This window comes from Rhinopithecus roxellana, chromosome 12 (assembly GCF_007565055.1).
Source record: "Rhinopithecus roxellana isolate Shanxi Qingling chromosome 12, ASM756505v1, whole genome shotgun sequence".
NCBI lineage: Eukaryota > Metazoa > Chordata > Mammalia > Primates > Cercopithecidae > Rhinopithecus > Rhinopithecus roxellana.
This window is the reverse complement of record NC_044560.1, coordinates 82,802,986-82,874,524: the sequence shown is the minus strand read 5'-3', so window position 1 is coordinate 82,874,524 and position 71,539 is coordinate 82,802,986. Positions and strand designations below refer to the sequence as shown.

The window sequence follows — 71,539 nt, the reverse complement described above, 5'->3', positions numbered from 1 at the left end:
TTCTCCTGTCTCAGCCTCCCGAGTAGTTGGGACTACAGGCGCCCGCCTCGTCGCCCGGCTAGTTTTTTGTATTTTTTAGTAGAGACGGGGTTTCACCGTGTTAGCCAGGATGGTCTCGATCTCCTGACCTTGTGATCCGCCCGTCTCGGCCTCCCAAAGTGCTGGGATTACAGGCTTGAGCCACCGCGCCCGGCCTGAAGGTACTCTTATGTGGTTTGGGAACCAAAAAATAAAAGTGTTTTAGAGGCTATCAGATTGTTGTCTTTCTGTTACTTACTCATGGACTTATGTATTTATTTTTACCCTGGGTCTGTTGAAAAGGATTTGGCTCACAGATTCTGAACTTAATTTAGCTTCAGGCCTTAATCACCGTTGAGCAGAGAATTTTATAATCACAGAGATGGAAAGAATCTTAGATGTCATCTGGCTCAGAAGTCCCCAGACTTTTGGATGTCATCAACAGTTAAAAGTTTTAAAAATGAGAAGGGAGACTCAGATATGGTTGCTAGCTTTTAGTTTGGTTAAATAAGGACATTAGAAAAAACACAACTATCATGTAGTACCACCACTGTTTCATAAAAAAAAGCACATTTTAATATTAAAAAAGGTAGGAAGGAATGGTATACATTCTTAGAATAAAATACTATTCCTTAAACAATACATTTAGTAAATAATTCGCCCCTTTATACATATTTTTTTCTTTTTTCCACATACTAGCACCAGTCTGAGAATAGACGTTTGAGAACCATTCATCTTGTTTACTATCTCTGCCAGTATTTCTTGGAGATGGTATTTTGGCCTCTGCTTGGGTACCTTTGGTAGCTGGAGCACTCACTACCTTCCCTTTTTGGATAATTCAAGCTATTACTTCTTCTTCTTCTTCTTCTTCTTCTTCTTCTTCTTTTTTTTTTCTTTTTTTGAGATGGAGTCTTGCTCTGTTGCCAGGCTGGAGTGCAGTGGCACGATCTCGGCTCACTGCAACCTCCGCCTCCCGGGTTCAAGCCATTCCCCTGCCTCAGCCTCCTGAATAGCTGGGACTACAGGTGCGAGCCACCATGCCTGGCTAATTTTTCTTTTTTCTTTTGTATTTTAGTACAGATAGGGTTTTACCATGTTGGCCAGGATGGTCTCGATCTACTGACCTCACGATCCGCCCACCTCAGTCTCCCAAAGTGCTGGGATTACAGGTGTGAGCCACTGCGCCCGGCCTCAAGCTATTACTTCTTTCTCGTAGCCCTTCCCCTTCCCCTTCTACTTCCCCTTTTCCTTCCCCTTCCCCTTCCCCTTCCCTTCCCTTTCCTTTCCTTTCCTTGCTTTTCCTTTCCTTCTTCGGGCGGGTTAGATGTCTCTTTTATGTGTTCTCTTATTTCCCCTGCAGGCAGTTACCACATTATTTATTTATTTATCTATCTATTTATTTATTTATTTATTTATTCATTTATTTAATTATTTATTTCAGAGATGGAGTCTCACTCTGTCACCAAGGTTGGAGTGCAGTGGTACAATCATAGCACACTGCAACCTCCATCTCCTGGGCTCAAGCAGTCCTGCCACCTCAACCTCCTAAGTAGCTGAGACCAAGGTGTGAGCCACAGCACTTGGCTAGTTAGCATTTTTGTACTACTCATCTCATGATGTTGTAATTGCTGGTTGAGACATCCATCAGTTTCTAGACTGTCAACTTTTTGAGGGCAGGGTCTATGTCTGTTCACTGTTGGGGCCTCAGACCTATTATATGGCAGAAGCTCATCAATAATTGTTGACTGAAAGAATGAGCTTCTATCCACTGAATTAATGGCATCATGAACAATGGCCATGAAATTGATATTTGTTTCACGTGTACTATATGCTAAGCATTTTATTCAAGTTTGATCAGGAACAGGCTTTTATGTCAGGACATTTGGAATAAGATGAAAATTATAGTTGATGAAGCATATTGTTTTAAAAGGAAGTTTCTCTGGGAATTTATCCTACAGAATTTCCCTAAAAGTGCTCCAAGATGTATCAGGATATATGTGCAAAAATGTCCACTGCAGTACTGCTTCCAATAGCAAAAAATTGGAAACAACCAGGATATTTACCAATAAGGAACTTGTTAAATTATAGTTCAGTTGGCTGAGCACAGTGGCTCAGGCCTGTAATCCCAGTACTTTGGGAGGCCAAGGTGGGTGGATCATGAGGTCAGGAGTTGGAGACCAGCCTGGCCAACATGGTGAAACCCCGCCTCTACTAAAAATACAAAAATTAGCCAGGCGTGGTGGCGTGCACCTGTAATCCCAGCTACTTGGGAGGCTGTGGCAGTAGAATCGCTTGAACTCGGGAGGCAGAGGTTGCAGTGAGCTGAGATCACACCATTGCATTCCAGCTCTGGGCGACACAGCAAGACTCTGTCTGGGAAAAAAGAAAAAAAGGATAACAGTTCAGTCATACTGTGTAGGTAGCCTTTAAAAAGAACAAGGTAGATTTAAACGTACTGACATGGAAAACTGTCCAAGGCATACTGTTAAGGGAAATAATTCTACTTCTGTTAAACACACACATACATATAAGTACACAGAAAAAATGTGAATGTACAGAAAAAATCTGGAAGAACAATATAATCCAAATTGTTAATAGTGGTTCTTTGGCCGGGCACGGTAGCTCATGCCTGTAATCCCAGCACCTTGGGAGGCCGAGGAGGGTGGATCACCTGAGGTTGGGAGAGTTCGAGACCAGCCTGGCCAACATGGCAAAACCCTGCCTCTACTAAAAATACAAAAATTAGCCAGATGTGGTGGTGCATGCCTGTAATCCCAGCTACTCGGGAGGCTAAGGAAGGAGAATTGCTTGAACCCAGGAGGCGGAGGTTGTGGTGAGCCGAGATCGTGCCACTGCGCTCCAACCTGGGCAACAAGAGTGAAACTCCTTCTCAAAAAAAAAAAAAACAAAAACAAAAAAAAAAAAATGGGTTCTTTTTCTGGATAGGAATACAGAAGACTTTTGCTTTATTAAGCATCCATCTCTGTAATTTAAAAACTGTGTGAGAAGCGTGTCTTATTTTTTAGCAGCTTTATTAAAGTATAATTTACATGCCATAAAATGCATGTATCATCTTTACAGTGGTGGTGGACAGATTATTTATTTATTTATTTATTTAAGACAGTCTTGCTCTGTTGCTCAGGCTCAAGTGCAGTGGCGTGATCTCCACTCACTGCAACCTCCAGGGTTCAAGTGATTCTTGTGACTCAGCCTCCCAAGAGGCTGGAATTACAGGCAAATCACCACCACGTCCGGCTAAGTTTTGTATTTTTAGTAGAGACGGGGTTTTGCTATGTTGGCCAGGTTGGTCTCTAGTTCCTGGCCTCAAGCAATCCACCTACCTTGGCTTCCCAAAGTGCTGGGATTAGAGGCATGAGCCACAGTGCCCGGTCAGGGTCAGATTTTTTTTTTTTTTTTTTTTTTTGATACGGAGTCTTGCTCTGTCGCCCAGGCTGGAGTGCAGTGGCCGGATCTTGGCTCACTGTAAGTTCCGCCTCCCGGGTTCACGCCATTCTTCTGCCTCAGCCTCCCGAGTAGCTGGGACTACAGGCGCCCGCCACCTCGCCCGGCTAGTTTTTTGTATTTTTTTAGTAGAGACGGGGTTTCACCGTGTTGGCCAGGATGGTCTCGATCTCCTGATCTCGTGATCCACCCGTCTCGGCCTCCCAAAGTGCTGGGATTACAGGCTTGAGCCACCGCGCCCGGCCCAGGGTCAGATTTTAAAAAACACAAATGGAAGGAAAGGTTTCTTTTCTTTTCTTTTCTTTCTTTCTTTCTTTCTTTCTTTCTTTCTTTCTTTCTTTCTTTCTTTCTTTCTTTCTTTCTTTCTTTCTTTCTTTCTTTCTTTTTTCTTTTTGAGATGGAGTCTCACTCTGTTGCTCAGGTTGGAGTGCAGTGGCATGATTTCGGCTCACTGCAACCTCTGCCTCCTGGGTTCAAGCAATTCTCTGCCTCAGCCTCCCAAGTAGCTGGGATTACAGGCACCTGCCACCATGCCCCACTAAGTTTTGTATTTTTAGTACAGATGGGTTTCATCATCTTGGCCAGGCTGGTCTCGAACTTCTGACTTTGTGATCCACTTGCCTTGGCCTCCCAAAGTCCTGGGATTACAGGCGTGAGCCACTGGGCCCAGCCAGAAGGAAAGGTTTCTATGCAAGCACGGTAGCTCACGCCTGTAATCCCAGCACTTTCAGAAGCCAAGGTGGGAGGATTGCTTGAGCCCAGGAGTTTGAGAAGGAAAGTGTTCTGACATTGAGGCTAATCTAATCGTTTGTCCCTTTGCCTGCCCTTCTGTTTCTTTCCCCATAATAGTTTTCCCTCAGCCCCTTCTCAGACCCTCAATATCCCTGAGTGGCCTAAAAACTCTTTTTCTAGGCCAGGCAGAGTGGCTCATGCCTGTAATCCCAGCACTTCGGGAGGCTGAGGGAGGCAGATCACCTGCGGTCAGGAGTTTGAGACGAGGCGGGCCAAAATGGCAAAACCCCATCTCTGCTAAAAACACAAAAATTAGCCAGGCGTGGTGGCAGGCACCTGTAATCTCAGCTACTGGGGAGGCTGAGTTGGGAGAATCGCTTGAATCTGGGAGGCGGAGGCTGCAGTGAGCCGAGATCACGCCATTTTACTCTAGCCCTGGGAGACAAGAACAAAACACTGTGTAAAAACAAAAACCAAAAAAACAAAAACAAAAACACCACCTCTTTTTTTTTTTTATGTGTGCCTATAAAAGGAGGGGTTCCACTAGATGACTTCTAAGGTCCTTTCAGGTACTAATTGGGGTGAGTTGATAGTCCTGGTCTCTCTCCTACTAAAACTTGTTCTTAGGAAGGATCTGGTAATTTTTTTTTTTTTTTTTTGTATTATTAGTAGAGACGGGGGTTCACCACATTGGCCAGGCTGGTCTCGAACTCCTGGCCTCTGGTGATCCTCTTGCCTCTGCCTCCCAAAGTGCTGGGATTACAGGTATGAGCCACTATGCTTGGCCAGGATCTGGTAATCTCATTCTCATTACATGAAAATAGCTGATGAGGCCCAGTTTATTTTTCTCTCTTGTGAAGTTTGCATTTTAACAAAAGATGAACTATCATTTTTGGCTTCAAACCAAGAAGGAAACCTCCAACTGTGCAGTTGCTACACATATAGGGGTAAGGGATATGTTTGAGTGGGCAGGACAACCTTTTCAGCATCCTTGAAAACACAGCAGCAGATAGGAAGTTTGGATCATTGATGTGAAGATAGGAAGGTACTCAAGGTTGCCACTAGGTAAAATGGGACCCACTATGGGTGGGAAAGTCAAAATTTTGGCCATCGCAATTGGCAGCATTAAGAAAGCTGTGGACCATTGGGGAAGCAGTCCTCTCAATTTCACATATGACCTTAATTGCCCCGTTTCAGCTAGTACTTTGAAGTTTCAGTGTGTAGAAACATTATCACCGGTCAGATAGCGTATATTAAACATTTATACAGGCACAGATAATCTAAGTTACTCTGGAAGAGGTTGATAACATGAAAAGAGTTCTCACTGTTAGACCAACATCCAGAATGTGGTGGATTGTAACCACATTCTTATTAGGAGAGGCAGACACACAGTGGTTGAGGAAGTGGGGCCCTGGAAATATATTTGCTGGGTTCAAATCCTCCTGGCTCTGTCATATACTACCAGTTGGGTGACCTTGGTCAAGTGGCTTCACTGTTATTTATCTCAGTTTCTCCACGAAATGGGAATAACACGGTAATACTAGAAATAGTGATGTAAAATGGGGATAACGACAATTCCCAACCTTCAGGATTATGAAAGTTAAATTAGTTAAAACATATCAAGTGCTTAGAACAGTGCCTGGCACAGCCGGGCATGGTGGTTCACACCTGTAATCCCAGCACTTTGGGAGGCCGAGGCGGGTGGATCACCTGAGATTGGGGGTTCGAGATCAGACTGACCAACATGGAGAAACCCCGTCTCTACTAAAAATACAAAATTAGCTGGGCCTGGTGGCGCATGCCTGTAATCCCAGATACTCGGGAGGCTGAGGCAGGAGAATCACTTGAACCCGGGAGGCAGCGGTTGCGGTGAGCTGAGATCGCGCCATTGCACTTCAGCCTGGGCAATAAGAGCGAAACTCTGTCTCAAAAAAACAAAACAAAACAAAACAAAAACAAAAACAGTGCCTGACACATAGTAAGTGCTCAATAAATGTCAGCTATGAACATCATTACCTCTTAATCCCTTTGTTGTGTAGGTAGACTTGCTGCTTCACTTCCAACAGCTCTAGCTTCAGTTATTAATAACTCCTTTTCTATTTTCCAACTGCCAAATGGGGAAGCTGAGTCACAGAGTATCAGAGAATGCTGTGAAAGGAACCCAGAAGGCAGGGCAGCGCCAGAGGTTCAAGTGCAGTAGGCCCTCCATATTTCTGAATTCAACCAACCAGGGATCAAAATATTCAGGAAAAAAAAAAATAGCATCTGCACTAAACATGCACTTTTTTCTTGTCATCATTCTGTAAACAATACAGTGTAACAACTACATAACATTTACACTGTATTAGGTATAAGTAATCTAGAGACGATTTAAAGTATCCACCTGTCTCGGCCTCCCAAAGTGCTGGGATTACAGGCTTGAGCCACCGCGCCCGGCCCATTTTATATTTTTTATTTTATTTTTTAGACTGAGTCTAGCTCTATCATCCAGGCTGGAGTGCAGTGGCACGATCTCGGCTCACTGCAACCTCTGCCTCCCGGGTTCAAGCTAAGATTCCAGTGCCTCAGCCTCCCGATTAGCTCGGATTACGGGTGCCCGCCACCATGCCCGGCTAATTTTTGTATTTTTTTTTGTAGACACGTGGGTTTCATCAACTTGGTCCGGCTGGTCTCGAACTCCTGACTTCAAGTGATCCTCCCGCCTCGGCCCCCCAAAGTGCTGGGATTACAGGCGTGAACCACAGCACCCGGCCCATTTTATACTTTATAACAGGGACTTGATTATTCGCAGATTTTGGGATCCGCAGGGGTCCTGGAACCAATCAATCCCCCACGGACAGGGAATGACCTACGGGCCTGCAGTCCCCCTGCTGATGCTCAGCGAGGCCCCGAGGAGCTCCCCGTCCCCGCCAGGCCTCCGCTGCCCCATGTGAAAGATGAACTAAGGAGGCTGAGCCACGTTTCTCAACTTTTCCCTCTCCTTCGTTGCCAGTTCCCGAAGTCGTTTTCTTCTCTGGCCGAAATCCAGTCCCACTTGACGGTGGTGGAGCTGGGGATCGTGACTGTGGATCGGCCCCGGGAAGGATCCCGCGGAGGCCGCCGCCCTCCCGTCCACTCAGGCCCCAGCCGAAGCTTTCCAGCTCCCGCCGGCACCGGGACATCGAACCCCTCGGCCCGCGGACCCACGCCCCGAGCGAGCCTTGACTTCTCCCGGAATTCACAGCTTCACTCCCTCCCCTCCCCCAAAGGCGGACGCAGGGGAAGCTCTAGTGCCTGAGGAGGCCAGAGTGCAAACTGGAGCGTCTCAGGGTACGACACCAGGGCTTCCTGCACAAGCGGATAGGCCAGGGGCGGGGGATTCCTGCAAACAGCTGGAACCGGCGCCCTGCCCCCTCCGCCCCGCCCCTGCAAAAGAGGGCTGTAAAATTCCGGAAGAGAGATTAGAGGCAGGGGATGGGTGGGGCGGCGAATAGTACATTCCTTCCTCCCCCTGCCTCCTCCTACCGGGTTATCACTCTGGGAGGGTTGAGTCGTCTCTTGGCCTTCTCTTGGCCGGTGCACTGGCAGCGTCCAGACATGGGGCTTGAAACCTCCCATGCTCATCTGAACTTTGTGGAGCCTGGATCTCTTATTTCCCAGCTCATGACTCCATCTGGTTTCGGGCTCGGAAATTTTCGTTGTTACTTGCAACTGGGTCTTTTCAACTGGGTCTTTTCCATAAGAGTGCGTCATAGGTCTGTCTGTGCGTTTGTTAGTAGTTCCTATTTATTGAGCGAACTTTGCAATGGAGGCATACTTTATTTAGTGTTAGAGGGAAGGAACCTGAAGGTTCAGACAGGCTGTGAAACCTCAAGGCCACACAATGGCAGAGCCAGGAATCAACTCAGCGATTGGTTCCACACATTTCCCATCACATCCTGCTGCTTCCTTTGTTTCAGGTCTTTAAAAGGCAAGACTTATTTGTTAGGGGGTAGGGAAGTAACATTTATGGACCACTTCCCACTGTGCCAGCTACTTTAAATATATTGTCTTTAATCACTTAATTTGTCACAACACTTCAAGACAGATGTGATCACCATGCCCATATTACAGATGAGGAAAACTTTAGAGGTGAGAAGTTTAAGCGCCAGAGCAGGGATTCCTGTACAGTCATATTGCAAGGCCTGTGCTCTTTCTAAAACCATAGTTAATGTCTGCATAGTGCTTGACAGTTTACAAAGCAAAGTATTTTCAAGGTCTTCATTTTAGAGCTATCATCCTATTTCATAGATGAAGAGAAAGGTTCATTTGTGAAGTTACAACATCTGTTCAAGGTCACAAAGCTAATGGTAAATTGCAGAAACTGTAATTTTGAAATCAACTGCAGAACTGGTGGTATCAAGGCTCATTTAATTTATTCATTGCATGGTGCCAAGTACCAACCTAAATAATACTAGCTAACATTTATTGAATACTTAACATGTGTTCAATACATGAGTTATACACACTAAGTCCTTTAGTCCTCAAAAAACCTTTTTTTTTTTTTTCAGACGGAGTCTCGCTCTGTCACCCAGGCTGGAGTGCAGTGGCACGACTTGGCTCACTGCAACCTTTGTCTCCCAGATTCAAGCAATTCTCCTGCCTCAGCCTCCCGAGTAGCTGAGATTACAGGCATGCGCCACCACGCCCAGCTAATTTTGTGTTTTTAGTAGAGACGGGGTTTCACCATATAGGCCAGGCTGGTCTCGAACTCCCGACCTTGTGATCCGCCCGCCTCAGCCTCTCAAAGTGCTGGGATTACAGGAGTGAGCCACCATGCCCAGCTTAAAAAAACTTTTTTTTTTTTTTTTGAGGTTTACCTTTTCCATTTTACAGATGGGGAAATAGAGACTCAGGCAGATGAAATAACCCCCCAAGTCTACATACACAACAACAAAATGCAATGCAAAGATGCCAGATGAATTAGTGTAAAATCCCAGCGTGGGAACCAGTCACCTGTTCCCAACCTCTGTCTAAACCACTTTTCTGAGGGCTTCAGTTTCTTTGCCACATGATCATGACTTTTCTCTTTTCTTTTTTTTTTTTTTTTTTTTTTTTTTGAGGCAGAGTCTCACTCTGTCGCTGGGGCTGGAGTGCAGTGACCGGATCTCAGCTCACTGCAAGCTCCGCCTCCCGGGTTTACGCCATTCTCCTGCCTCAGCCTCCCGAGTAGCTGGGACTACAGGCGCCCGCCACTTCGCCCGGCTAGTTTTTTTGTATTTTTAGTAGAGACGGGGTTTCACCGTGTTAGCCAGGATGGTCTCGATCTCCTGACCTCGTGATCCGCCCGTCTCGGCCTCCCAAAGTGCTGGGATTACAGGCTTGAGCCACCGCGCCCGGCCGACTTTTCTCTTTTCTTTTCTGAGACAGAGTCTCGCCTGTCACCCAGGCTGGAGTGCAATGGTGCAATCTCAGCTCACTGCAACCTCTGCCTCCCCAGTTCAAGCGATTCTTCCGACTCAGCCTCTCGAGTAGCTGGGATTACAGGTGTTCACCACCACGCCCAGTGAATTTTTTTTTGTATTTTTAGCAGAGATGGGGTTTCGCCATGTTGGCCAAGCTGGTCTTGAACTCCTGGCCTCAGGTGATCCGCCCGCCTCGGCCTCCCAAAGTGCTGGGATTACAGGCATAAGCCACTGTGCCCGACAGACCATTACTTGTTTTTCTAACCCCTGTATGTGGTGGGCCCACATAGCTCCTGCTCTCAAGGAGCTAACGCTCTGTAAAATCAGCCAAGAGTACTGCCAGCTTGCCCCCACAGGGGCACTGGAAAGATTAATCAGCAAATGGCACTTGGAATGCTTCAGCAAAAGCACTGGATAAACTCAGAGCACTTATGCGTGAAACTCACTGCTAGGGGTGGTTCCTGCTGTAATAAGGCACCTGCAGCCCAGTTCCTGATCTGTTTGAGATGTGGAGGGAGTAAGACCACGTTACAGCCTTCTGTGGGAAGCCATTTGGATGTCAGGGGTGAGAGTATCTCTCTGCTGTTGGGGGTAGAGGGGGTAAGAGAATGTGGCAGTGGTGTCATGGGTTAGGACCTTTTCTGTCTCAGAGGCAGATATTTCACAAGGGGTTCCAGCTTATTCTGAGGACACCAGTTATTGACTGAAGTCAGAAACAAATATCATGATCATTTGGGCTTCAGAGGCAGACAAACCTGGGCTGAATCCTGTTTCTGTCATTTCGTCTCTCTGAGCCTCTGGTTCCTTTTTTCTTTCTTTCTTTTTTTTTTGATGGAGTCTCACTCTGTTGCCCAGGCCTGGAGTGCAGTGGCATGATCTCAGCTCAGCTCACTGCAATCTCCGCCTCCCAGGTTCAAGTGATTCTCTTGCCTCAGCCTCCTAAGTAGCTGGGTTTACAGGCGCACGCCACCACGCCTGGCTAATTTTTGTATTTTTAGTGGAAACGAGGTTTCACCATGTTGGTCAGGCTGTTCTCGAACTCTTGACCTCGTGATCCACCTGCCTTGGCCTCCCAAAGTGTTGGGATACAGGCGTGAGCCACTGCAGCCGGCCTTTTTTTTTCTGAGATAGAGTCTGGCCCTGTTGCCCAGGCTGGAGTGCAGTGTCTCAATCTCGGTTCACTACAACCTCTGCCTCCCAGGTTCAAGTGATTCTCCTGCCTCAACCTCCCACGTAGCTGGGACTACAGGCACGTGCCACCATTTCCGGCTAATTTTTTTTTTTTTTTTTGAGACGGAGTCTCGCTCTGTCGCCCAGGCTGGAGTGCAGTGGCCGGATCTCAGCTCACTGCAAGCTCTGCCTCCCGGGTTTAAGCCATTCTCCTGCCTCAGCCTCCCGAGTAGCTGGGACTACAGGTGCCCGCCACCTCGCCCGGCTAGTTTTTTGTATTTTTTAGTAGAGACAGGGTTTCACTGTGTTAGCCAGGAGGGTCTCGATCTCCTGACCTCGTGATCCACCCGTCTCGGCCTCCCAAAGTGCTAGGATTACAGGCTTGAGCCACCGCACCCGGCTAATTTTTGTATTTTTAGTAGAGATGGGTTTTCACTATGTTGGCCAGGCTGGTCTCAAACTCCTGACCTCATGATCCGCCTGCCTTGGCCTCCCAAAGTGCTGGGATTACAGGTGTGAGCCACCGTGCCCTACCGATTCTCTTTTTTAATGGGGGTAATAGTACCTTCCTAATAGGGTCATTTTGAATCATAAACTTGATAATAGATTTTATTTTATTATTTATTTATTTGTTTGTTTATTTATTTATTTATTTATTTATTTTGAGACGGAGTCTCACTCTGTCCACCAGGCTGGAGTGCAGTGGCGCGATCTCAGCTCACTGCAAGCTCCGCCTCCCGGGTTCACGCCATTCTCCTGCCTCAGCCTCCCTAGTAGCTGGGACTACAGGCGCCTGCCACCGCGCCCGGCTAATTTTTTGTATTTTTTTTAGTAGAGACGGGGTTTCACTGTGGTCTGGATCTCCTGACCTTGTGATCCGCCCGCCTCGGCCTCCCAAAGTGCTGGGATTACAGGCGTGAGCCACCACGCCCGGCCAATATTTATTTATTTTGAGATGGAGTTTTGCTCTTGTTGCCCAGGCTAGAGTGAAGTGGCGTGATCTCAGCTCACTGCAACCTCCGCCTTCTGGGTTCAAGTGATTCTCCTGCCTCAGCCTCCTGAGTACCTGGGATTATAGACGCCTACCACGACCCTTGGCTAATTTTTGTATTTTTAGTAGAGATGGGGTTTCACCATGTTGGCCAGGCTGGTGGTCTCAAACTCCTGACCTCAGGTGATCCACCTGCCTCGGCCTCCCAAAGTGTTGGGATTACAGGCATGAGCCACTGTGCTGGGCCTTGATAACATTTTAAAACATTTCAATCAGGACTTGGAAAAGAGTAGATGCTTAATAAAAGGTAACAATGGCTGGGTGTAGTGGTTCATGCCTATAATCCCAACACTTTTGGAGGCCAAGGTGGGAAGATTGCTTGAACCCAGGAGTTCAAGACCAGCCTAGGCAACATGGCAAGACCTCCATCTCTACAAAAATAAAAAAATAATTAGCTGGGCATGGTGGCATGGGCCCATGGTCCCACCTACTTGGGAGGCTGAGGTGGGAGGATTGAGCCTAGGAGGTTGAAGCTGCAGTGAGCCATGTTTGCACTACTGCATTCCCTCCTGGGTGACAAAGTGAGACCCTGTCTTAAAAAAAAAAAGAAAGGCTGGGTGCAGTGGCTCACACCTGTAATCCCAGCACTTTTGGAGGCTGAGCGGGCGGATCACGAGGTCAGGAGATCGAGACCATCCTGGCTAACACGGTGAAACCCTGTCTCTACTAAAAATACAAAAAATTAGCCGGGCGTGGTGGCGGGCGCCTGTAGTCCTAGCCACTCGGGAGGCTGAGGCAGGAGAATGGTGTAAACCCAGGAGGTGCTTGCAGCGAACCGATCGCACTACTGCACTCCAGCCTGTGTGACAGTGAGACTCTGTCTCAAAAAAAAAAAAAAAAAAAAGGGGTAAACGTAACTATTATTGGAGCCATTATTCTTAGCCTTATGTTGTTAATGTTGTTATTACACTATTTTATTTCAGGGCCAGAAGGAGAGCTAGGTGGAGGGGAGTGTCATTCACTTGGTCAAACAATCTACTAGATGAAAACAAACAAGCAAACAATCTGCTAGACTGCCCCAAATAGATCCATCTAAGCAGGGGAGAGTCTGAAAACAGGCAATTACAGTATTATGTTAAGTGCTATGGTAGAGGATTGCACAAGGTGTTTTGTAACTTTATCGGAAGAATCAATAACTCATAGACGCAGCAAAAGTTTTGCAGAGGAGGTAGCTGTTTGTTTCAAATCAGTCTGTGTTTCCAGGAAGTAGAAAATACTGCTTGCTGGAGGCAGACAGAATGCAAGTGAGCCCAGTCTGTGCTTCTCACCCAAGGGCCTTACTACTGATCTGCAGCCCCTCTTGCTCCTTAAGGCCTCTCTCAACTCCCACACAGCCCTGCTAACCAGCTTTGCCCTAGAATACCCCCTCCTGGGCCACCTGCTGGTGGTGAACATCCTGGACTGTGCTGTGTGGCTTGATGCGGCTGAGTCATAAGACCTTTCATTTTACTGCTAAGCTCTAATGGAAGCCTTCTGGTCAGTAGCAATGCCCCAAGTCTACCTTGTGGGGAAGGTCTAATGATGACAGATTACTGCTTCTCCCCGCAGGGCTGGATGAGCATGGATGTGGTGGTGAGGTAGGGGAGAAACACCCACGGGGGCATCTTCATTTCTTCCTAGATAGGCACCAGTTCTGGGCAGGCAAGACTTCCCAGGGGTGGACAGAAAGAACAGACCCTCCCCAACCCGCAATTCTCGGGGGGGAGACATCACCCTTCCTCCCAAGCCAGCCTCCAATGCCGCACTTTGCCTGCAATTTGGCCATGGCCCAAACCAGCCTCCCAGCTCGCTAGTGACCACATTTTCCAAACCAAAACTCAGGACGCATGATCTGACAAAGAATTTCTGGCTAGCTTCCAAATGCAAGAGGCAAAAACCTTTCCACTTGAGAATCTCTATGATAATCTGCTTCGTTAAAGGTGACATTAAGTCGGAAACCTTGAAATTCAGGGTCTCCTCTTTCTCAAGCGTTTTGTTTTCCTTTTTTGAGACAGAGTCCCGCTCTGTCGCCCAGGTTGGAGTGCAGTGGCGTGACCTTTGCTCAGTGCAACCTCCACCTCCTGGGTTCAAGCGATTCTCCTGCCTCAACCTCCCGAGTAGCTGGGATTACAGGCGCGCACCACCATGCCCGGCTAATTTTGTATTTTTAGTAGAGACAGGGTTCCACTATGTTGGCCAGGCTGGTCTTGAACTCCTGACCTAGTGATCTGCCCGCCTCGGCCTCCCAGAGTGCTGGGATTACAGGCATGAGCCACCGCGCCCGGCCTTTCTCAAGCGTTTTCATACGTTATCAATCGTGAAAGAGCCCATGAGGTTGTTGATTATTATTTCCACTTTATAGTTGATAATACTTGGAGAGAGGGAATCACTTGCCCAAGATCCTACATCCTGAAAGTCTGAATTTTGGCTTGTCAGGGACAGTTCTTAGGATGTGTGTGTGTCTTGTGGGCAGAGCCGGGGGTGGCGTATTAATATCCTCCACGAAGATGCACACGCCATTTATTTGGGGCCTCAGGAAGAGCAGCCAAGAACTGAGCTGCCCAGGCTCCCACTTCTGAGTTGGAAATCCCCAAGCACAGGACTTGGTGGCTACCCTGTCCCATCAGGATCTGACCCCAGGCCTGACGGCCTAGGAGCGAGAAAGAACCCTTCGACCTTGCGGGTCACACTTCAACTGCAGGCCCTCGACCCAGCCCAGGTGCGGATGGGCGGGGCGCAGCGTGGGCGAACGATTCCCCAGGCCACGTTCTGCCTTTCTCTCCCCGGTCACATGGACTCGCCTTCCGTAGCCCGGAGTGCGGAGCGGAACGAACCACCAGGAGGAGGAGCGGGGGGAGGCGCCCAGGGCAGTGGGTCAGCGCCCCGCGGGGCAGGTGGGCGGGCCCAACCGCCCGCGAGCCGGCCGGCCAGCCAGTCAGCGAACGCGGAGGGCGGGTCAGCTGCCCCTTGAGCCGCGCCCCGCAGCGCCCCCTGAGGGGCGGCGGCGGGAGCTGGTTCCGGCTGCGCGCGCAGCGGTGGTGGCGGCGGCGCGATCGGCCGGGCTGTAACCGTCGTCCGTCCGTGAGCGGCTGGAGCGGCAGCGGCGGCCGGGCACGGCGCGAGGCGACGCCACAGGGCAGCGGCGGCAGCGGGGGCAGCGGCGGCAGCAGGAGACGCAGCGGCGACCGCAGCAGCAGCAGCAAGACGGACTCGTGGAGACGCGCCGCCGCCGCCGCCGCCGGGCCGGGCCGGGTGTCGCGCGCCGAGGCTGGGGGGGAGTCGTCGCCGCCGCCGCCACCGCTACCGCCGCCGCCGCCGCCGCCGAGGTGACTGAGGAGAGAGGCGCCTCCTCGCTCCCGCCGCCGCCGGACTTCAATGCCCAGTCCCCAGCTCGCCAGCGTGAGTGCGCCCCTCCCGGGCGGCCCCCGCGCCGGCGCCGGGGGCCTCGGGGAAGGGGAGGGCGGGAGGCGCCGCAGCCATTAGTACAGGCCGGAGACACGTCCCCGGAAGGAGGGCCGGGCCGGGGCGGGGGAGCGAGGGTGGGTGAGCGAGGCGCGGGCTCGTGTGTGTGGAAGGGGGAGAGCTGTGCGAGCGTGGGGGAGAGTGTGAGTTGGTGAAGGAAGGGCGTGTGAGTGGGGGACAGGGCTGAGTGTCGGTGCGAGAAGGTGGGGGGAGTGGGAGCGGGTCGGGGGCAGTGTCGATGTTGGGGGAGTGTGGGTGAAGGCGGGGGAGGGTATGGGTGTGCGGGGAGTGTGTGGGCATGAGGGGTGGGGGTACATGAGTGAGAAGTGGGGGAGGAGAGAGTTGAGAGTGTAGTAGAGAGCGGGTGAGTGTAGGGGGAGAACATGGTGTGTGTCGGTGAGAAGGTGCGTGTCAGAGGCGGGAGTGTGGCAGGGTGTGCCGGCGTGTGTCCAGTGTGTGAGCATCCTGGAGGCTCTTCCCCTTCGTCTTTGTGTGTGGCGATAGTGAACCGTGGTGTGTTGGGTTAGGGAGTTCTTTCCGGGAGCATCTTGTCCCTGGTCCTCAGGTTCAAGTATGAGGAAAGGGGGTATAAGTTTCTCCTAGTGGCACTATGATCTTCTGGCTCTGGCATTTTAATTTTTTTCCCCCAGAAAAGATGTGGTGTGTTTTTTGTTGTTGTTCTATACGTTTTTTTCTCCCACGTTTCATGACTTCAAAGTAAATTTTCAAATTTGTCAAGGATGCCATCCTATCCTAGTCTGGGGTCCCTGAGAGCTAACGAAAAGAATTTTGTTTGTTGCCCAAGATCCTACACTCTGGCCTGTAGAGTGTTCAGGAGCATAAACTTTTGTAAAGTACTGCTAGTTTTTCAGGTGAAGAGTATCTTATTGTTAGGTAAATTAAACTGTAGGCTAGTTTATTATTTCCTGGAATTTGTCAAAAAATTAGCAGTGACCCACAGTTCTAGTGTCACTGTCGGCATTCAGCAAATGTTTGTCTGGAGTCACCAAACTACAACCACTGCTGAGTTGGAATATGGTACTTGCTGTCATGCTCTGTAACAGAGTAGTTTCAGAGGGAAGTGAGTGAAGGTATGCCTTGCCGAATGTGCAAAAGGAAATTAAGGATGCAGAATGACACATTATCAGGGCTTCAGAATCACTTGCCAGCACACCATTGTATTGGTGAAGATGGTGAGAAGTTGTTTGCTGGTATTCTGATCTTGGCGTTTTTAAGTTTCATAATGAATGGACAAATTATTGTCATAGACTTTTCCCATTCTTGAGTTGTAAAAGTAGGGATTCTTGATGAAGAGTAGTACCTCGATAGGGATTTTACACTTTGATATAATATTAAAAATGATGTTATCTTAAAAATAATTGTCTCTTAGAAGTTGATAATCTTTCAGTATAAGCAAAAAGTGGTATGGTCCTTTTGTTTTTGGTTTTGTTTTTTGAGATGGAGTCTCGCTCTGTTGCCTAGGCTTCCCAGGTTCAAGTAATCTCCCGCCTCAGCCTCCCAAGTAGCTGAGAATACAAGTGTGCGCCACCACACCCAGCTAATTTTAATATTTTTAGTAGAGACGGGGTTTCACCTTGTTGGCCAGGCTGGTCTCGAACTCCTGACCGCCACTGATTCACCTGCCTTGGCTTCCCAAAGTGCTAGGATTAACAGGCGCGAGGGTGGTCCTTGATCGTGAACATAATAGGAATTACAGGCAAAATCATTGATGTGTAATTAAAGTTAGAAATTATATTTTTTGGCTGAGCGAGGTGGCTCACGCCTGTAATCCTAGCACTTTGGGAGACTGAGGCAGGAGGATCAGTTGAGCCCAGGAGTTCAAGACCAGCCTGGGCAACATGGTGACTCCATTTCTACAGAAAATACCAAAGTTAGGCATGGTAGTATGTGCCGGTAGTTCCAGCTATCCTGGAGGCTGAGGTGAGAGGAACTTGTGAGTTCAGGAAGTCAAGGCTGCGGTGAGCCAGTGAGACTCTCTCTCAAAAAAATAAGAAAGAAATAGTAAATAGTATTGTGACTATTAAGTGAGGGAAGGAATTAATTAGTGTTAATTGCCTACTGTGCTACAGGTGCTTTTTATATTCATTTAATTCTCACAACTACAAGAAAGGTGGTATCTTCATTTGCATCCATTTGGCTTATTTTGAACCACTTCTGTTTGCCTGGCACTAGGGATACAGCGATGAGCTCCCATGGATTTACAGTGGTGAGAAGAAGAGATACAGAAACTCAAAAGGTTAAGTAACTTGTCCCAGGTCACACAGATAATAAGAATTAGTGCTGGATTAAAAATCCAGGTCTTTGACTCCAAAGCCGTTGATTTTTCCAATACATCATACTGCTTTCTCAATAGCTCGTCTTACATTGAGGTTTCTCATCCACATGATGACCTAGCAGCTTGTACTTAGGAGAGCTGTTGAAACTAATGGAGAAGGCTGGAGGCAAGGGGATCATTTAGGAGATGCTGACTGGAGGCTCTTTGGGGCCTAAGCTAGGCTTTTATGTGGGAGGAGATGCTGCCTTGAAACTCTCTTGGGGCCCCGGGTGTGTGCTTTGAGACAGTTTTTATGAGGCACCTGGGATATGTCTGCGTGAGAGAAGTCTGATTAAAGAAATGCAACAGCCTTTTATGTTTTATTTTTTGGAAAAAAGAGAATATGTTTATTGGGGCCAAGAGTGAACTAGAACTTAACCACTGTATGAAAGTTTCTCTGTTGAGCCGTGTGGGACACTTAAATCAGAATAAGTGAGAATACACATGTGAAAGCATTTTGTTAATTATAAATTGAACTACAGATTCAAAGTATTATTGCCACTAAGATCTTTCTACTATGGCAACAGATTTTGTAGCTGGAAAAGGCTGGCATTTTCGAACACCTTTATAGATGAAAAATAGTTTCGAACTGCTGAACGGGGTATTTTCTGACTCAGAACAGCAAAAGTCAGGCCACTCCCTCTGAGTCAGTCAAGTAATATTTAATTTGAACAAACCAAATTTATAGGCAGAAACCATTTACAACATCATTGAACTTTGTAGCACTGGGAAGAGTAAATGTTTGAATACTTTTGTGTGTAGCTTTGAAAAAACATAGTGTGAGAGCCCCATATATAGTTGACTTGAAAAAAATTTCAAACAAGGTAAATTGGATTCATTTTTCTTAAGAATTAATTTTTATTCATTTTGTCCGATAAAGGTAGTATTTCCTTATGCAGTAATTAAGGAACACTTTACAATTTTCAGACACAAAGTTGAAATTTAGTACGGATTTATTTTACAGGATTTGAATATACTTTTTCCTTTTTGTTGTAGTGTGGGGAGTGGTAACCAGTGAAGCCTAGAAAACTAATGTATTTACAAACAAGATGCAGAGGGAGCAGGTGCATACGTTTTTAGCTGTTGCTCTTGGTCTTGGAAGAATGAAGCTTAAGTTTTTGTGAAACTAAGTTTGGTTGATTTATTTGGGTGCTAGTCCATCAGCTATATTTGTTGAATAGAAGATGGGATCTAGTTTTAACATGGTGGACTTAGTTATGTTTATTGAATAGGGTGATGGTAGAGATCTTGGGGTACTGGTAAAGTTCAGTATTACACTTTTAGGGTTTAGGTTTCCACGTTCCTTTCTTATGCCAAATCATGTATTGTCTCATTTAAAATTCAATAATCCTGTAAGTAGTATTCTTTTAGCTTTACAGATAAGGACATTTATTTATAGATAGATTGTTGTTGTTGTTGTTTTTCCAGACAGAGTCTTACTCTGTTGCCCAGGCTGGAGTGCAGTAGTGCGACCTCAGCTCACTGTAGCCTTCACCTCCTAGGTTCAAGCGATTGTCCTGCTTCAGCTGGGAATATAGGTGTGCGCCACCATGTCCCACTAATTTTTGTATTTTTAATAGACAGGGTTTTGCTATGTTACCCAGGCTGGTCTTGAACCCCTGAGCTCAGGCGCGAGCTGCTCGCCTTGGCCTCCCAAAGTACCGGGATTTGATTATTAAATCCCAGGTTTTAGAATCTAGGTTAAAGATTATCAATAGATAGCAGCGAATAACTTTTTTTTTTTCCTTTTAGGGGCTTAAAGTTCTTAAACCTCTGTTGAACAGTGGATGCCACCAGTTATAATTACTTTAGGAGATGGTGATTTGAGTCTCTTAATCTGTGAATATTAGAAAAGTCTTGGCTAGGCACAGTGGCTCATTTTGGGAGGCAGACACGGGAGGATCACTCGAGGCCAGGAATTCGAGACCAGCCTGGGCAACATAGAGACACCATCTCTACAAAAAATACAAAAACTAGCCAGGCATAGTGGCATGAGCCTGTAGTTCCAGCTACTCGGGAGGCTAAAGTTGAAAGGATCACTGGAGCCTGGGAGGTCAAGGCTGAAGTGAGCCGAGATTGCGCCACTATAGTCTAGCCTGGGAGACAGAGGGAGACCCGGTCTCAAAAAAAAGAAAAAATCTTTTCGCCATTTTCATCTTTTGAACTATTACTACGTATAGAGGTGGCAGTTAGCTTTATCTCATTATCCTTTGTTTTATTGGCTGAATTCTATTCTATGGGCTCATTCTATGGGCTCCCTTGACTCCCTGGCCACTGTCTTAGCACTTGAAGCCTTTTAGGTTGTTTAGTGTAGAGCTGAGGTACATATTGTGTGAAAATCTTTTTGCTCTTTGGAGTGGTAGAGGTCTAGGCTCAACCAGAAACTGTCACTACCCTAGCACCTCCATGAAAGAAGCTGCACAGCAATGCTGTCTGTCTGCTTTCCACAGTTCCCCATTGTGGAGTTACCAGGACTCAGGTGAGAGAATGACTCCTTTCCTGCACTGTTTGTTCAGTCAGTGTAGATTTATAGGATTCCGAAATCTTTCCCAGAAAAATGACTGTGAGGAGCTGACAGATTATACGGATTTTATATATATATATATAGATATATAGATATACATTTTTTTTTTTTTTTTTTTTTTTACTTTTTTTGAGACAGAGTCTTGCTCAGTCGCCCAGGCTGGAGTGCAGTGGCGCGAACTCGACTCACTGCAAGCTCCGCCTCCTGGGTTCACGCCATTCTCCTTCCTCAACCTCCCGAGTACCTGGGACTACAGGCGCCTACCACTACGCCCGGCTAGTTTTTTTGTACTTTTAGTAGAAACGGGGTTTCACCGTGTTATCCAGGAAGGTCTCGATCTCCTGACCTTGTGATCCGCCCGTCTCGGCCTCCCAAAGTGCTGGAATTACAGGCGTGAGCCACTATACGGATATTTTTATGTGACTTGAATATAGATGGTTTTTGTTTGCCTATACTAATTTTCTTGCCCACAGGTTACATTAACACAGCATCCACTTCATTTTAAGTGGCCTAGACACTAAATTTCATCATTTGAATATAAATTGATATTACACAATGTTGGCTTTTTAAATTGTTGAGAATTTTAAGATGAGGCTTTTTTGTGACCCTTTTTTTGCTAGTTGAGCCTGGTTTGAAAAAATATTTTGAACATTAGAACAGTCTTTACCTTTAGAGAAGTGGTGTATTTAATTTCTCTCATAGTATTTTTTATTTGAAATTTTATTCTTCTCAAAACTTTAATTCTTTTGGCATAAAATGTACACATGATATATTTGTTTTAGCAGATCAGATAAATTACTTTATATTTTTATTTCTGCAGTGGTCAGATATGTTGGCTGTTAACTAAATGTATTGTTTGACAGGAATTCAAATTCACAATCAGGTCTATTTTCTTCCAGTTGTCCTTTAGTTTTTGTTTAAATTTGACCATCTTTTTATTTTCCCCACTGTTTTACAGGAAACATTCACTAGGTTGTATCACCACAGTATTTGTAAACTGGATTTATGTACACATGTTTGTATTTGTTTTTAGTAGCAGAACAAATAGTTGTGTATTGTATTTTCCATTATTGGTGAAAAGCCTTTCATTAGGGAACGGAGAGACTGGTTAATGCAGGATATGAGTCACCAGCAGGATTTGTCAGCAACTAGAGAAGGATATGATGGAGAAACAATAGATTCTAGTGACATTATTTTCATTCCACATGTGTGGTTACAAACAAGTTTCCTTTTGGTGATTAGTTTAAGTTATGCAAATTTGGTCTTTCTGGTTGAAAAGTACTTTAAATATAAGTCACAGACTGTATTCTCAATTGTTTTTTTAGATGGGGTCTTCATTTGGAGGTCATCAACGGGTAGAATTTAGTTGAATTTAGTTAAACTCATTATCTGTTGACTACGATTTAGTAAGTTGAAAGAATATTTTTGTTAAGCTTTTTGGTGATTATGGAGCTGCTTGCTCAGTAGATCAGAGGAGGCCCATAAATACGGCAGTATTTGCTCTCTTTCTCAGTGAGCAAAGAGTTGCTTTTTTACCACTATTCTGCTTTTAAATTCCTAAGAGCTTTTATTGCATTTGAATTGGTCTGAAATTCTCAGCCTGGTCAAGGCTTCTCCAGAGTTATCTAACCAAAGACTAAGCCCTTTCTCACGTCACACTACCATGGTTCTTCACTGTTTCTACCAGTTTTCTATTATAAAAGTTTTACCTTTCTTCAGAAGCCTTAATCCTATTCCATTCTTCTCACACTTACTTTGTATCTTTAAAATATATGGTGTTAATATGAAAACTTAATACCAATCAAGCATTTTTCACCCACATTGATTCTTCTAGGAGCTTGATCCTGGATAGTGTTTGTATGATGTGCACACGTCTCTGCAAATGCTTGTTCGAAGATTGGCTGTGCTGCATTTTGGTATAATTCAGAGGTGACATATTGTCCCTCGTCTCAGTAAACATTTGGAGGAAGAGGACGAGAAAGATTGAATTTTACATTCTTTAATTAGAAAGAAAAGGATCCCAGCACTTTGGGAGGCCGAGACGGGCGGATCACGAGGTCAGGAGATCGAGACCATCCTGGCTAACACGGTGAAACCCCGACTCTACTAAAAAAATACAAAAAACTAGCCGGGCGAGGTGGCAGGCGCTTGTAGTCCCAGCTACTTGGGAGGCTGAGGCAGGAGAATGGCGTAAACCCAGGAGGCGGAGCTTGCAGTGAGCTGAGATCCGGCCATTGCACTCCAGCCTGGGTGACAGAGCGAGACTCCATCTCAAAAAAAAAAAAAATAGGAAGAAAAGGAAGGTTAATCCATGTTGAACTAAGCTAGTGAGTAAAGAATAACTCCTTGACGTGGCATTATAGAGTTATTTCACCATTTTTATTTCACGTTAATATGTAGTATGAAATATTTACTTTCACTGTGTGGTTTTTAAAGATTGTAATGTTACTGTGTTTTGTGGAAGTATGCCATTATTGGACAATTAGTGGATAGACAGTACATTTTAAAAGGCCACCAGCAGCTTCAAATAGAATGATTTGGATTCTTGACTGTGTATCTTGTATTATACCCAGTACACAAACATATGTCTGTGAACTATAATTTATAAAAAGCAAGTTTAGGAGAAGAAGTGAAGTGTAACTTACCCAGTTATAGGGGAAACTTGGACCAGAGTGCCTGAGCAGCAGAAACATTTCTGGGGCTCAAACAAAGTAATTTATGCTGACAAGATGTATTTTGGGATGTTTTTATTCTGTGTCTTGTCCGTAGAGAGTTTCCCTCCCTCTCTTTGGGGGTTAATGCTGGAACAGGACCTTTAAATATGCCGAGTACATTTGACAAAATGGGGAAATGAAAAGAGTTAAGTTGACCCATAGACTACTAAGTTCTGAGAGATAGTATATTTGAAATAATGTGAGCAATAGCCTGAAAGTTTTTACTTTGCATGCTACTCCTGTGCTGTAGGTTATTTTGAAAGGTGATTCAAATAACCTTTCCCAAGTATCTATTTTGCAACCTCAGGGAACTTGCAGCTGTTACAGTCATTCTAACTGTCCTGATATAGCTCAGAAAACATTTCAATGTGGTGTTAACAGGCTGAATCCAGGTGTTTTTTTGGATTTTTACTACTGAATTTGCTTTATTACAATTGAAGTTCAGAATCTTAAGTTATTTATTAATGAAATTATTGATTCAGTGGTTCTTGGGTTAATGTATGTATAGTGAGTTGGAAACTAAATTAAAATGATTAAGACTTAAGTTGTTCTCTGGGAAAATTAGCCTTTTGAGATTAAAGCAGGTAGGATGGGAGGAGGAAAGAAAACAAATGTTAGGATTTAACTTTTTGGGGAAGCAACTGAATTGGAGATAGTTCCTATCCTTAAGAAGGTTACCAAAGTTATTTAGGAAAAGAATGTGCCTAAACTTTATAATAAAGGGGCTTGGGAGTCTTAAAATGCACATAAAGTCTTTAAACATAAACCCCGTAGAAAAGATAGCCAAGATACTTTTATCACAAAATTATTGATGAATAGAATCCATTTAGTAGAACTATTTAATGTAATTTTTAGAAGATTAACTGAAAACAATTAGATTAATACTCAATGTTAGGATTGTGCTGTTAGGATTTTTAAATGTTATTACCAGTGCTATTCAAATACTTTTTAAAGAGAAAGTCAGCGTTGGCCATAGTGGTGTTAACCTGCATTTAAATTTTATTTGTGAAAGGAAAATACCATTTTGGGACAAGAGATTCGTTTTGAGAATTGCAAATCTTTAGGGGAAAAATGGAGTACAAAATTGTAAAGTAATTATTTTTAAGTGTGGCCTGAAAATATTTAGTGCAATTTTTGTCTTTTAGTTATTTGTAGAGGTAAAAATTACTAGAAAAGTACAACTGTTAATCACCAGGGTACATGCACATCTAAAAACCACTCCCTTTTCATTTTGGTGGGAACAGGACCCACAGGACTTCAGTGAATAACTGTCACTGTTCTCAGAAGCAGGTGCGATTGTTGACTAATTGCTTCCCTTATCTTTCTGAGTGGCTGGCCATGTATCTTCTACTGGTTTTGAAATGTTAAGACATTTTCCCACCGTCAAGGTCATGATTTCTTTTTATAGAACTGATTATTGATTTCTGTACTGGAACTTGAGTCTCGAGTTCCCTCCTTAAATGAGGAAGTGGAAAAGTGGGAATAACCAAGGGACTAACTATGAAATTTTTTTTTTTCTTTTTGAGACGAAGTTTTGCTCTGTTGCCCAAGTTGGAGTACAGTGGCGTGATCTTGGCTCACTGCACCCTCCGCCTCCCGGATTCAAGCAATTCTTCTTTCTCAGCCTCCTGAGCTGGGACTACAGGCACCCACCACGCCTGGCTAATTTTTTTATTTTTAGTAGAGACAGGGTTTTGCCATGTTGGCCAGGCTGGTCTTGAACTCCTAACCTCAGGTGATCCGCCCGTCTTGGCCTTCCAAAGTGCTGGGATTACCGGCATGAGCCACCGCACCCAGCCAAAAAATTTTTTTTAACAGTAAAAAAAATCTTGTTTTTGGCTTATTCACTGACATTTTGGATTCTAATTTGTGTAGAATTGAATTGATACCTCTTTATCAACTTCCTAATACTGTAGTTGTTGTGGATAGGGAGGGAAACTAATATTAATTTAAATCTAAGTTTCAGGAGGCTAGATTATTCAATTTTAATTTGGTAAATGGAACAGTAGAGGGACAAACAAAGGTAGGTAGCGCAGAGGATAGATAGAACTGTTTTTCTGGCAGGGCGCGGTGGCTCACGCCTGTAATCCCAGCACTTTGGGACGCCCGAGGCCAGCAGATCACAAGGTCAGGAGGTCGAGACCAGCCTGACCAACATGGTGAAACCCTGTCTCTACTAAAAATACAAAAATTAGCCAGGTATGGTGGTGTACACCTGTAATCCCAGCTACTCGGGAGGCCGAGGCAGGAGAATTGCTTGAACTCAGGAGGCAGAGGTTGCAGTAAACCAAGATCGCACCACTGCACTCCAGCCTGGGCAACAGAGCGAGACTCTATGTCTCCAAAAAAAAAAAAAAGAAAGAAAGATAGAACTGTTGTTCTATCTACTTGATTTGGCAGTAGGTCATTAGAGATGAATAAATTTTCAGTTTGAGACCAGTTAATCAGAAGATGAGTGTTTAATTAGTAAAGGTGAGTTTTTTTTTTAGTTTACAAGTTTTCAGACACTTTTTTTCCCCAAGTGGTCAAAATACAATAGGTACAGTAGCATTTTACAGAGTAATTTCCCTACTACTTTGATGGTTGAGAAGATTTTACAATCTATTGTCTGAGTAGTCTCTAAATGTTGTTAGACTCCACAAGTTCTATAGTTACTCAGAGCCTTTACTGTTTTTCATAACTCTATATCCAGTCTGTGGACAAATCCCACATCAAAGTATATCTTGAAACTGACCCCTTCATATCTTCCCTCCTGCTGTTACCCTGGTCTAGGCTACCATTATCTCTACTAGTCTCCTTGCTTCCACCCTTACAATTTTTGTAATGTCTCCACATAGCAGATAGAGTGATCCATCGTAAAACCTAAGTTGTCACTCTTTTTTTCCCTCCTTTTTCAGCTTTTATGTTAGGGTCAGCGTGTACATGTGCAGGTTTGTCACATGGGTAAATTGAATGTCGCTCGGGTTGGTGTACAAATGATTTTGTCACCTCGTCACCAGCTAGCGAGCACAGTACCTGATAAGTAGTTTTTCAACCCCCACCCTCCTCTCACCCTCCACCCTCAAGTGGCCCCCAGTGTCTGTTGTTCCCCTCTTTGAGTCTATGTGTACTCAGTGTTTAGCTCCCACTTATAAGTGAGAACATGCGGGATTTGGTTTTCTGTTCCTGCGTTAATTTGCTTACGATAATGGCCTTCAGCTGCATCCATGTTGCTGCAGAGGACATGATTTCATTATTTTTTATGGCTTTGAGTTGTCACTCTTGAGTGAAACCCTTCATTGGCTTCATTTGGAGAGGCATCATTCTCTGAATAAAAGTCAAATGCTTTTAGTGGCCTATAAGGCTTTTATTTCTCTGACTCTATTCATTCCATTGTCCTCTCTGTTCCAGTAGCATTGGTTCCCTTGTTCCTAGCATACTCTAAGCTTGTCCCCACCTCATAACCTTTGCAGCAGTTAATCCTCTGCCTAAAATGCTCCCCAAATACCTGTTTGGCTCACACTCTCAGCTCTTGGATAAAAAGTCACTTTTTTCAGTGAAGCCTTTCCTGTTAGCCTTATTTAAAATTGGAACCCCCCTTCCGTCTGGCACTGCTAATTCCCCTACTTCAAATTTTTCTCCAGAGCAGTGACATTTTTATTTCTTTTTTTCTGCCCAGTGTAAGATCCATCCCGACAGAAATTTTTGTTTTGCTTACAGCTCTTGCACCTGTAAGAGTATGTGACCCATAGAACATGTTCTGTAAATATTTGAATTAATGAAAGAATTTGAGGAAAATGCCTAGCTCTTCAGGAGGATAAATTATTTACTGTTGACAGATTAGATTTTTTATACTTATTTTAAGGGGAAATAAAAGTGGCTATTGACATGAAGGGAATTTGCTTTAGGAAAAAATTGTTGCAAGGTTCTAGTTGTATATTACATTATTAGGCTTTCATGTTGACTGATTGTAGAAACCATGCTGACTCAAATTTGCATTACTTCCTGTAAAATTTCTGGTAAGAAAAGTAACATAGTAAATATATGCATACTCGTTTTTTTTTTAGACCTTTGCTTGTAGACTGTATTCCCTTAAATCTAGAATTATTTTGTTGTACCTTTATATTTTAATGTGCGGTTTTAATTTGGTGAATACTGGCATAGCCCACCAAATTAGAGGGTTTATTGTATCATTTAATTTGGAAACGTAAAGAGATGATTTCTTAGTAGAAATCTTGATGTGAGTGGATTGATAGGATATATATATATATTTTTTAATTTTTTGAAACGGAGTCTAGCTCTGTTGCCAGGCTGAAAGTACAGTGGCGCAATCTCAGCTCACTGCAACCTCTGCCTCCCAGGTTCAAGCGATTCTCCTGCCTCAGCCTCCTGAGTAGCTGGGATTACAGGCATGCGCCGCCACGCCCAGCTAATTTTTGTATTTTTAGTAGAGATGGGCCAGGATGGCCTCGATCTCCTGACTTCGTGATCCGCCCACCTCGGCCTGCCTGAAGTGCTGGGATTATAGGCCTGAGGCACTGTGCCCGGCTAATTGATAGGAATTTTAAAAGGATGCCCAGTAAGATTGGATTAAATTAAATGAGACTGCTTTTATAAAATTCCCTTATACCTCTAAATTCACCTTTTTTTTTTTTTTTTTTTGAAACGGAGTCTCACTCTGTTGCCCAGGCTAGAGTGCAGTGGCGTGATTTCGGCTGACTGCAAGCTCCGCCTACCGGGTTCCCGCCATTCTCCTGCCTCAGCCTCTCAAGTAGCTGAGACCACAGGCACCTGCCACCACACCCGGCTAGTTTTTTTATTTTTTTATTTTTAGTAGAGACAGGGTTTCACCGTTTTAGCCAGGATGGTCTCAATCTGACCGTGTTCGTGATCCGCCCGCCTTGGCCTCCTAAAGTGCTGAGATTATAGGCGTGAGCCACTGCGCCTGGCCTCTAAATTCACTTTGTTTGTAGTTAGAATTACAGTTGGCCGAGGCAGGACATGAATTTTATTCATTTAGCCTCTTTAACGGAAGAAAACACTTTATGGAATTGTGTAGGTACAGACCTGCCTGGGACAGAGGACTAGCCCTCTGGAACCTCTTTCTAATCCTATGATTATAGAACTTTTTTTTTTTTTTTTTTTTTTTTGAGATGGAGTCTCACTCTGTCGCCCAGGCTGGAGTTCAGTGGCGCCATCTCGGCTAACTGCAACCTCCGCCTCCCGGGTTTACGCCATTCTCCTGCCTCAGCCTCCCGAGTAGCTGGACTACAGGCGCCCGCCACCATGCACGGCTAATTTTTTGTATTTTTGGTAGAGACACGGTTTCACTGTGTTAGCCAGGATGGTCTCGATCTCCTGACCTCGTGATACGCCCGCTTCGGCCTCCCAAAGTGCTGGGATTACAGGTGTGAGCCACCGCGCCCGGCCTTTTTTTAAAATTTAAGTTCTAGGGTACATATGCACAACGTGCAGATTTGTTACATATGTGTACATGTGCCATGTTGGTGTGCTGCACCCATTAACATTACATTAGGTATAACTCCTAATGTTATCCTTCCCCTCTCCCCCCACCCCACAACAGGCCCCAGTGTGTGATGTTCCCCTTCCTGTGTCCAAGTGTTCTCATTGTTCAATTCCCACCTATGAATGAGAACATGTGGTGTTTAGTTTTTTGTCCTTGCGATATGTTTGCTGAGAATGATGGTTTCCAGCTTCATTCATGTCCCTACAAAGGACATGAATCATCCTTTTTTATGGCTGCATAGTGTTCCATGGTGTACATGTGCCACATTTTCTTAATCCCGTCTATCATTGATGGACATTTGGTTTGGTTACAAGTCTTTGCTATTGTGAATAGTGCCGCAGTAAACATCCGTGTGCATGTGTCTTTATAGCAGCATGATTATAATCCTTTGGGATGGCTGGGTCAAATGGTATTTCCAGTTCTAGATCCTTGATATAGAACTGTTTAAGAATGTAGTTTGATTGTAAATCATTATAGGGTTCTTATCACCCTAGAATTTTTTTTTTTAAAGGTAATACCATATGTACATGGGAAAAGTTAAAAAAAATTCAAAAAGTATATGTTAGGATGTAGTAAATCATGCTCTTGACTTCCAGCCTCCAGTCCTGTGTTCCTGGCCCTGCCCCAACCCCAGGAAACCACTGTTACTTCTTGTCTTTGTAATCTTCCAGATAGCCCATGCGTATGAATGCATACAGTACTCACAAATATTTCTAAACACACTGTTCATACTGTCATGCACCATGCTCTTTTTACTTACTAGTGTCTTGTTGCTGTCATTTCATACCAGTTCATACAGATGTTTTATTCTTTTTAACCTCTGGATGGTTTTTTCTTTCTTTTTTATCCCTTACCTTCCTCTTTTCTTAATTTAAAAGGACTTCGCTATCACAGACTATCCTTTCTCATCCTTTATTGAAGTTATATTCTTTTGTTAAAAGTGGAAATGTTGCCTAGGAAATGGAAATGTCCTAAATTCAACATTTTAAAAGTTAGGTTTTATGATAAAATTAAATGGCAGAGAGAATATTTGGGTGTATATTTGAATTTACCACTGCTATATGTCAAGTAAGCTAGCCTCTTTCATCACTTGGTAAGTTTAAACAGTAACTTATTTAAGTAGATAGAGCAGAATTAATGCCAGAGAGACAACTTTAGGAGAATTTTCCTGTGTGGTGTACATGCACAGAATTTATGTTAAAATACAGGGTTCTGCAGCTTTTGAGTACTTTCTAGCTGTGATAGGTTATGATTTTTTACACACTGCTTTGCATTCTTAAGTGTGTCACAGGAATTAACATTAGTTTATCTGAATTGACAGGTGCAAAAATGTAACTGTTGATGTGTAGTTGAACTCTTGATGGAGGGGGAGGGAACAGAAGCTTGTTTTTATCATGTGTCTGTTAACAGTGCTAGAACATACTGTTTCTTTTGGCAGAAATTCCTTTGCTGGGTTCTCAGTATTAAGAATTGAAAATCTAATAATGAATTATCTTTATTCCTGGAAATGGTCTTTCCAAAATGAAGTTGGGGGAGTAAGATGGGATAAAGCTTGTTCTATTTACTGAGCAGGCACACACTGGAGACTAGGTGGAAAACTTAACGCTGGAGCTGTAGCCTTTATTAAGCCTGGCTATCACTACAATGCAGGTCTTTCAGTGCCTTTACTCAGCTGACACACATTTGCAGTGATAACATCATTGAACCAAAGGGAATGGAATAGGTTAGAATTTCCTTGTGTTTTGCTCTGCATTGCATGCAAACTATTCTTTGAGTAGTTACTTTAATAAACTCCACCCACTCTCCCACCTTATTTTAAGGTCACAGAGTTGGAGATGAACATCCAAGCAGGTATTTGGAAAAAAAATTATACTTGTATGGAAGATTGCAACTTGAAAAATATGTGGGGCTAGACTCAGCAGCTCAGGAGGCCTGTAATCCCAGTGCTTTAGGAGGCCAAAGCTGGAGGATCGCTTGAGCCCAGGAGTTTGAGACCAGCCTGGGCAACATAGCAAGGCCCCCATCTCAACCACAACCTCAGCCTCCCAGGGTCAAGCAATTCTCCTGCCTCAGCCTCCCGAGTAGCTGGGATTACAGTCACGCGCCACCACGCCTGGCTGATTTTGTATTTTAGTAGAGATGAGGTTTCTCCATGTTGGCCAGGCTGGTCTTGAACTCCCGACCTCAGGTGATCTGCCCTCTTCGGCCTCCCAAAGTGCTGGGATTAAAGGACCGTGCCTAGCTCCAGTCTCTGATTTTTTTTTTTTTTTTTTTTTTTTGAGACAGAGCTTTGCTCTTATTGCCTAGGCTGGAGTGCAACGGTGCCATCTTGGCTCACTGCAACTTCCACCTCCCGGGTTCAAGCGATTCTCCTGCCTCAGCCTGCCAAGTAGCTGGGATTACAGGCATGCACCACGACGCCCGGCTAATTTTGTATTTTTAGTAAAGACGGAGTTTCTCCATGTTGGTCAGGCTGGTGTTGAACTTCCGACCTCAGGTGATCTGCCCGCCTCAGCCTCCCAAAGTGCTGGGATTACAGGCATGAGCCACCACACCCGGCTTGAGTCTCTGATTTTTAAAACACTTGATAATACCCCTTTATCCAATTCTTCATAGATGATAATAACTTATAATTGGTGACATTTCACATTGCTTTGGTCTTATAAAGAATGTATTTTGACTTCAGGCATTTGTGTTTACTGTGCCATCAGCCTCTAGTTCATTTTACTTATTCTTTTCTTCTCCAGGTTTTTCGTTGGAATATACGTTGCACATTTATGGCGATTCTGAGTGTGAGGGCAGACTTCTGCCAGGCTCAGCACAGCGTTTTCGCTGACAAGTGAGCTTGGAGGTTCTATGTGCCATAATTAACATTGCCTTGAAGACTCCTGGACACCGAGACTGGCCTCAGAAATAGTTGGCTTTCTTTTTTTTAATTGCAAACATATTTCTTTTAATGACTCCAGTAAAATTAAGCATCAAGTAAACAAGTGGAAAGTGACCTACACTTTTAACTTGTCTCACTAGTGCCTAAATGTAGTAAAGGCTGCTTAAGTTTTGTATGTAGTTGGATTTTTTGGAGTCCGAAGGTATCCATCTGCAGAAATTGAGGCCCAAATTGAATTTGGATTCAAGTGGATTCTAAATACTTTGCTTATCTTGAAGAGAGAAGCTTCATAAGGAATAAACAAGTTGAATAGAGAAAACACTGATTGATAATAGGCATTTTAGTGGTCTTTTTAATGTTTTCTGCTGTGAAACATTTCAAGATTTATTGATTTTTTTTTTTTTTTCACTTTCCCCATCACACTCACACGCACGCTCACACTTTTTATTTGCCATAATGAACCGTCCAGCCCCTGTGGAGATCTCCTATGAGAACATGCGTTTTCTGATAACTCACAACCCTACCAATGCTACTCTCAACAAGTTCACAGAGGTAAGATTGTAGCGTGGTCTACTTTTTGGATTGATTTCTAGGTAAAATCCCATTAAAAAATTCTCTTAGCACAAAGCCATTTATTTCTGTATTCGGAGTGTGGATGGTCATCCTGCCAATCCTGGTTTGAATTGGGTTGGGTTAGTTACAGCAGATTTTTTCAAGAACATTTATGGAATTTGGGGACTGTAGAGGTATCTAGTAGTGTTTTTTTTCTGTGTCCTTTCTACATTTATTGACAGGTTTTTTTTGGTCAAACATTCAGTCATAAAAATAACATTTATTGAACACAGTATGCACCCAGCATTATAATAAACAGTGTTAAACATTATGCAACAAGCAATGTTTGTGCTTAAGGTCACAAATACAAAAATCCTATCAGGTGTAGATACCATTATTATTTCCCTCTTACCAATGAGGAAACAGGTTCAGAGCCATTTAGTAATTTGCATAGTGGCACATAGTATGTGGTGGAACATGCTGTACTTGCCTAGATGTCTGACACTAAAAACCATTCTGTACGTACTTCAGATATTCTAACCACCTTTGATGAAAAGACACCACCAGACTACTTAGTTGTAATAATCGTATGCAAGGGTCCAGAAACTTGGGGGACGGAAAAGGTGGTACAGGTAGTATTTTTATGTCGGATCCTTAATATTTTTTCTATTGGTAGGAGAAAAAACTCTTTGTACTTCTTTGAGCAAACATTTGAACATAAACTTCTTTTTTTTTTTTTTTTTGAGGCAGAGTCTCGCTCTGTCGCCAGGGAGTACAGTGGCGCGGTCTCGGCTCACTGCAAGTTCCGCCTCCTGGGTTCATGCCATTCGCCTGCCTCAGCCTCCCTAGTAGCTGAGACTACAGGCGCCCACCACCACGCCCAACTAATTTTTTGTATTTCTAGTAGAGACAGGGTTTCACCGTGTTAGCCAGGATGGTCTCGATCTCCTGACCTTGTGATCTGCCACCTCAGCCTCCCAAAGTACTGGGATTACAGACGTGAACCACTGTGCCCGGCCTTTTTTTTTTTTTTTTTTTTTTTGAGACGGAGTGCAGTGGCATGATCTTGCCTCACTGCAACCTGCACCTCCCAGGTTTTAGCTGTTCTCCTGCCTCAGCCTCCCAAGTAGCTGGGACTACAGGCATGCGCCACCACACCCAGCTAATTTTTGTATTTTTAATAGAAACGGAGTTTCACCATGTTGGCCAGGATGGTCTTGATTGTTGACGTCGTGATCCGCACGCCTCGGCCTTCCAAAATGCTGGGATTACACCGCGTCTGGCCAGAACATAAGCTTTTTCATCATTCTTGGGTTGTTGAGTTTAAATGATTTCTCTTGCTGTTTTTATGGAGTAGACTTAGAAAGGTGGGTGAACTCCTAGTGATTCTCATTTTATAGATGGCAAAACTGAGACCGCAAGAGGTTTTGACTTGTTTAATGTCACAAATACCATAAAAAATTCTATCACAGCTTTTCAATGAATGACTATTACAGAGTTTATTTTAATGGGATTTTATTTGTATTTTGAAACATTTTTAAAATTCCTGACTTAATACTTCTACCTTTCCTGAGTCTGTATTGTAAGAAGGCCTTTTTGTGAAAAATGAAGTCCTTTAGCAATTAAAATAATTTTACACTTTAAATAACTAAATAATGGACCCTTCTTAAAGAATATCACTGTGCTTGCTTATTTATACTTATAATTTCCTGAACTTCTTAACTTTGTATACACAGTGTACAAGTTGATTCTAGGCCTGGTGTGCCTTCACATTGTTCAGTTAGCTTTAAGCCTGGCTGAATTATGTGGTACTATTTTCAACTTGTGGATTCTTTGGCCATAGACTTCACAAGTGGCACAGACCACTGTCCTCCTGCAACTATAAAAAAGATGTTGGTAGCCCCTTGAAGATAGGTAGTCACTGGGTTAGGCATTCACCATAGGGAGTTTTAAAGGAGCAAGGCTTCTGGCTATAATTGCATTAGCTGTCTTTTTAATATACCACTTTTTCTCCTAATTTCAGAATTTTATTTCTTTAAAAAAAGCAGTGTTTATTTCATAAAAATAAGATACAGATAAGCAAAAAATTTAACAACATTTAATTGTTAATAATTGGCTTCTAGATGTTTTTCTCTGCATATATCTGTGTATATTCATAAATACACATACAGATAGGATCACACTATATATTTTTAAAAATCTTTCCCCATCCTCCTTGGTATTGTTTTTATAGCTGTCATAGTGTTCACCATATGGATGTGCCATACTTCTTTAATCATTCCCTTATTTTTGGACAATTAATGTGGTTTCTAATTTTTCACCATTCCAGTTTGTGGTGAACATCCTGTTACCTAAATCTTTGTATATGTCTTTATTTCTTTTGTATAAACTCCCAGAAGTAGAATTTTTAGGTCACAGTGTATGTGAACTTTTGTGTAAGTTTTTGTGTTATGCTACCAAATTGCCCTTTAGAAAGGTGAGTCTTACTCACACTCCCACAGAGATTTCATGAGTGTCCATTAAGTATGTAACCACAGTGAGAACAATTCTGATCTTTGTCTAAAAATGATATCTCATTGTTTCAATTTATAATGGTACATTTCTTTTGTTGTTGTTGTTGTTGTTGTTGTTGTTGTTGTTGTTTGAGACGGAGTCTTCCTCTGTCACCCAGGCTGGAGTGCAGTGGCACGATCTCGGCTTACTGCAATGTCTGCCTCCTGGGTTGAAGCGATTGTCCTGCCTCAGCCTCCTGAGTAGCTGGGATTACAGGCCCGTGCCACCACGGCCAGCTGATTTTTGTATTTTTTTTTTTTTTTTTTTTTTTTTTTTTTTTTTTTTTTTTTTTTTGGAGAAGGAGTCTCGCTCTGTCTCCCGGGCTGGAGTGCAGTGGCCGGATCTCAGCTCACTGCAAACTCCGCCTCCCGGGTTTAAGCCATTCTCCTGCCTCAGCCTCCCGAGTAGCTGGGACTACAGGCACCCGCCACCTCACCCGGCTAGTTTTTTGTATTTTTTAGTAGAGACGGGGTTTCACCGTGTCTGCCAGGATGGTCTCGATCTCCTGACCTCGTGATCCGCCCGTCTCGGCCTCCCAAAGTGCTGGGATTACAGGCTTGAGCCACCGCGCCCGGCCGATTTTTGTATTTTTAATAGAGGCGGGGTTTCACTATGTTAGTGAGGCTTGCCTCGAATTCCTTACCTTGTGATCTGCCTGCCTCAGGCCTCCCAAAGTGCTGAGATTACAGGTGTGAACCACCGCGCCCAGCCTATAATAGTACATTTCTACGTTTTTGGCTGTAGGTTTCAAAAACAAGTTCCCTTATAATTTTTTTTTTTTTTTTTAAAGGAACTTAAGAAGTATGGAGTGACGACTTTGGTTCGAGTTTGTGATGCTACATATGATAAAGCTCCAGTTGAAAAAGAAGGAATCCATGTTCTAGTGAGTGTGTAGTCTTTAACTTTTTCACGACAAACAAGTTGTATCTTTCAAACATAAATATTTATAAAACTAGGCCAGGTGCACTGGCTAACACCTATAATCCCAATATTGTGGGAAGATCACTTGAACCTCGGAGTTCAGGACCAGCCTGGGCAATGTGGTGAGGTCTCATCTGTACAGATAATTAAAAAACTGGTGGCGCATGTTGGTGCACACCTGTGGTCCCGGCTACTTGGGTTTTTGAGGTGTGGGAATCACTTGAGCCCAGGTGGTTGAGACTGCAGTGAGCTGTGGCCACGCCACCACACGTCAGCCTGGGTGACAGAAGGAAACCCCATCTCAAAAAAAAAAAAAAAAAAAAAAATTTAAAACTTGGTATTAGGTGGACATGGTGACACACATCTGTAGTCCCAGCTACTTGGGAGGCTGAGGTGAAAGGATCGCCTGAGCCCAGGAGGTCAAGGTTGCAGTGAGCCTTGATTATGCCACTGCACTCCAGCCTGTATGACAGAGTAAGACCTTGTTTCAAAAACAAAAACAAAAACAAAAACACCCTGGCAGTAGTACTTTTGGATTTTTTAAGGTTGTAGTGGAAAATACATTATTGATAGCAATCTTTCAAATTCCTTTGGATTAACAAATAGGGAGTTTTGTTCATTTGTGCTCTTAAAGCCTAAAATCATAGTATTTTCAACTAATAAAAAACAAAATTTAGTGCTCCTATTTTAACAAAATGTAAATTTGCAATTTTTATTTTTTAGGAAATTAATGCAATATTTAGCTTTGTTTCTTGGCTACTAATTGAATATAACGAAAGTAATTTCCATCAGACATTCTTAAGTCCATATGGAACTCTGCCACTTTGCAAGTACAAGATTAGTTACTTAATATTTTGTGGATAACTTGTAGGGGGCAAAAAGGTGGGATAAGAGGATGAGAGGTAGAAGGCATCTTGCTCCAGAGTAATCAACATAGTTTCTGATACTTTTTGTTAGGTTTCTGAGGAGCTTTAGGTGATTAGATTTCCTACCTAGCTCAATTTGAGTACAAAGTGATTGGAATTATTTTAAATTAAGTTCCTTTTTAGCACCAAAATAGGCTGTTTCCTTATAGCAAATGGGAGTGTCAGATTAGTTAACATTTTATTCTTTCTTCCCTAAGTTGTAGGAGCAGCTTTTAGGAGCATGTAATGAAATGTTCTTGTAGTTTTAGGTGTCTTTGAGCTGTTGGTTTGATTGTGGGAAGGTTATGTAGTAGGAAGAGAACTGGAGATTTTATATAGGTAGTTAGGTAGGAAGAAGGTAATAAGGAAGATACTGGTTTAAGGTTATGTTCCTGCTTATTGAGAGGTAGTTCTGTAGTCTTTATTATATTGGTCAGTGGTTGGGAAGGCAGTTGATGCAAAAAGAATAATGACCTGTTGGTAAGGCAGTTCTCATATCTGATCCATAAAGTTTCCTCATATCCATTTTGGTGAAAACAAAAACTAAATAGCCAAACGTGTTTAAAAAAAAAAGTTTTAGGGCCCCGTGTGGTGGCTCATGCCTGTTCCCAGCACTCTGGGATTCCAAGGTGGGTGGATCACTTGAGCCCAGGAGTTCCAAGACTAGTGGGGCAACATGGTGAAACCCTCTCTCTCCGAAAAATACAAAAATTAGCTGGACGTAGGGGCATGCGCCTATAGTTCCAGCACTTGGGAGGCTGAGGTGGGAGGATCACCTGAACCCGGGAGGTCAAGGCTGCAATGAGCCGTGATTGTGCTGCTGTGCTCCAGCTTGGGTGACAGAGACCTTGTCAATCAGTCAGTCAATCAATAATGTGTTTTAATAGTTTGGCATGGTAATAATTTGCTTGCAGTCAGATTTCTAAATGACTTTACTGTCCACTGCTGGAAATCACTTGGGAATGAGTATAAACGTGTCAAATGCAGTCCTGTGTTTAAAAAATAGTAATAAAATTTAAACTTCTGAAAATCAGCTGCATACAAGTTTATTTTGCTGCATTATGAATATGTTCTCCAGTGAACAAAAATCAACTTGTTTTGACAGATGGCATAGTGAGAAAATGACTGGATTGACCATAGTCTGTTTGAGTCAGTACTGTTGGTAAACATCTTTGTGAAATAGAAATGAACTAAAGAACTTGAACTAGTTTGTAGAAGATAATGGTAGGCCTAAGATTTATTCCAGGCCTTTAAATTTAGGTTTTTGTTTTGTTTTAAATAGCTGTGATCTGGGAAATGCAAATCAAAAGCACAATATGATACCACCTTACTCCTGTAAGAATGGCCATAAAAAAAAAAAAAATAGATGTTGGCATGGATGCGATGAGAAGGGAACACTTTTACACTGCTGGTGGGAATGTAAACTAGTTCAACCACTGTAGAAAACAACGTGGAGATTCCTTAAAGAACTAAAAGTAGAACTATCATTTGATCCAGCAATCCCACTACTGGGTATCTACCCAGAGGAAAAGAAGTCATTAAAAAAAAAAATAATAAAAACCAACAAATAAATAAATAGCTATGATCAGATGAAACGAAAGGTTTAACTTACACTTGAAAAAACAAGGGCATTTAGCCTTAAGCTTGGAATTTCCTTTTCCCAGACAGAGATTTTAAGAGTTAATCTACTTTTGCTAGGTGAAGAGGGTTTTGGAACATTTCATGGTAAGAGGATATCCCCAAATAAGGCCTGTCAATCCTTTGAATGCTCTTGCAAACCAGACACACGTTGGAATAGACTAATGGTGGTTTTAGCTGTATCAGTTTGAGGGTCAAATGTTTCTAAATGATTAATGATTTTTTAAAAGTAGACAGTACTTATATGAGTAAGTGAAGCATGTTTTATGTTGTTTCTTAACTAGGTGCATTTTAGGGAGTATTAGAGGAAGTAAGCTCTTGACTAAGGTACTGGTTTTATTGCTATTTACAGTTAAACTCTCTAGTGCCATTTATAATAACACTGACAGTCTAATTACGGGGCGTAGTTGTCAACTCAAACATGTACTGTTATGGCTAATGGGCTACATGAAGTGTTCTAGTGGTGCCAATAATGAATGCAGAATCAATTTAATGCTCTGTCACTTTTTTCTTTTTCCCCCTCTAGTATCTTAAAGTGTCCTTATGCAATCTCATTAGAATAGCCTTATGTTTTAAAAAAAAATTCCTGTTTTTGCATTTCTGTCCTTGAAGCTTAGAAGGGAGGAGGGAAGGCTTATAAAATGTCAGCCCACAGTCCCCCTCCTCCTCTCCCCTTTTGTGTTGGTTTCTTAGGACCTCTTGCTAAGTAGTGAGGAAGATAAACCCCTGCCTATACTGTGAATGCTTGTGGGATTAGTCTTAATTGAAAGATAGCCCAAATAGGTGAATACAGAAAGAGAAAGGGATACTTGACAAAATGGTCTCCATTTGCCTGGGACCCTGTCATGCAGCACTGTCCTTGTTAAATGGGGACATATATAATTTAGTAAGCACTTTAAAAATATTTGCTGCTTGCCTTTTAATAAGCACAAAGATGGTAGTATGTTTCTGTTATGATTTGCTAACTATTGGAGATTTCTTATCAGATAACCTTTCTCTAAAGATGTCATAACTTAGTTATCTTCAATTATAATCTTCAGTTATCTGTAGAGACCAATGAAACACCAGTTGGTATGCTTTGCCAGAGTGGACTTTTTTTTTTTTTGAGACGGAGTCTGGCTCTGTCGCCCAGGCTGGAGTGCAGTGGCCGGATCTCAGCTCACTGCAAGCTCCACCTCCCGGGTTTACGCCATTTTCCTGCCTCAGTCTCCCGAGTAGCTGGGACTACAGGCGCCCGCCACCTCGCCCAGCTAGTTTTTTGTATTTTTAGTAGAGACAGGGTTTCATCGTTGTTAGCCAGGATGGTCTCGATCTCCTGACCTCATGATCCGCCCGTCTCGGCATCCCAAAGTGCTGGGATTACAGGCTTCAGCCACCGCGCCCGGCCCAGAGTGGACTTTTAAATCATGTTGACAAATGTGCTGTGTCCTCTCTTACTTTGTCTTGGCTTTAATTACAGTTTTGTCTATTATGTCTAATTACTATATTCAGATATCATATTTGGGAGAACACTAGCTCTTATGACTCTGATAGAGATTTCTGTAAGTTTTTGTAAATTTAGATGTGTGTGACACTGCATTGAGAAGGCTAATTTATTTGGCAGACTTTAATTTCAATCCTGGATTATTTTACAGCAATGATCAGAATTGTGTTAACAATAGGTATATATAGTGCGGTTAGTTCAGTTAGGCCTGCCGTGTGTACTCTGCACAGCTATTCTGTATTAGAATGTTAATCTTGGAGAAGATATCAATTTAATGTAAAAAGTGATTTCTTTTCAGGATTGGCCATTTGATGATGGAGCTCCACCCCCTAATCAGATAGTAGATGATTGGTTAAACCTGTTAAAAACCAAATTTCGTGAAGAGCCAGGTTGCTGTGTTGCAGTGCATTGTGTTGCGGGATTGGGAAGGTAAACTCTTACCCTTATTACCCTTTTTGTCTGAATTCATTACCATGACTAAGTTGGTTGAAAGTTTCACTTTGGTAGGTATTTGCATATATTTTACTAAGTAACATTAAATTACCTGAAAGGAAAGGAAATGAGAAGAAAAACTAGTGTAATGATTTCTCAGAATAGTCTGTTCATTTCATCTGGTTGTCTGATTCTGATGCCAGCCTGGATTTAGTGGATGTTTTATTTTTCTCCCTATTTCAAGTAATCAAAAGTTCAGGTCACTGAAATAGGCAACAAAATTAAAATAATTTTAGAGTTTGATGAATCTATACATGGGTAATTTTGGACTGAGATGAATGGGAAGTTAATAGGTAGAGAACAAATATCTGAACTTTAAACTCTTGAAAGGAGATGTATGGGCAAGAATTGACTTTGATCTTAAAACCTTTTCCCCTGAGCATTGCTTGGAATGGTGTTGCAACGCTGTCATCAACAGCAGATTAAATGCCAATTTAGGATGCACACTTTGACTCAGAACATTAGTGTAGGCTGCCATTGCCTCAAGGTGGTGGTGACTCAGGCTGTTAGTTCTGCTCTGCCCTTTTGTTTGCTATTTTCCTTTTTTGTAGTGTGGTACTGTTGGTTCATAAGGTTAGAAGTTTTAGTCCTTATACTGACGATTGAAGATAATGTTGTAACTTGACAGTTTTATAACTAGTAGCTATCCTAGTTTTAGGTATTCCAAAATTGGTGCCCTGTATTGGGCTTTATAAAAACATCATTTCCTTTGTTAAATTGTTTTAAAAAGATAGAACTTTTCCTAGTCATCAATTCTTGGGCATTTTCCTAGCTCATCAAAAGGATTTACTTGAAAAAGTCTAGCACCTTTTTAGCATTTGATAAGGAAATATTAAAATCAATTGGTGGCCGGGCGTGGTGGCTCAAGCCTGTAATCCCAGCACTTTGGGAGGCCGAGACAGGTGGATCACGAGGTCAGGAGATCGAGACCATCCTGGCTAACACGGTGAAACCCTGTCTCTACTAAAAAATACAAAAAACTAGCCAGGCGAGGTGGCGGGCGCCTCTAGTCCCAGCTACTTGGGAGGCTGAGGCAGGAGAATGGCGTAAACCTGGGAGGCGGAGCTTGCAGTGAGCTGAGATCCAGCCACTGCACTCCAGTCTGGGCGACAGAGCGAGACTCCGTCTCAAAAAAAAAAAAAAAAAAAAATTTGGTAATGAAAATTCTGACACACTGGAGATACGTAATGTGTTTGGCCATTTATTTTACTGTGATAATGGCTAAAGACCAATGAAGGATTTTTGATAATATCTAGTGATGAGAAAATTTAATATATAATGTGATGTTTTAAAGAGTGAAGATCTCTTAAGGTTTAAGAATTTTGTGCTTTACTAAAAGTAGATAATCAAGCTGGGCCACTGTGGTTCACACCTGTAATCCCAGCACTTTGGAGGTGGAGGCAGGCAGATTGCTTGAGCCTAGGAGTTCAAGAGCAGACTGGGTAACATGGAGAAACCCCATCTCTACTAACTACTAAAAATACAAAAATTAGCTGGGCATGGTGGCGGGCACCTATAGTCCCAGCTACTTGAGGGACTGAGGCAGGAAGATCCACCTGAGTCTTGGGAGGTTGAGGTTGCAGTGAGCCATGGTTGTACCACTGCACTCTGGCCTGGGTGATAGAGCGAGACCCTGTCTGTCTGTCCCCCCCTCCTCCCCCGCCAAAAAAAATCATAGAATTTATGATGATGAGATATATTTACTATATTAGGCAGATACCAGCTACTTTAGTATATAGGATAAAGAAGCTCGTGTATTGCATTGGTAATAAGCAGTTACAGGTTTTTAAAAATCCTTCATTCCAAGACTTATGGATACTTACATATGGGTTTTTTTCTGCAGGGCACCTGTGCTGGTTGCACTTGCTTTGATTGAATGTGGAATGAAGTATGAAGATGCAGTTCAGTTTATAAGACAGTGAGTATGAAGTTTTGTGTTCAGAAACACAGAAGGCAAGATCATGCATGAGGAAGGAATTATGGAAGGGATATTCATTTATAGTATGGGATAATTTGCTTTTTTTGGCTTAAAGTATTTGAAGAAGTAAAAAATTTAGAGCAGGTGATAGAGACTCAGTACAGCTGGTTTCCAGATTTAAAAAGTTTTCTAATTTGGACATTATAGACTGTGTCCAGTATATTGTTTAAGTATCTAGGAATCTCGAAAATGCCTTTTTAATAGATTCCAAATATCTTCCAAATACAATTCTCTATTAGGAGGAGGCAAGAAGAATGTATAGAGGAACAGTTAATCACCTGGGACTCTTTTTTGTTTTTGAGATGGAGTCTCGCTCTGTTGCTCAGGCCGGAGTGCCGTGGCTCGATCTCAGCTCACTGTAGCCTCTGCCTCCTGGGTTCAAGCGATTCTCCTGCCTCAGCCTCCCAGGTAGCTGGGACTACAGGTGCACACCACCACGTCCACCTAATTTTTGTACTTTTAGTAGAGACGGGTTTCACCATGTTGGCCAGGATGGTCTCAATCTCCTGACTTCATGATCTGCCCACCTCGGCCTCCCAAAGCGCTGGGATTACAGGCATGAGCCATCACGCCTGGCCTTATGTGGGACCTCTTAAGTGATCGATTCAGGGACAAAATCAGGATGCAGGATCTTGACATTGATCTGGAATAACGAGTCATGCTATTTTGTTATGCAGAATTCTTTGACAATTTTTGTCTTGCCCTTTCCCTTTCAACCCTTCCTTTTAAAAAAGAAAACAAAAGAAAAGACTATTTGCGACAGAGAGCATGAAATACATGGTAGTGGCTAGGAAGGTAACACATTTCAAGGAATGCTATCTGTGTATGTCTTGAACCTGTTTCTTATCTGAATATAATTTTTTAGCATCCTAAATTAAAAACTTGCTACCAACTCTAATCTGAAGAATATATCAGTCTAATTGGAAGAATGTAGTCAGATGTTTCTGGATAAACTATTCTGATCTTTATTAAATGGTTAATAGACTATAATGACAGTCAGCAAGAAAAAATTTTCTATTCCTTCTAGGAGGACTTAGAAAGTTCACGTTGCAACTTATCTCTTTAAGAAGTGTTGTAGTATGGGAAATACGCTGGTTTTCAGCTGTGTGGAATTAGAAAGGCCTTCGGATGTAAATAATGCATTTCAGTGAATCAGACAGCTCTTTTTTTACGTGATAAAGTTTGCCATTCTTGTGTTTTCAGAAAAAGAAGGGGAGCATTCAATTCCAAACAGCTGCTTTACTTGGAGAAATACCGACCTAAGATGCGATTACGCTTCAGAGATACCAATGGGCATTGCTGTGTTCAGTAGAAAGACATGTAAACGAAGGCTTACTTGATTGTGGCATTTAGAGGGAACTCTTGGTACCTGGAAATGTGAATCTGGAATCTTACCTGTGTCATCAAAGTAGTGATGGATTCAGTACTCCTCAACCACTCTCCTAATGATTGGAACAAAAGCAAACAAAAAAGAAATCTCTCTATAAAATGAATAAAATGTTTAAGAAAAGAGAAAGAGAAAAGGAATTAATTCAGTGAAGGATGATTTTGCTCCTAGCTTTGGAGTTTGAATTTCTGCCAGGATTGAATTATTTTGAAATCTCCTGTCTTTTTAAACTTTTTCAAAATAGGTCTCTAAGGAAAACCAGCAGAACATTAGCCTGTGCAGAACCATCTTTTGGGGGAGCACACTCTTCCATTATGCTTGGCACTAGATCTCCCTGTGGTGGGATTTTTTTTCCCTTTTTTTGTGGGGGAGGGGTGGTGGTATATTTTTCCCTCCTTTTTTCCTTTCTCTCCTACACCTCCCTTTTCCCCCTGATCCAAGTTGTAGATGGAATAGAAGCCCTTGTTGCTGTAGATGTGCGTGCAGTCTGGCAGCCTTAAGCCCACCTGGGCACTTTTAGATAAATAAAAAAAAACACCAAAAAAAAAAAAAAAAAAACAGTGACACACATATATATTATATGATCCAGGTGGTTTTTAGTCTTTACTGATGAAAGGGTGTTCATGTTAGTTTCTTTTCCTCAAAACCCTATCTAATACTAGGCAAAGTAGCCAAGAGCCTTTTGTTTTGTTTTTATTTTGGTAAATTAGTGGGGAAATGGCATTTTAAGAGGAGTCTCTTCTCAACTTAGCTGAGTCAAATTCTTCTCTTCCCTAACCAGTGAAACTAAGTGGATATCCCAGAAACTTGTCTTCTAAAAGGGAGGACTCCGGGCCATCAATAAAGATGTCCAGGGAGTGAGCGTACTTTCTACACCCTGTAGAATTGTGGGCTGTAGCGTTACTCTGATTTTCTGTCTAGTATCAGAGAATGCTGGTAGCTTAAAATTTTTATTTTAGGACTTACACTCTCTGAATTTTCAGGAACCATCAAAGGAGTAGCAGGAAATTCACATTTTTCGACTTGAGAAATGCTTGTGTGTGTTTTCCAAACTGCCCTCTGTGTAAAGTTCAGTTTAACCACTGATTGCCTTGTTATTACTAGGTTCTTTGGAGATTAAAAAAAAAAAAAAATCCCTGGTTTAAAACCAACAGTGATGCCTAGTGAGCATGTGTCCACAGGCCATAACAGGGTAGAAGAGAGACATCGCACAACCCAATGAGTAGCGAAGGGACTGTGTTGCTTGTGAAGTGGTGTAGTACCATTTTTGCAGATTGTTTGCTGGGTTTAGCGTACTGATCTAGAAAAGCTGTTTTTCTGCTCCTTTGTGGAAGGCAGTTACGATCAAGCTGCATGGACAAAGCAGGTAGAGGGGCACCATCAGGGGCTCTTGCACTATTTTCTTCTCTAAATATTACATACTCAGTAGTGCCCTGCTTCTAAGGCTCTGAATACAGGCTTAAAGTCATCTTGTCCTGCTGGAATTTGCTGTACAGAGCCATAAGCCTCCCATTTTGTTAGTGTCAGCTAGGCCAGTAGGAACAGACCGGGACCTTGTCTCACACTGATGATACCTCAAATGTTGGCCGGCTATGTGAACTGCCTATTTCCTATTGCTGGAGTTTTGATTTTTAACTAAATGCAAATCTGTAGATTCTCTCCTCTCCCATCCCAGAAAACAAAACAAAATAATGCTTTTTGAAATTGTTTATAGGACTTTAAAACATAATAGTATATCCAAAATTCTTTATTTCAGAACACAACAATAGATTCCATTAATATAGACTCAAGATCAAAACAGCATACCTGCTAAGATAGATGGTATTGACTCCACTGGGTTTTGATCAATACAATAACAAACCTTTTCCCTTTGACATACTCTGAATTTTGTTGTTTGGGGGGAGGGTGTGCGTGTGTGCGTGTGCGTGTGTGTGTGTGTGCTTGTGTGCGTGCGTGCGCGCGCAGTGTCCATCAGTATCAGTGCCTGCCTGAGATAGGAAAATTACATTCCTGGTTCTGTATTGAGGAGAAGGATGTGTAAAGCAACATGAAACATTAGCCCTCATTTTGTTTTAAAGACTAATGTTAATTGTTCTTAAAACTGGATTTTTTTTTTTCCTTAAAATTAAAGCAATTTTTTTCTTTTGGATTTAATGAAGTATTGCTAGCTGAAGCCAGTTTGACATAGAGATGTCAGATTGATTTGAAAGGTGTGCAGCCTGATTTAAAACCAAACCCTGAACCCTTTTAAAGAACAATAAAACGTATTTTACACGCTCTTTGTGCATTTTTTCCTCCATCCTCATGAATTTATGTCTGTGCTTATAAAGCAGAGTTTAGGCTGGGTGCAGTGGCTCACGCCTGTAATCCCAGTACTTGGGGAGGCCAAGGCAGGCTGATCACTTGAGCCCAGGGGTTCAAGACCACCCTGGGTAACGTGGTGAGTCCATCTCTACAAAAAATTTTTAATAATTAGCTGGGCATGGTGGTGTGTACCTGCAGTCTCAGCTGCTTGGGAGGCTGAGGTGGGAAGAACACTTGACCCCAGGAGGTTGAGGCTGTGATCGTGCCACTGTACTCCAGCCTTGGTGACAGAGACCCTGGCTCAAAAAAACAAAAACAAAATGTCACTTATATGTGTTCCCCTTTCTTTGCCTGCTATTCTCAAGGACTGTTTTGGGTCCTGGTAGTTTACTGCAAGGAGGTAAAATAGAGGCTTGAAAATTCAAAGATTTTATGTCACTAAGGTGTTAGTAAGAGCCAACTTAACCATAGCTGGGATACATCTGGTACATTTTCTGGTTCAATTCTTGTATACAACCCTGTAGGAATTCAGCATCTTGTCAAAGGCTTGGTTTATACCATAGATTATTATTTTTTAGAGACAGTCATGTAGTGCTTCCCAGACTGGAGTGCAGTGATTATTCACAGACTCAGTCATCGCATACTGTGGACATCCTGAGTAGCCTGTCACTGTACCCAGCTTATTTATACCATAGGTTTTGGTGGAGCATTGCAACTTTGTACTTGAATTCGTATTAACAGTGAGGAAGTAACAACTCTATATTAATATATCAGAACTTGGGAGTGTGGAATTTCCCTTTCACTTTGGGTAAGCATCCATCCACCCAACTAACAACATGCTTAGATACTAGGAAAAGATGCGACACTCATTTCACTTTGGAGGACCTCAGTCTGGAGGGGGCGTCAGATATGTAGACATAAAACAGTTACAGTGGGTGATGATAGTAATGATATTTATAGTTCATTGAACCACAGCCTGGGCAACATGGCCAAACCCCGACTTGACAAAAAGTACAGAAACTAACCGGGTGTGGTGGCGCACTACCATCTGGACCACAGTCCCAGCTACTCGGGAGGCTGAAGTGAGAGGATTGCTTGAACATGGGAGGTTGCAGTGACCCGATACTGTGCCACTGCACTTCATCTTGGGTGACAGTGAGACCAGTCTCAGAATTCATTGATCCTGTCACTTGTCGTCTTCACCTTTTCATGTCCCTCATTACCTAGCTTAGACTCTGTGATTCATTGTGGCAATCACTCAGCTTTTCAGCCTTGCCCCATCTCTTGTTTCATTGTACTTCCCTGGCTAAACTCCATTTTTGGTTAAGTTCGGTACTCCACTTTCTGTTCACTTAAGTACTTATGCAACTGAATATGCTGATTCAGTCTCTCTAAGGTCATGACCTCCTGGGGCCAGGTGGTGTGCACCTATTAAGTCTCAAGTTACTCAGGAGGCTGAGGCAGGAGAATCACTTGGGCCCAGGAGTTTGAGGCTACCTTGTGAAATGATTGTGCCTGTGAACAGCCACTGCATGGCATCCTGGGCAACATAGTGAGACCCTGCCTTGAAAAATAAAGCTATGACCTCACATGGGCCTCAAAACCTTTCAATCCTAGTACATTTCTCTATCCCATTTACACTTCCTCTTAAATTTTTAACAGCTTTGCCATTCTCTCAGCTTATGAGTGTTTTTTAAACTTAGAAATAAAATTTTCACAGGCTCCTACCATCACATCTACTCACCCACCTGCATCTGTGCTACTGTCTTTCTTATAGTACTATAGACAGACTGTCCTTGCCCTTTTTTTTTTTTTTTTTTTTTTGAGATGGAGTCTTGCTCTGTCACCCAGGCTGGAGTGCAGTGGCGCAATCTCAGCTTGCTGCGCAATCTCAGCTTACTGCAACTTCCTCCTCCTGGGAGCAAGCGATTCTCCTGCCTCAGCCTCCTGAGTAGCAGGGATTATAGGCGTGCGCCACCAAGCCCAGCTAATTTTTGTATTTTTAGTAGAGATGGGGTTTCACCATGTTGGTCAGGCTGGTCTCAAACTCCTGACCTCGTGATCTGCCCACTTCGGCCTCCCAAAGTGCTGGGATTACAGGCATGAGCCACTGCCCGGCCTGTCCTTGCCCTATTTAAGGCAAGCTCTTTCACTTGTGTGCTAAATTCCATCCCTTACCTGTTCAAAGGGCCCTGATGTGTAGCCATTTTGCTTCTCTGTCCTGCTCATTACCTTTTCCCCCTACTAGATCATTCCCATGAGCCTACGAACATGCTAGTATTTATTAAATACTAAAAGTATTAAATAGTAAAAATACCATATTAAAAGAAATCCTTGTTTGACCCCACATCTGCCGCTTCAGCTACCATCCCCTTTCTTTGCTCTTCTCTAGTACAACTTGAGAGCTATCTACCTATACTCTGTACTTCTTTTGAGCGCGCACCAACGAGCGTTTTGACTCCACAGGAACAGCCCATGTAAAGATCACCAGAGGCTGGGTGCAGTGGCTCATGCCTGCACTTTGGGAGGCCAAGGCAGGCGGATCACGTGAGGCCAGGAGTTCAAGACCAGCCTGCCCAACATGGTGAAACCCTGTCTCTACTAAAAATACAAAATTAGCTGGATGTGGTGGCACATGCCTGTAATCCCAGCTACTCTGGGTGACTGAGGCACGAGAATCGCTTGAACCTGGGAGGCAGAGGTTGCAGTGAGCCAAAATTGTGCCTCTGTGCTCCAACCTAGGCAACAGAGTGAGACTGTCTCAAAAAAAAAAAAAAAAAAAAAAAAGGATCCACCCCAATGGTAAGTTCTCATAACTTTTTTGAGGGTCTCGTTTTGTCACTCAGGCTGAAGTGTAGTGGCACGATCATAGCTCACTGTAACCTTGAACTCTTGGGCTCAAGCGATCCTACCTCAGCCTCCTGAGTAGCTAGGACTACAGGTGCATGTCACTGTGCCCAGCTACTTAAAATTTTTTGGTTGGACATGGTGGCTCACGCCTGTAATCCCAGCACTTTGGGAGTCTGAGGCAGGCAGATCACCTGAGGCCAGGAGTTCGAGATCAGCCTGTCCAACATGGTGAAACCCTGTCTCTTCTAAAAATACAAAATTAGCTGGGTATGGTGATGCATGCCTGTAGTCCCAGCAACTCCGGAGGCTGAGGCAGGAGAATCATGCCATTGCACTCCAGCCTGGGCGACAAGAGCAAAACTCTGTCTCCAAAAATAAAATATTTTTTTTTGTTTTGGAGAGACATAGTCTTTACAGCCCTTTTTTTTTTTTTTTTGAGATGGAATCTTGCTCTGTGGCCCAGGCTGGAGTGCAGTGGTGCGATCTCGGCTCACTGCAATCTCTACCTCCCGGGTTTAAGTTATTCTCCTGCCTCAGCCTCTTGAGTAGCTGGGACTACAGGCACATGCCACCATGCCCAGCTAATTTTTGTATTTTTAGTAGAGATGGGGTTTCACCATGTTGGCCAGGCTGGTCTCGAACTCCTGACCTCAAGTGATCCCTCCACCTCAGCCTCCCAAAGTGCTGGGATTACAGGCGTGAGCTGCCGTGCCTGGCCAAAACATAGTCTTTTTGTGTTGCCCAGGCTGGTCTTGAACTCCTGGTCTCAAATGATCCCCCTGCCTCAGCCTCCCAGAGCGCTGAGATTATGAGCATGAGCCACTGTGCCCACCTTCATAACTTCTTTGACATGTCAGCATATGGTATAGTTGACCACTTCCTCTTTGAAATGCTTCATTTGCATGTAGGAAAATAATGCGTTTCTCCCCTAACCCCCCCAAAATGTCCAGGTTCTAAATCGCTGGAACCTGTGAATATTATCCTACATGTCAAAGGGACTTTGTGGGTGTGATTAAGTTCACAATTTTGAGATGGGAAGAATATCCTGGATTATCTTGGTAGGCCTGATCTAATAGCATGGGTCCGCAAAAACAGAGAACCTTTCCTAGCTGAGGTCAGAGGGAGATGTGTCTAGGATAGAAGGAACAGAGATTATTTGAAGGTGGTGGGAAAGGGCCAGGAGCCAAGGAGTGACGGCATCCTCGAACCTGGAGAAGGCAAGACAACAGATTCTCCCTACAGCCTCCAAGAAGGAACTTAGTCTGCTAACACCTTGATTTTGGTTGCATGTAGGATTTCTACAGAACTGTAGAATAAATCTGTTGTTTTAAGCCACAATGTTTGTGATAGTTTATTATAGCACCAATAGAAAACGAATGCAGGTTTTTGCCTCTAGAACACCACACTCCTGAGTTTTCACCTAGTTGAGTGACCACACCTCAGTTTGGGTTTCTAGTTCCTCATTAGCTTCTACACTTCTGTTCTATCTCCCTGGACTCTATTCTCTGGACTCTAGACCCATATCCAGTACCTCCCTGTCATCTCTCACTGATATGTATAGTTGAAACTTAACTTCAGTCCCTGCTCAAACGTTAGCTTGAGTGAAGCTGTCTGTGACCACCCTATTTGTCCTGCTATGCTTTACTGTCCTCTGTAATACCACCATCTCATAACTTTTTTTTTTTTTTTTTTTTTTTTTTTTTTTTTTTTTTAATTTCACTCTTGCTGCCAGGCTGGAGTGCAAATGCAATCTCGGCTCACTGCAACCTCCACCTCCTGGGTTCAAGCGATTCTCCTGAGTAGCTGGAATTACAGGCATGTGCCACCACGTCTGGCTAATTTTGTATTTTTAGTAGAGACAGGGTTTCTCCATGTTGATCAGGCTGGTCTCAAACTCCCGACCTCATGTGATCTGCCTGCCTCAGTCTCCCAAAGTGCTGGGATTACAGGTGTGAGCCACCGCGCCTGGCCTCAACTTTTTGATTATGTGTTTCCCCCACCAAAATATAAGCTTAACAAAGGCATAGCTGTTTTTTGTTTTGTGTTTAATTCACCGTATCTTCAGCACCTCAAATAGTACTTGGCATGCAGCAGGTACTCAGTGGATACTGAATGAATGGGTACAGATAGAGGCAGACCAATGATGGTACTGTGACACTAGGGAGTAACTAAAACTGCCCGGGAGCACATCAGGAGATGCTGCAGTGGGCGTGTTTGAGCTGGATTTTAAGGATGAGATAGAAAAAGTTGATACACAATGAGATAGCACGTTCCATCCATCAGAATGGCTATTGTAAAAAAGATGGACAATAACAAGTCTTGGGAAGGGTACGAAGAAATTGGAACCTTCATACATTGCGGGTAATAATATAAAACGATGGTGCAGTCAGTTTTGAAAAACAGTTGGGCAGTTTCTCAAAAAGTTAAACACTTGCTGTATGACCCAGCAATTCCAATATGTCCAATATTCCATTCTAGGTATATACAAGGGAAATGAAGACATTATGGTTGCATGGGCTAGGGCGGGGACAGGGTTTCTTTCTGTGGTGATCAAAGTGTTCTGGAATTAGACGGCGATGGTTGCATAACAGTGTGACGGTATTAAATGCTGCTAAGTTGTACACTTACAAAGAAAGGTTGATGTGGGGACAGTACATTTCAGGTCGAGGAAATAATACAAGGCAGTGGAAGTATGAAAGAGCGTGGTATGTTGGGGAGAAGGGGCAAGAATTGGTCTCTCTGGAGGGTTTGGATTTGTGCTAGGCAGGTTTGGTTGTCATGAGACTAGAAGAGATGCTAGACACTCCTTCGTTGTGCCTCCCCGTCTACCCGCAAGGGCACAGATGATTGGATCAGGGATAGACAGTTGACCCAACTGCTGACATTGGCCAGCAGATTCTCAATTTCTTTTTTTCTTTTTCTTTCTTTTTTTTTTTCTTTTTTGAGATGGAGTCTTGCTCTGTTGGCCAGGGGGGAGTGCAGTCGTGTGATCTCTGCTCACTGCAACCTCTGCCTCCCGGGTTCAAGCGATTCTCCTGCCTCAGCCTCCCAAGTAGCTGGGACTACAGGCGTATGCCACTACACCTGGCTTTTTTTTTTTTTTTTTTTTTTTTTTTGTATTTTTAGTAGAGATGAGGTTTCACCATGTTGGCCAGGCTGGTCTCGAACTCCTGACCTCAAGTGATCCACCTGCCTCAGCCTCCTAGAGTGCTGAGATTACAGGTGTGAGCCACTGCACCCAGCCCAGATTCTCAATTTCAACTGAGGTAGACTCTTGGATGTGAGGGGCCAGTAGGGCCATTGTGTATATTGGGTCATATGTGAGATGAGTAGACAAAGGACAGAAGAAGGAGGATGGAGAAGCAGCCCAGGGGAGAAGAGAGAAGAGACTGTGGCCTGGGATTAGGGGAGCAATGCCCCTGAATTCAGAGTTCTTTTTCATAAAGCCCAGCTGCATGTCCTCCCCTGAAGTCCTTTCGATGGTTTCTGTCCCTTCCCTTGCCCCTTGTTTAAAATAGCTTGAGTCCTTTTTTTTTTTTTTTTTTTTTTTTTGAGACGGAGTTTCACTCTCGTTGCCCAGGCTGGAGTGCAATGGCACAATCTCGGCTCACCGCAACCTCCGCCTCCCAGGTTCAAGCAATTCTCCTGCTTCAGTCTCCCTAGTAGCTGGGATTACAGGCATACACCACCACACCCGGCTAATTTTGTATTTTTAGTAGAGACGGGGCTTCTCCATGTTGAGGCTGGTCTCGAACTCCTGACCTCGGGTGATCTGTCCGCCTCTGCCTTCCAAAGTGCTGGGATTACAGGCATGAGCCACAGCACCCGGTTGAGTCAGTTTCTTAATAACCAAGAGAGCCTTGACTAGAAGGGATTATACAAATAGCATGTTAAATGCTGTGACCGAAGCATAGCATACATACACTCTATAGGTAGAGTGGTGATTTATGCTACATCCTATACACTATTCTAGGCACTGAGGATATAGTGGGAAGCAAGAAACACGCTCTGCCCTAGTAGGGCTTACATTCTACTGGAGAAGATAGAGAATAAACAGGTACATTAATTAGTAATCTATTTTCAGATAGTGATCAGTGTGACAAAGATAGGAAGAAAATAAAACAGGTAAAGGGACAGTGACTGGGGTTATATGTGACAGGAGTGGTTGGGGAAAGTCTGTGGAAGGTAAAAGGAGCCTGCTGTGTGCAAATGCTATGAGAAGATACTGGAAGCACTTCCCATACAGTATGTGTAGCAGTATGTGCAAAGTTGAGAGAATAGGCTTGGTGCTTTCAAGGAACATCAGTGTGGGTTTTATGGTTGGAACATAGCAAGGAGTGAAGAATAAACTTAGATAGAGACCAAATTGTGTTGATTTGATGAGGCTGGGAAGGTCGTTGGGGTCATATTGCAGAGAGTTATGTAGCATATTAAGAAGGTTGAGGCCAGGCACGATGGCTCACACCTGTAATCACAGCACTTTGGGAGGCTGAGGCAGGCAAGTCACTTGAACTCAGGAGTTTGAGACCAACCTGGCCGACATGGTGAAACCCCATCTCTACAGAAAATACAAAAATTAGCGAGGCATGGTGGTGCATACCTGTAGTCCCAACTACTCGGGAGGCTGAGGTGGGAGGATTGCTTGAGCCCGGGAGGCAAATGTTGCAGAAAGAAAGAAATTTGAAGCTTTATTGATCATTTCTCAATCTGGAGAAGACATGAGACTCAATTATGTGGTTTATTTAAAATGTCCATGTCCAGGTACCACCCAGATCATTCTGAATCAGTCTCTAGTTGTGAATCTGCTTTGGGCGGTGGGGAGCCATGAAGGTTGGTAAGCACAGCAGTTACATGCTCAGATCTATGCTCAGAAAGTTATTCACGGAGTTCCTTAAATTAGAGACCATACCTGTTATAGTACAAACCAGTTCCTGATTTGTACTATGCATGCAACAATAATCAGCTGAATGAAAGAGAATGAATTGGAGAGACTAGAAGCTGAGACCATTTATGGATGGTGGGTGGATGGTAGTTGCAGCAGTTCAGGACAGAAGTGTTGGGGCCTTAACTAAGGGAGCAGCAGATGGGGTAGGAGACTTTCCTTTTAGCCACCAGCTCCCAGATCTACATGAAAAGGTAGCCAGCATATCTACATGCTCATTTCTTCCCTTCCCTTCCCCTTCCCCTTCCCCTTCCCCTTCCCCTTCCCCTTCCCTTCCCTTCCCTTCTCCTCTCTCTCTCTCTCTCTCTCTCTCTCTCTCTCTCTCACTTTCTCTTCTCTCTCTCTCTCTCTCTCTCCTCTTTCTCTTTCTTTCTTTTTTGAGATGGACTCTCATTCTGTCGCCCAGGCTGGAGTGCAGAGGCACAATCTCGGCTCACTGAAAGCTCTGCCTCCCGGGTTCACACCATTCTCCTGCCTCAGCCTCCCGAGTAGCTGGGACTACAGGCACCCGCCACCACACCTGGCTAATTTTTTGTATTTTTAGTAGAGACGGGTTTTCACCGTGTTAACCAGGGTGGTCTTGATCTCCTGACCCCTGTGATCCGCCCACCTTGACCTCCCAAAGTGCTGGGATTATGGGCATGAGCCACCATGCCCGGCCTACATGCTAATTTCAAAGGATTAACTTACAGGGAAATCTGGCCCTGGGAAATATTTGTGAAACCACCCTTAGCTCTTATTTTCTTCACAGATCACACTTGCAAATGAAAGTAAATAGGATCTTCTTCACTACTTGCAACCCTGCCAAGCACCGCAAACAGGTTAACAGAAGTGTGATATTAGCCATGTTACTTCTTTTTCGTTTGCTGTTTTGGGGTCTGGCCGTCAAGAAGATAGAGAAACAAAATGATAATACTGGCCATCATCTGTTGAGTACTACTGTTCTTAGAATTTCGTAAGAATGACCTAATTTAGTCTTTATAGGCTACTACATAGACTTCATTGCTAATCCCATTTTATAAATGAGAAAATCAGGAGGCGAAATAATAGCAAGTGGGTGGCAGGGGCAGTATTAGAATCTGGGCCTGGGCCGGGTGCCGTGGCTCACGCCTGTAATCTCAGCACTTTGGGAGGCCAAGACAGGTGGATCACCTGAGGTCAGGAGTTCGAGACCAGCCTGGCCAAAATGATGAAACTCTGTCTCTACTAAAAATACAAAAAATTATTATCTGGGCATGGTGGCAGGCACTTGTAATCCCAGCTACTCTGGAGGCTGAGGCGGGAGAATCACTCGAACCCGGGAGGTGGAGGTTGCAGTGAGCTGAGATTGTGCCACTGCACTCCAGCCTGGACCACAGAGCAAAACTCTATCTCAAAAAAAAAAAAAAAAAAAAAAAAAAAGGAAAGAAAAGAAAAAACAATCTGGGGCTGATTTTAAAACCAATGCTTCACTGCTCAGTTGCACTGCTGTGGAGGAACGGGAAGATGTTTCTTGGGGATCTCATGTTCAGGATGTTGCTGTGAATTTTTGCACTCGATAAGCGTTCCTGTTAATTGAGTTGCATCTTTATGTTAGGTGCAGCCAGGACACGCACACATGCATGTGTGCATATAGCAGTTCTATCTCATCAGTGGATTTAACTTACGCAAACTGTGTGTAATGGGCCCTGTCAGTAACAAACCAGGACATTTGAGCAGAGTGGTTTATAGTCTGTAATTGGCTTCCTATTACTGTTGGCTGGTTCTCCTGCACGTCGAGTATTATACCAGGATTGGCATTTGATTTAAGAAATTTTCAAATTGATTTTATCTTCAGTGCATTAATGTGTGGCCTAAATTCCTGCAGAGGCATTAGATAACCAGCCTGGACATGCTTTAGCAATCACAGCTGGATCTGAGCTGCCAGTGCTACAGCTTTTATTCAGCACAGATAAATCATTTCTCTGAAAACACTTTTCAACCTAAGCCTTGTGACTGAGTTTTAAGGACACCTCAAGTTTAGGCTCCTTGAAACTGGAATATACATATTCTCCAAATCATGCAAAACACAAAAATGGGAATTTGTTAACACGAGTACATTTAATCACTATCATCCTTTTGGAACTGAACACATAAATATTCAAGGAATGGTGTGGAAACCAACCTAATTTTCAAGGGTGTAGAATTGTGATGCCTTTTAAAGTCAGGAAATATGAAATATGACCCCAGTTATGAAAATGCTGTAAATGTGGCTGAGTACACAGAAAACTAGAGAATGTTCTGCAATTTCCTGTAGATTAGCATAGGTAAATGTTTTTGGTAAAAAATTTTCAGCTCTAAAAGCACAGAATAGATCACAGCTGCATGAAAATACTAATTAATCATCTTTAATGCTTTTTTGCAAATGATTATATTTGACTTTCGTTTAGAATTGCCATTAACACTTGGAACCCTAAGATTGATAACAGGTAAAATTTTCATGAATACATAAATTAAAGAGTTGAATCATGCTTAGATTAATTTATAGCACCTATATTCATTACTACAAGTCCTCTTGAAATTTAAAAATCATTGGATGAGACAGAAAATAGGGAAGAGGAGATGGCCTTTGAACTTATCAATTTTTTTTATCGGTGATGAAGGATGAGCTAAACTTGTATTTTTTCTACTTTTTGCAATAATTTGCCCAGGTGTTATGTGTGTTTGTACTACAGAAGACTTTTTAATTATTTCATGTTCTGAGATAGCACTTTTTTTTTTTTTTTTTTTTTTTGAGGCAGAGTCTCGCTCTGTCGCCCAGGCTGGAGTGCAGTGGCAAGATCTCGGCTCACTGCTACCTTCGCCTCCTGGGTTAAGTGATTCTCATGCCTCAGCCTCCCAAGTAGCTGGGATTACAGGCGCCCACCACTAATTTTTGTATTTTTAGTAGAGACAGGGTTTCACCATGTTGGCCAGGCGGGTCTCAAACTCCTGACCTTGTGATCTGCCTGCCTAGGCCTCCCAAAGTGCTGGAATTACAAGTGTCAATCACTGCACCCGCCCTATTGTTCTCATCTTTACTATTATTAAAAAAAAATTTTTTTTTAGACGGAATCTCACTTTGTCACCCAGGCTGGAGTGTGGTGGCACAATCTCGGCTCACTGCAACCTCCGCCCTCCTGGGTTCAAGTGATTCTCATGTCTCAGTCTCCCAAGTAGCTGGGACTATAGGCGTGCACCATCATGCCCAGCTAATTTTTAGTATTTTGAGTAGAGACGGGTTTTCACCATGTTGGCCAGGCTGGTCTCGAACTCCTGACCTTAGGTGATCCGCCCGCCTCAGTCTCCCAAAGTGCTGGGATTACAGGCGTGAACCACTGCGCCTAGCCTGTTTTCATCTTTATGTTCATGAGTAGCCAGTATTTAGCTCCCACTTATAAGCGAGAACACGTGGTATTTGGTTTCCTTTTCCTGCATTCATTTGCTTAGGATATTGGCCTCTGGCTGTATCTATGTTGCTGCAAAGGACATGATTTTCTTCTTTTTTATGGCTGCATAGTATTCCATGGTGTATATGTACTACTTTTCTTTATCCAATCCACTGTTGATGGGCACCTAGGTTGATTCCATGTCTTTGCTATTGTGAACAGTGCTGTGATGAACATATGAATGCATGTGTCTTTTTGGTAGAATAATTTATTTTCTTTTGGGTATATACCCAGAAATGGAATTGCTGGGTTGAATGATAGCTCTGTTTTAAGTTATTTGAGAAATCTCCAAACTGCTTTTCACAGTGGCTGAACTAATTTAGATTCTCACCAATAGTGTACAAGCATTCCCTTTTCTCTGCAGCCTCGCCAGCATCTGTTATTATTTGACTTTTTGATAATAGCCATTCTGACTGGTGTGAGATGGCATCTCATTGTGATTTTGGTTTGCATTTCTCTGATGATTAGTGGTGATGAGCAATTTTTCATGTTTGTTGGCCACTTGTATGTCTTCTTTTGAGAAGTATCTATTCATGTCCTTTGCCCTCTTCTTCTTCTTTTTTTTTTTTTTTCTTCTTCAGCCAGGCTTGAGTGCGGTAGCACGAACATGGCTCATTGCAGCCTCGACCTTCTGGGCTCAAGTGATCCTCCTGCCTCAGCCTCTCAGGTAGAGTTGAGACCACAGGTGCACACTACCACACCCTGCTAATTTTTAAATGTTTCGTAGAGACAGAGCCTTGCCCTGTTGCCCAGGCTAGTCTTGAACTCCTGGTCTCAAGCAATCCTCCCACTTTGGCCTCCCAAAGTAATGAAATTACAGGTGTGAGCCATTGTGCCTGGCCCCTTTGCCTATTTTTTAGTGGGGTTATTTGGTTTTTGCTTGTTAAGTTCCTTATAGATTCTGGATATTAGATTTTTGTCGGATGAATAGTTTGCGAATATTTTCTCCCATTTTGTAGGTTGCCTGTTTGCTCTGTTGAGAGTTTCTTTTGCTCTGCAGAAGCTCCTTAGTTTAATTAGGTCCCACTTGTCCATTTTTGTTTTTGTTGCAATTGCTCTTGAGTACTTAGCCAAAAATTCTTTGCCAAGGCTGATGTTGAGAAGGATATTTCCTGGGTTTTCTTCCAGGATTTTATAGTTTGAGGTCTTACATTTAAATCTTTAATCCATCTTGAGTTGATTTTTGTATATGGTGAAAGATGGGGTTCTAGTTTCATTCTTCTGTATATGGCTAGCCAGTGATCCAAGCACCATTTATTGAATAGGGAACCCGTTCTCCATTGCTTGTTTTTGTCCACTCTGTCAAAGATCAGGTGGTTGTAGGTGTATGGCTTTATTTCTGGGTTCTCTATTCTGTTCCATTGGCCTATGCATCTGTTTTTGTACCACTGCCATGCTGTTTTATTTACTCTAGCCTTATAGTATAGTTTGAAGTCAGATAGTGTGATGTCTCTGGCTTTTTTTTTTTTTTTTTTGCTTGGGATTGTTTTGGCTATTTGGGCTCTTTTTTGGTTCGATGTGAATTTTAGAATAGTTTTTTCTAATTCTGTGAAAAATTACATTGGTAGTTTGATAGGAATAGTGTTAAATCTATAAATTGCTTTGGGTAGTATGGCCATTTTAAAGATATTGATTCTTCCAATACATGAGCATGTAATATTTTTCCATTTATTTGTGTTGTCCTTGAGTTCTTTCAGCAATGTTTTGTAGTTCTTTTTCTAGAGATCTTTCACCTTTTTGGTTAGCTGTTTTCCTAGGCATTTCAATTTTTTCGTGGCTGTTGTAAATGGGATTGGATTCTTGATTTGACTCTCAGCTTGAACATTATTGGTATATAGAAATGCTACTGATTTTTGTACATTGATTTTGTATCCTGAAACTTTACTAAAGTTATAAGTTCCAGGAGCCTTTGGTAGAGTCTTTAGGGTTTCCTAGGTATAGAATCATATTGTCAGCAAAGAAACAAAATTTCCTGTTTGGAATTAGAAATTTTCCTATTTGGATGCCTTTTGTTTTATCTTGTATGCTTACTTTTTAAGTGTACTATCTTTTGCATGATACATGATGTTTTCTCCATTTTACACACTAGGACATGAAAGCTCAGAGAAGGTAAGTAGCCTGCTCAGTCTCACATGTATAGTAAGTGGCCGAGCTTGAATTCTAACCTGAAATGTCTAACTCAGAAGCTCTGATCACACTGCTGTACCACGGTCCCCTTGCATTCAATAAATGGAAGCTATTATTATGAACTGAGACCAGGTTGTCTCCTGAGGACACTTCTTTCTCTGTGACCTAACAAATGGGGACTACTCATTTTCCATATACTACGGGCCAGTGAGAACCAAGGAGTCAGCCCCCTGCAGTCACATCCAGACCATTGTTCTTGGGTAGTACCAGCTTGAGATAGTTATCATCAGGCTGTTACAACTACTCATCCTCATTGCTACCTTTCTCTCAATGCATGGAGTCCTCTCATCACGCAATGCATGGAGTTTCTTGGGCCTTACAGACCCACATCCCTTAGTCATTCTTTTATCCTGCATGAATTCTGTGCCTCTTCCAGCCCTCTCAGTGCTGAAGGCCTTTACTACTTTAACTCTAATAACCTATTCCCATGGCAGTGGGACTGCTCTGCCTCTTATGTTGTCAGGAGGTTGAATAATGTCTGGGGGGAAAAGCAATTGTGTGTGTGTGTATATGTATATACATAGATATATATGTATATGTATACATATATACATACATACACATTTGTTTACTATACATTTTATTGACATAATGGATATGTAACACATAATTAAATTGTATTATAAATTCAATATAGACAATTGATTGTCACATAATGCTTTTGTTGATTTTTGCCAAATTTTTATATCCTAGGCAACCTGTGGTTGCAATTAACAAACCCAACATAAATGTTGGTTTATATTTGCCTTTATGTTAAGGACTTGGAAGTTAAACAATGAAGACATATGTCAGAACTTCACTCATTCATTAGTGGTATGAGTGACTTCTTTGAGGAACTGGATAATAGTTTTATTTTATTAATTAATTCATTCATCTACAGACAGGGTCTTGTTCTGTTGCACAGGCTGGAGCACAGTGGCACCATTATAGCTCAATGTACCCTCAAACTCCTGAGCTTAAGGGATCCTCCTATCTCAGCCTTCCAAGTAGCTAGGACTACAGTCGTGTGTCAAATGCCTGGCCAATTTATTTGTAGAGACAGAGCCTCTCTCTGTTGCCTAAGCTGATCTTGAACTCCCAGTCTCAAATGACCCTTCAGCCTTGGTCTCCCAAAGTGCTGGGATTATAGGAATGAGTCACCACGCCTGGCCAGGTAACTGTTTTTGAATACTGGAAGACTATTTCTTCAGTTTTTAAAAATTCTGTTCACAATGTGATGATGGCTACAGACATGATACACTTTTAAGTGAAATCTGCATTACTAACATTTTCTCCTTTCATAAGTCTAAACAATCAATAAAACAATAAATAAATCAAGTTCTGACTCGTAGCATTTGGTAATTTCCATGGTTAGTTTCAAGCTACCAGTTGACATCACTGAACACAGAGCTGGGAAACGAGGTGCAGTGGCATGTCATTATGGTATATCCACCATACAGATACACTAAGTATAAGAGCATAGACAATAAAGCCTAGTAAGATAATTAGGAAGTGAAGAGTTTTAAGAAATTATGACCTTTGGTATTAATTTAATTTATATTTGATTGTAAGTCTCTTCAACTAAATTTTTAATAATGACTGTATCGACTGGGCACAGTGGCTCACGCCTATAACCTCAACACTTTGGGAGGCCAAGGCAGGCCGATCACCTGAGTTTGAGACCAGCCTGACCTGAGAAACCCATCACTACTAAAAATACAAAATTAGCTGGGCTTGGTGGCACCTGCCTGTAATCCCAGCTACTCAGGAGGCTGAGGCAGGAGAATCACTTGAACCCAGGAGACTGCGATGAGCAGAGATCGCGCCATTGCACTCCAGCCTGGGCAACAAGAGAGAAACTCCGTCTCAAAAAAAAAAAAAAAAAAAAAAGGCTACATCTAACAACCAGCTTGCAACATTTCTGAAATTTAATAATCAGCTCTCATTTGATGCAAGCTAGCTCCAACCAACAAACCACCATGTCCACACTGATTCTCTACCACAGCCCATCAATCCGTCTCTGTCACTTTCTCACCCGTAACACATACATTTACCCTGTGATTTATTTTCTATTCATTCCTCAAGCCACCACAACCTGACTTGTCGTTTCCATGACAGACCCTCTGCTAGGAAGCAAAGGATCCTTTTTTTTCACTTGCCTCGTGAATTCCAGTGTCCTCAGGGCTCTGTCTTGGGTGGTCTGCTTTCTCTTTCTATACACTGTGCTTTGGTGATCTCATTCAAACCCTGATATTAAGTATACCGATGGCTCCCGAGTCTAACCCATGCATCTCTCTGGAGTTCCAGACCCACATGTCCAGCAGTCTATTGGACATCACTTGTTTGTCTTCTTGGCAATTCAAACTCAGCATTTCAAGAACATATTTGTTTTTTCCCCAGACTCCAACCTCCACCTCGCAAATCTGATATCACCTCTCTTTTTCCTGTCTCACTAAATGGAGATACCTTACCTACTAAGTCATCTGAGCCAGACACCTGGCAGTCATCCTCACTTTTTTTTTTTTTTTTTTTGAGGCGGGGTCTCACTCTGTTGCCCAGGCTGGAGTGCAGTGGCACAAGTCTCGGCTTACTGCAGCCTCTGCCTCCGGGCTCAAGTGATCCTCCCACCTCAGCCCCCTGAGTAGCTGGGACTACAGGCACACATCATCAGCACCCAGCTAATTTTTGCATTTTTGTAGAGATGGGATTTCTCCATGTTGCCCAGTCTGGTCTTGAACTCCTGGACTCAAGCAATCCACCCATCTCGGCCTCCCAAAGTGCTGGGATTATAGGCATGAGCCATCAAACCCGTGCAGGGTCCTAATCCTGGTTCACTGCAGCCTTGATCTCCCCAGGCTCAAGTGATCCTCCCACCTCAGCCTCCCAAGTAGCTGGGACTACAGGTGCAGGGCATCACGCCCAGCTAATTGTTTTATTTTTTTATAGCGATGAGGCCTTGTCATGTTGCCCAGGCTGGTCTTGAACTCCTGGCCTCAAGCAATCCTACCACCTTAGCCTCCCAAAGTGCTGGAATTGCAGGCATGAGCCACCACACCTCACCCATCTTCACTTTTTACTCTGGTACCAAATCCAGATTGATCCATTCATTCATTTATCCATCCATTGAACTTTCCAGCAAATATTTATTAGAACAGCTGCTTAGTATATTGGGTAAGAGCACTGCAGCCTGAAGTCAGCCTGCCAGGCATCAGATCCTGGCTCTGCCATTTAACTAGCTTTGTACCCTTGGGAAATTTGCTTGCCCTCTCTGTGTTTCAGGTTTTTTCTTTTCTTTTCTTTTTTTTTTTTAACAGAGTTTCACGCTGTCGCCCAGGCTGGAGTGCAGTGGTACGATCTTGGCTTACTGCAACCTCTGTCTCCCGGGTTCAAGCGATTCTCCTGCCTCAGCCTCCAACATAGCTGGGATTACAGGCGTGTGCCACCACGCCCGTGTGATTTTTGTATTTTTAGTTGAGACGGGATTTCGCCACGTTGGCCAGGCTGGTCTCGAACTCTTGACGACTGTCTTCTCATAAGGAAAACAGTAATAGTAGATTAAGTGTCCACCCTACTCTAGTATGATCTCTTAACTAATTACATCTACAATGACTCTATTTCCAAATAAGGTCACATTCTGAAGTACTGGGGGTTAGGACTTCAACATATCTGTTTTGGAGGGACGTACTCTGCTATAGTCGGAATGTTTGTGTTCCCCTCAAATTCAAATGTTGAAATCCTAACTCCCAAGGTGATGGCATTAGGAGATGGGGTCTTTGGGAAGGCAGAACACTCATGATTGGGATTAGTGCCCAGACCCCAGAGAGCTAGCCTGGTCCTTCTACTATGTGAGGACATGGTAAGAAGGCACTATCTGTGAACCAGGAAGTGGGCCCTCGCCAGACACCGAGGCTGTCAGGGCCTTGATCTTGGATGTCCCAGCCTCCAAAACTATGAGTAACAAATTCTGTTGTTGATAAGCCACCCTGTTATAGCAGCCCAAATGGACTAAGACAGCATTCAACCCATAACAGAGAGGAACTCTGATACAGGAATCATGTCTGCTCTCTGACCTTGTGTGGCTCACAGTCTAATGGTGCTGCAGTTCTTAATGTCTTACTTCCTGTCCCCCTGACAGCGACTGTCTTAGTTCCTTTTGTCTCACAACAGCCTCCTGAGTAGACCCTAGTCTGGCCCCACCATATTCCATCCTCCATGGGATGTCAGAGTGATCCTTTCAACACATAGGTTGATCACGTGACCTCCTTCTGACGCTCCCTGGGCTTTCGGGTAAAGGTTTAGCATAAAAAATCCTTCTAGTTCCAGTTCCTTCCTGCTTCTCTGCACTGAACCTTATACCACAGCCCATAAAACTGTTTGCAGTTCCCTGGTCATATTCTTCTTCTTTTTTTTTTTTTTTTTTTGAGATGGGAGTTTTGCTCTGTTGCCTAGGCTGGAGTGTAATGGCGCAATCTCAGCTCATTGCAACCTCTGCCTCCCAGGTTCAAGCGATTCTCCAGCCTCCTCCTCCTCTGTAGCTGGGATTATAGGAGCCCGCCACCACACCTGGTAAATTTTTGTATTTTTAGTAGAGATGGGATTCCACCATGTCAGCCAGGCTGGTCTCGAACTCCTGACCTCAGGTAATCCACCCACCTTGGCCTCCCAAAGTGCTAGGAATACAGGTGTGAGCCACTGTGCCTGGCCATACTATTCTTTGTCACAACTCTTGATGAATGCCATTCTTTCTGCCTCGCATACCCTTACCCTCACATTTCTTCACCTGTCTGGAGAAGTCTCCCCTGACACTCTCCCCGCTGATCTTCTGAACTGCTCTGGCACTCCCTGTGTACCCAGAATTTGGGACTTACTAAATTTTGGGGTTTTTTTCTGGTGCCTTTCCAACAAGACAAAGTGCCCCTTAAGGGCTGGAACTGTTGTTGTGTGCCCTATTGTTAGACATTAGTGTGATTTCTAGTCTTTTCACTATTGTTAATGACACTGTGATAAATGTCTTTATGCTTAAATATTTTTTCAAAAAAATTTTTTTTTTTTGAAATGGAGTTTCACTCTTGTTGCCCAGGCTGGAGTGCAATGGAACAATCTCGGCTCACCGCAACCTCTGCCTCCCAGGTTCAAGTGATTCTTCTGCCTCAGCCTCCCAAGTAGCTGGGATTAGAGGCATGCACAACCATGCCCGGCTACTTTTATATTTTTTAGTAGAGACGGGGTTTCTCCATGTTGGTCAGACTGGTCTCGAACTCCTGACCTCAAGTGATCTGCCCGCCTCTGCCTCCCAAAGTGCTGGGATTACAGGCATGAGCCACCGCACCCGGCTATATTTTTTAAAATTTAAAATTACTTCCTTAGGCATAACTCAACAACAAAAAGACAACCCAATTTAAAAATAGGCAAAGACTTGCGTAGACATTTCTCCAAATAATATATACAAATGGCCAAAGTACATGAAAAGATGCTCAATGTCATTAGTCATTAGATTAATGCAAATAAAACTACAATGAGATACCACTTCATACCCACTAGGATGGTTATAATAAGAAAAGTAACAAGTGTTGGCGAGGATGTGGAGAAGGAGAAATTGGAACATTGCTGGTGGGAATGTAAAATGGTGCAGCTGCCGTGAAAACAATTTGGCAGGACCTCAATAAGCTAAACATAGAATTCATAGAATACTGTCTGACCCAGCAATTCCACTTCTAGGTATATACGCAAAAGAATTGAAAACCAGTGTTGAGGCTGGGCATGGTGGCTCACGCCTGTGATCCCAGCACTTTGGGAGGCCGATGCCAGCGGATCACCTGAGGTCAGGAGTTCGAGACCAGCCTGACCAACGTTGAGAAACTCCGTCTCTACTAATAATACAAATTAGCCCAGTGTGGTGGCGCATGCCTGTAATCCCAGCTACTTAGGAGGCTGAGGCAGGAGAATCGCTTGAACCTGGGAGGCGGAGGTTGCGGTGAGCCAAGATCGTGCTATTGCACGCCAGCCTGGGCAACAAGAGTGAAACTTTGTCTCAAAAAAAAAAAAAAAAAGAAAAAGAAAACAAGTGTTCAAATAAAAACTGTACACAAATGTTCATAGCAGCATTATTCACAATAATCCAAAAGTGGAAATGACCACCCATGGATGGACAAAGAAAATGTGGTATCTCTATACAATGAAATATTACTCAGCCAGACAGGGCGCGGTGGCTCACGCCTGCAATCCCAACACTTTGGGAGGCTGAGGTGGGTGGATCACTTGAGGTCAGGAGTTTGAGACCAGCCTGGCTAACATGGTGAAACCCCGTCTGTACTAAAAATACAAAAATTAGCCAGGCATGGTGGCAGGTGCCTGTAATCTCAGCTACTCGGGAGGCGGAGGTAGGAGAATTAATCGCTTGAACCTGGGAGACAGAGGTTGCAGTGAGCCAAGATCATGCCACCGCACTCTGACCTGGGTGACAGAGCAAGGCTCCATTAAAAAAAAAGAAAAGAAATATTACTCAGCCATAAAAAGATGTGCAGTCTTGAAGTCCTGATATATGCCAGAATGTGGATGAGCCTCGAAAACCTAATGTTAAATGAAAGAAGCCAGACAGAAAGAGTCACATAACGTGTGATTCTGTTTATATGAGTAATATCCAGAATAGTTAACTTTATAGGGGAACGAAAGCACATTGGTGGTTGCTAGGGGATAAGGGGAGGGGGAAAAATGTATATGGGGTTTTATTTTGGGCTGATGAAAATGTTTTGGAAATAGGGTGGTAGTTCAGGGCACTGTGAATGTACTAAATGTCATGGAATTGTACACTTTAAAATATTTAATTTTATGTTATGTGAATTTTATGTCAATAAAAGAAATAAAAACAAAAGAATGAAGTACTGATGCATGCTACCATGTGGGTGAACCTTGAAAATATTTTGCTGAAGTGAAAGAAGCAGACAGAGAAAGTCACATATTGTGTGATTCCATTTATATGGAATATCTAGAATAGTCAAATTTATAGAGACAGAAAGCAGATGAGTGGTTGCCAGAGTCCGAGGGAGGCGGGATGGGGAGTGGCTGTGTAATGGACACGGGGTTTCCTTTTTGGATGGTGAAATGTTTTGGAACTAGATAGTGGTAATGGTTGTACACTATTGTGAATGTACTAAATGGCACCGAATCACAGGCTTTAAAATGGTTAAAATGGTAAATTTATGTTATGTCTATTCTACCACAATAAAAAATATTTACTTAAGAAAGATTTTCTGAAGTGAAGCCAGAGTCAAAGAATGTGAGCATTTTTTAAATTCTTGGGGCATGTTGCTGAATTTATGTTGAGAAGGGATCATTCATTGCCTTCCCTCCAGGAATGCTTAAGAACCTGTATTGCATCTTTGCTAGACTTGAGTACTGTGGTTAAAAAACAAAGTAGCCAGGCAAGGTGGCTCACTGCCTGTAATTCCAGCACTTTGGGAGGCTGAGGCAGGCAGATCACCCGAGGTCAGGAGTTCGAGACTAGCCTGACCAACATGGAAAAACCCCGTCTCTACTAAAAATACAAAATTAGCTGGGTGTGGTGGTGCACACCTGTAATCCCAGCTACTCGGGAGGCTGAGGCAGAGAATCGCTTGAACCTGGGAGGCGGAGGTTGTAGTGAGCTGAGATCGCACCTGTGTACTCTAGCCTGGGTGACAGAGTGAGACTCTGTCTCAAAATAAATAAATAAACAAACAAAGCAAAATGGCCTTGCTAATTTGATATAACACGGTGCCTCTTCAGGAAAGTTCTCTTGCTTCCAAGTGAACTTGAATGAGAAGAGTGTTTAGGAACATAGCTAGAAGAAAAGGATTTTAGAGCTAGGAGAGACCTAGAGAGATTTGAGACCATTGCATCTCTCTTTTTTTTTTTTTTTGAGACGGAGTCTCGCTCTGTCGCCCGGGCTGGAGTGCAGTGGCCGGATCTCAGCTCACTGCAAGCTCCGCCTCCCGGATTTACGCCATTCTCCTGCCTCAGCCTCTCGAGTAGCTGGGAATACAGGCGCCTGCTACCACGCCAGGCTAGTTTTTTGTATTTTTTTTAGTAGAGACGGGGTTTCACCGTGTTAGCCAGGATGGTCTCGATCTCCTAACCTCGTGATCCGCCCGTCTTGGCTTCCCAAAGTGCTGGGATTACAGGCTTGAGCCACCACACCCGGCCTGCATCTCATTTTTATTGGACCAGTATTTAGTAAGTACCTTACTATTCTGAAATAAAATTCATAGATAAAATAATGTACCTGAAGTCTATATGATATGGTGCTTTAGACATTATGAGTTTTGGAGTAAACTTCCTGGGTTCAAATGCGTGTTCGGCTGCTCACCAGCCTTGTGGGCTCTGGCACCACTCTGCGCCTCAGTTTCTTCATCTATAAAATGGAACTAATGGCAGTGTTTCCTCATAGAATTGTTTGAGTATTAAATGTATGTGTGGCCGGGCGCGGTGGCTCAAGCCTGTAATCCCAGCACTTTGGGAGGCCGAGGCGGGCGGATCACAAGGTCAGGAGATCGAGACCATCCTGGCTAACACGGTGAAACCCCGTCTCTACTAGAAAATACAAAAAACTAGCCGGGCGAGGTGGCGGGCGCCTGTAGTCCCAGCTACTCGGGAGGCTGAGGCAGGAGAATGGCGTGAACCCGGGAGGCGGAGCTTGCAGTGAGCTGAGATCTGGCCAGTGCACTCCAGCTTGGGTGACAGAGCGAGACTCCGTCTCAAAAAAAAAAAAAAAAAAAAAAAAAAAAAAATAATAATAATAAATGTATGTGTATGTATATAAATATAAAATATGCTTAGGCTTACAATTGAACTGTACAAAAGAGGAGAAATAGATGCATATAATATTATAAATGCACTTTAAATTTGTAAATATCGAGGCATGATTACCCTAGGAAGAGACTGAAATAGATGTTTGCACCTATGCATAGAATCACTCCAGATGTCACAGCTATAAATTCAGATTGATTTGAGTGTATTGCACCTCAAAAGCCATGAGTGTTGTTATTGGTGACATGCTCTGTTGCCTAGGGTGGAGTACAGTGTTGTGATCTTGGCCCACTGCAGCCTCTGCCTCCCAGGTTCAAGCAATTCTCCTGCCTCAGTCACCCGAGTAGCTGGGAGTACAGGTGGGCACCACCACACCTGGCTAATTTTTGTATTTTTAGTAGAGACGAGGTTTCACCATGTTGGCCAGGCTGGTCTTGAACTCCTGACTTCAGGTGATCCACCCACCTAGGCCTCCCAAAGTGCTGGGATTACAGGCGTGAGCCACCGCGCCCAGCCGTGGGAAGTATTTTTAAACAACTATACTCGCATATACAGGCTTTTCATCTTCATAAATGCTTAGTGGGATATTTGGAAGTGGGACACGGGGCCATTCTTTACTGGGTGGGATTTCCCACGTGTTTCCAGATGTCTAGCATCCTTGGTCCCCTCCTCTAAATGTCCGTATGCTGTACGAGTGGTTCCACCCTCACTGAGAACCACTGAGACTGTTCCAACCCTCTTCTTTTCCCGACCAGGTTCCTGAGAGATTCAGAGAGGGTGTGTGTGTGTGTGTGTGTGTGTGTGTGTGTGTGTGTGTGTGTGTGTGTGTGTGTGTGTGTGTGTTCAGAGCTAGGTTCTGGAGAATATGTACTCTTTTCACCTCTGCTTACTCTGTCACCCAGGCTGGAGTGCAGTGGCGTGACGAGAGCTCACTGCAACCTTGAATTCCTGGGCTTAAGTGATTCTCCTGTCATAGCCTCCAGAGCAGCTGGGACTACAGGTGTGCACCAACATGCCCGGCTAATTTTAAACATTTTTGTAGAGACTGGTGGTGGGGGGATCTTGTTATGTTGCCCAGAATGGTCTTGAACTCCTGACCTCAAGCTATCCTCCTGTCTCAGCCTCCCAAAGCTCTGGAATTACAGGCCTGAGCCACCATGCCTGGCCTAGAGAGGGAATTTAAAATCGGCAGCTATGACAGTGACTGCTTGTTCACCCCGGGCCCACCTTCAGCCTCGTGATCAGCTGGAAGATGCCTTGTTAGTAACCCAGACTCTGCCTGACCTGCTGCATTTATCCAATTTATTTCTCTTTTGGGGGCCTTACTCTTCCCTGTCTCTCGCCTCCTTCCTCCCAACACCTGATCCATTAGCAAGTCCTGTTGGCTGTCCCTCCAAATATGTGACCGACCACAGTAGGCTTCTGCTGGTTCTCTGCTCCACTCTTGTCCCACTACAGTCTATTCTCATGGCAGCCAGAGGAGCTTTAAAAAAAATTTTATGGTCGGGAGTGGGGGCTCATGCCTGCAATCCCAGCACTTTGGGAGGCCGAGGCGGGCAGAGGTTGGGAGCTCGAGACCAGCCTGATCAACATGGAGAAACCCGTCTCTGCTAAAAATACAAAATTAGCTGGGCGTGGTGGCAGGTGCCTATAATCCCAGCTACTCGGGAGGCTGAGGCAGGAGAATTGCTTGAACCTGGGAGGTGGAGGCTGTGGTGAGCCAAGATCACACCCTTGCACTCCAGCCTGGACAACAAGAGCTAAACTCTGTCTTAAAAAAAAAAAAAAAAAAAAAAAAAAAATTACATCAAGCCATTCTTCTGCCTCAGCTCTCCAGAGTTTTCCCAAAAGATTGGGAATAAAATGCAAATTTCTCTCTCTGCCCTGCAAAACCCTGTAGGATCCAGCCTCATCTCCTCCCAATCTCCTTCCCGCTGAGCTCAGCCACCCCGGCCTCTCACGCCACCGTTCCTGCCTCAGGGGCTTTACACCTGATTATACGGATATATATATATATATACGTATTTTTTTTTTTTTTTTTTCACTTTTTTTTGAGACAGAGTCTTGCTCAGTCACCCAGGCTGGAGTGCAGGTGGTTTGATCTCGGCTCACTGCAATCCCTGCCTCCCGGGTTCATGCCATTCTTCTGCCTCAGCCTCCCAAGTAGCTGGGACTACAGGTGCCCGCCACTACGCCCGGCTAGTTTTTTTGTATTTTTAGTAGAGACGGGGTTTCACCATGTTCGCCAGGATGGTCTCGATCTCCTGATCTCATGATCTGCCCGCCTCGGCCTCCCAAAATATTGGGATTACAGGCGTGAGCCACCACCCCCGGCCATACATTTTCTAGTGTTTTCTTTTCTTTTCTTTTTTTTTTTTTTGAGACGGAGTCTCGCTCTGTCGCCCAGGCTGGAGTGCAGTGGCCAGATCTCAGCTCACTGCAAGCTCTGCCTCCCGGGTTTACGCCATTCTCCTGCCTCAGCCTCCCAAGTAGCTGGGACTACAGGCGCCCGCCAACTCGCCCGGCTAGTTTTTTGTATTTTTTAGTAAAGACGGGGTTTCGCCGTGTTAGCTAGGTTGGTCTCGATCTCCTGACCTCGCGATCCACCCGTCTCGGCCTCCCAAAGTGCTGGGATTACAGGCTTGAGCCACCGCGCCCGGCCTAGTGTTTTCTATAAACGGAGTCTTACAGTATGCACTCTTCTTTGTCTGGCTTTTTTCACTCAGCATCATTATTTTTAGAATCATCCATGTTGTTACATGTAACAATAGTTCATTCGTTTTTATTGTTGAGGATTCTTCCATTGTATGGTATGCCATAATGTTTATCCACTTATCTGTTGGTGGGCATTTGGGCTGTTCCCAGATTGGGGTTTTTACAAATAAAGCTGCTATGAACAGGTGTGTGCAAGTCTTTGTATGGACATAGGTATTTCTTTTTCTCTTGGGTCAAAAATCTAGGAGTGGAATGACTGGACCATATGTTACCCTTAGGTTATTCTTTTTTGTTTTGTTTTTGAGACAGAGTCTCGCTCTGTTGCCCAGGCTGGAGTGCAGTGGTGCGATCTTGGCTCACTGCAACCTCTGCCTCCCGGGTTCAAGGGATTCTCCTGCCTCAGCCTTCTGAGTAGCTGGGATTACAGGCATGCACCACCATGCTCAACTAATTTTTGTATTTTTAGTAGAGACGGGGTTTCACCGTATTGGTCAGGCTGGTCTCGAACTCCTGATTTCGTGATCCGCCTGCCTTGGCCTCCGAAAGTGCTGGGATTACAGGTGTGAGCCACCGCACCCAGGCTATCCTTATGCTACTCTTAATCACAGATTTCTTTTTTACTTAAGCCAATCAGTTTGGGACTGGTCGAGGTCCCTCAGCAGGATGGGGACTCAGCTCTCTCCCTCTTGACTCCCTCCAAGCTGCCTCTCGTCCTGTGTAAGTCTTGCTGTTGCTGCTGTGGACTGAGCTAGGCTGAGAATGAACGTTACCTTCCTGAGCACGTCGCCTTTGAGAAGCAATGTTGACTTATATAAGCACACTGACCTCTTGCTTCTTGCCAAAGTCTAAAATCATGGAATCTTTTGCAAGTGTGCTCTCGCTGCCTCTGGACTGGAATGTTAAGTGCAAGAAGAGTTGTCTGGCTTAATAGTCCGATCAAAATATGTCTGTGGATGGACAAGGTCAGTGATTGACTCGTAGAAGGGGAGCCTTAGATGAAAAGACAGTCTGAGTATCAGAGAGCCACAGGGATGAGCTAAGAAGGAGGCGCCTGCATTCAGAGCAGCTCAAAGATAGCACACCCAGGCAGCATATTTTTACATTTGAGTTTAATTTATTTTTGAAAAAGGAATGCATTCAGATGGCTCAAAATTCAAAAG

The 71,539-nt window shown here is 43.5% G+C and overlaps 1 protein-coding gene across 4 annotated transcripts; it reads left to right on the top strand.

Annotated features, from left to right (window-relative positions):
* The first annotated feature begins 14,841 nt into the window (after nucleotides 1-14,841).
* PTP4A2 (protein tyrosine phosphatase 4A2) lies at nucleotides 14,842-45,451 on the top strand. 4 transcript variants are annotated; one of them, XM_030942370.1, is made up of 6 exons: nucleotides 14,842-15,234; nucleotides 31,124-31,815; nucleotides 35,159-35,251; nucleotides 39,614-39,744; nucleotides 41,651-41,725; nucleotides 42,989-45,451. In XM_030942370.1, the coding sequence occupies exons 2-6, from the start codon at nucleotides 31,720-31,722 to the stop codon at nucleotides 43,095-43,097; spliced, it is 504 nt and encodes a 167-aa protein (XP_030798230.1). In that variant the 5' UTR covers nucleotides 14,842-15,234; nucleotides 31,124-31,719; the 3' UTR covers nucleotides 43,098-45,451. The 4 variants fall into 4 exon arrangements, with proteins under 4 accessions (XP_030798230.1, XP_030798232.1, XP_030798231.1 ...); XM_010353859.2 differs by lacking the exon at nucleotides 14,842-15,234 and adding an exon at nucleotides 20,013-20,111; XM_030942372.1 differs by lacking the exon at nucleotides 35,159-35,251.
* Nucleotides 45,452-71,539: the final 26,088 nt, after the last annotated feature.

What these genes read in the sequence shown, in the direction of transcription:
- PTP4A2 (XM_030942370.1), top strand. Translation starts at nt 31,720, where the DNA reads ATGAACCGTCCAGCCCCTGTGGAGATCTCCTATGAGAACATGCGTTTT. An exon ending in CTCTCAACAAGTTCACAGAG is followed by an intron (nt 31,816 to 35,158) that starts GTAAGATTGTAG and finishes TTTTTTTTAAAG; the next exon opens with GAACTTAAGAAGTATGGAGT. An exon ending in AAGAAGGAATCCATGTTCTA is followed by an intron (nt 35,252 to 39,613) that starts GTGAGTGTGTAG and finishes ATTTCTTTTCAG; the next exon opens with GATTGGCCATTTGATGATGG.